The sequence below is a fragment of the Lactuca sativa genome, chromosome 4 (assembly GCF_002870075.4).
Source record: "Lactuca sativa cultivar Salinas chromosome 4, Lsat_Salinas_v11, whole genome shotgun sequence".
Classification (NCBI taxonomy): Eukaryota; Viridiplantae; Streptophyta; class Magnoliopsida; order Asterales; family Asteraceae; genus Lactuca; species Lactuca sativa.
The window spans coordinates 115,270,760-115,342,848 of record NC_056626.2 but is presented as its reverse complement, the minus strand read 5'-3'; the positions used below and the strand labels follow the sequence as shown (position 1 = coordinate 115,342,848).

The window sequence follows — 72,089 nt, the reverse complement described above, 5'->3', positions numbered from 1 at the left end:
CCGAGACAAATCGTCTATATTACTAGAACAGAGGTTGTGTGCCACCCACATTTCCCAACGACAAGTCGTTAGTATTGGTGTCACTTTTCCCGACGATAATTTGTCGGTATTACTGGCATATTTCCCGAAGACAAGTCGTATGGATAGGTTCAAAATAAAATTTTTTTTTCTCTAAAATCAATCCCGACGAACCTTAGAAGACGACATGTCGTCGACATTGGTGAATCTGTATCGACGACTTCTGTCCAGACGACTTTTCAACTTTTACCGACAGAGTTATGTCGGCGACTTTTTACTGACGGCATATTGTCTCTATAACCTTTACCGACGACATATCATCGGTATAGTGTCTAGAAGTGTCGTCTGTATAGGCCTCGTTCTTTGTAGTGTGTGTTAGTGTGTATTCTTAGATAACATGATCATTTTTACACATACACTTCATACTTTGATTCCGAGTCTTCTTCTAAGGTTCACTTGTTGGATTAGTGTCTAAGCCCATAACCATATTTGATAAGTACTTGACCCGGTTGTGCATGGTCCTTTTGGGTTGCCTTCACCAAAGCAACTTGACTGGAGAAATAATAGAGAAAGAGGTTATTATGATTTATTAATATATTATAAGAAAAATATATTAAAGGAGAAATCATATTTGTTTAATTAATATTGGTCAATAATTAATTAAGAATTAATTTTGTGATCAAATGTAATTAATTAAACAAGAGGGGCTAATTTGTAATTATGTGAAAGATGCAAATTAAGGCAATGGATGCCCTACGGATATGGTGGACGAATTCAAGGTGATATGTCCTTAGAATTCGTCCAAGGATAAGGCTTCTAGGATTATCTTATGAGTTGCTTGGTGGGCAAGCAACCAGATGAGGGTAAGGACTAAAACCCTAATCTATACCCTATATAAAGACCCCATAGGCCTTAGGAAATCGGCCACTTGATCCCTAGAAGACTTAGAGATGATTTCCTGCCTCCCCCCCCCCCCCCCCTCTCTCTCTCTCTTTCCTCTCTAATTGCTTGTGTTTGTGAGCCATTAGAGGCACTACACTTGTGGTACTTGCTTTCAAGACTAAGCGATTGAAGAATTGTGTTGTTATTGCAATATAACAACAAGAGGTATGTAATCACTACTACTACAAAGATTTCGAAATACCTATGTGTATGCTAGGGTTCTTCTTGTATTCATAAAGTTGTGTATCTAATAGAGAAAACATAGATCCAAATCTAGGGTTGCATGCACACATAGGATTGTTTGTATAAAACCATCAGTGGTATCATAGCTTATGGTTAAATTGTTTTCAATTAGAATTATACAATTGTTTGAATTTGACACTTTAGGGTTTATGGCTAATAAACCCTAGAAGGCAAGATTTCGAAATTAGGGTTCTTGAAACCCTGTTTTCGAAAATTAATAGGCTTTTCAAAACCCTTTCCTTAATGCCCAAGATTTCGAAATCTAGGGTTTGCAAACCCTAGGATTTTCGAAATATGCCTCCTCCTTAAAATAAGATCCTAAATTTTAGGGATTTGGATAATCTCATATCTTGTAATTATCTTTTAATGGTTAAATATGGTAATTAAATATTTTGAATTATCACATCCCATGATTTTCGAAATCTAGAGGGATTTAAGGGAGTAGGATAAAATTAATTGTTTAATTTAAGATAATCCTTTATGATTTAGTAATTCAAATTAATTGTTTAATTTAGATAATTATTAAATCAATAGTTTTAATATTTAAAATCTTAATTTAAAGGTTATAAATTTCGAAAATTTTAAATTGAAATTAAAACCCTAGTATTTTAAAATGTTTAAAATACACCCTATATTATTATATTATTACAAGATTAATAAATATATATATATATATATATATATATATATATATATATATATATATAACTAAAATGCTAGTCTTACCGTTGGTAGGCCTAATTCACGAACCCAATCTATAAAGGGGGGGGGGGGGTATAAGGTTATGGCCTATAAAATGGTCATTTAATGGGTATCCACTCTTACCCACCGCTTCCTTGATTGGTGGAGGGTCGTTAGCCGAACGGGTAGAATAGGGCAATCCTCTCTTCATTATAAGTATAATGAATCTATATAAAGTAACTAAACGTTTTTACAAAATTCCCAATCCTAGTTACTTTAGGCAAAAGTGAATTGATGCAATCCCATGAAATTACACTTTGCACCCTTGCTAAGAAGTTAGTGGAGCGTGTGTGGTGAACCGGCACACTAATTGGTTCTAAGCAAAGGTGGCAAAGGGTGACTCATTGTTTGTCATAGTTCGATGGAGCGTGTGTGGTTAACCGGCACATCGAATAGGTGTCTGTAACAATGAGGGCACCATGTACATTTGCATGGTTACTCACACGTGCTTTGTGATCCTCGGCATCCCAGTCACAAACGAGGGGGGCATATCGAGATTTAAACATGCCATTGAAAGGTTCAATGAATCTCAAAAGGAATCTAGGAATTCTCAATACATTTAAAACCTAAGCCTTTTATGTTTTTCATGGTGAAGAATTAGTGAATCGTCATTCACTTACCTTCAAATTATTTGCATGTTGGATTACGACATCCCTTTTCTAATGTGTAAATAATGTTGATGGATCCTAGCCCTAATTTCTCATTTTGGGTGTTTAATTAGGGATTCAATTCTAATCAAACTTTGTTCCTTTCTATTTGCAGATGTCTAAAGCAAACACTAACAACGCTGCTACTGGTTCATTCGTGCTAATGAGCCTATGTCAAAAGGTGACATTTGATGGATCGAATTTCAACGAATGGATAAGATACATTCGCATGATTGCTCGCTACGAGGACAAAGAATATGTCCTCAACGAGAAGCTTGAAAAGATCAATCCAGAAATCGCTACTCCCAAAGAAATGGCCGTCTTCGAGACCCATGAGCGTGATGCAACGAAAGTTCATTTCATTATGCTAGCCATAATGAATCTTGAACTCCAAAATTCCTATGAGGACATGTATCCGTACGAAATGCACCAAGATTTGATGGAGAGGTACCACCAAAGCGCAAGGTAAGAGCACTATGAGATCATCACCAACATGATCACCGCTAAGATGGGAAGTGGATAATCCCTAACCTTGCATTTGCAAAAGATGCAGAGGTATGTTGATCGTCTTCTCAAGTTAAATCTTAACTTTGGGGAAGATTTGGCAATCGACATCATTCTTCACTCCTTGCCCTCGTGCTTCAACCAATTTAGGACGACCTAACACATGAACAAAGAAGAGGTCACCTTAAGCAAACTCCAAGGGCTCCTAAGGACTGCTGAGAGCAACCTCAAGGACAAGTATGTTGCATTAACTCCCACTCCACTCGTTGCTCCTGTTTTGGCCATTGGGCAAGGGAAGGGCAAGAAGAGGAAGGCTCCTTCAAAGAGTCACCACAAGGGAAAGCCCCAAGATGGTACCTCTTCTAGTGGAACCAAAGTTGGTTATGCTAAGCCCAACTCAAACCCAAAGGAGGCAGAGTGCCACCACTGCCACAAAATAGGGCATTGGAAGAGAAGTTGTCCGGAATATCTGCAAGCCATCAAGGATAGGAAGATCAATCCGTCCTTCGCAGGTATTTACACAATTAAATCTAATGATTCATCACATACTATTTCTTGGGTTCTTGATACAGGATGTGGTTTTCACATATGTTCTGATTTGTAGGGACTAAGAAGAGATAGGGATGTGGAGCGTAGAAGAATAAGTCTAATCATGGGGAACAAAAGATCATCGCCTGTCACCAAGATTGGAGTGTATTCTCTAGCGCTTAGTAATGGATTAGGTTTAGATTTAAATAATTGTTGCTATTCGCGAGATCTGGCAAGAAACATCATTTCATTTCATGGTTTGTTTAGACAAGGATTTAGATATTCGTTTGATAATGAGAAAGGTTCGATTTATGCTTATCTAAATGGTGTTTTATATTTTGAAGCATTGCCTTGTAATAGAATTTATGAAACTATTATGGTTGTAGATTACCTAGGAAATGATGTATTGTGTGTGGATTCTTCCAATAGTATGGATAAAGCATGCTTGTGGCATTGTCGTCTTGGACATGTCAACAAGAAACGCATATCCCAACTCCAAAAGGATGGAGTGTTGGAGTCGTTCGACCTTAGGGACGATGACGTGTGCGAGTCTTGTTTACTTGTAAAGATGACCAAGTCACCCTTCACTGGCACTTGTGAGAGGGGTGAGGGTTTATTGGATCTCATACACACCGATGTGTGTGGACCCTTTAGATCCACCACAAGGGACGCGAACCGCTTCTATATGACTTTCACCGATGATTATAGTAGATATGAGTATATTTACTTAATCAAGAACAAGTCAGAAACCTTTGAAAAGTTCAAAGAGTTTAAACAAGAAGTGGAGAATCAATTGGGCAGGAAAATCAAGATGTTGTGATCCGATCAAGGAGGAGAGTACCTAAGTCTTGAATTCCACGACTATCTCAAGGAATGCGGAATAGTTTCGCAATTGACGCCGCCTAGGACACCACAGTTGAATGGTGTCGCTAAGAGGCGTAATTGAACCCTATTGGACATGTTTCGTTCCATGATGAGTCGTGCTTCATACCTATCTCATTCTGGGGGTATGCCTTAGAGACTGTCGCCCATATCCTTAACTTAGTCCCTACAAAGAAGGTTGCCAAAACACCTCACGAGATGTGGACAGGGAAAGCTCCCTCGTTGGCATATCTCAAGGTTTGGTATTGCGAGGCTTTCGTAAGACGAGAGACTCACGAAAAGCTTGAACCTCGTAGTGAGCGATGTATTTTCATCGGCTACCCGCATAAATCCTTTGGATATCTCTTCTATAGACCAAGTGACAATGTTGTCTTCATTGCAAGGATAGGGGTTTTCCGAGAGCGAGAACTCATAAGCCAAGGGGACAGTGGGAGGCAAATTGATCTTGAAGAGATTCAAGAGTCGAGTGATGAAGGAACCTCTAACGCTGGCGCTCAACCCAAGGAGAAAACTTCGGTTGAACCGATTGACGAGTCCTTACCTCTTAGACGTCCCGAAAGAGTTAGAGTTCAACCCCAGTTGTATGGTTTTCATATTACTACCGAAGGGGACACGTATATTAGTGATAGTACACTAGTAAATCTAGATGAACCTAACAGCTATAAGGAAGCCATGGCAGGCCCAGAGTCTACGAAATGGAAAGAGGCGATGGACATCGAGATTCAGTCCATGTATGACAACCAAGTTTGGAATTTGGTTGACCATGTGCCCGGACGTAATACGGTTAGGTGCAAGTGGATCTTCAAGAAGAAGACCGACATGGATGGGAATGTGCACACGTATAAGGCGCGATTGGTTGTATAGGGCTTTACTCAAACTCCCGGAGTTTACTATGATGAGACCATCTCACCTGTTGCTAAAATAAAGTCTATTAGGGTGATGCTAGCCATTGCTGCATTTCATGATTATGAAATATGGCAAATGGATGTCAAAACCGCTTTCCTTAATGGGAAGTTGGCTGAGGATGTTTACATGGTTCAGCCAGAGGGTTTTGTCTACACGGAGAATCCCAATAGAGTGTGCAAGGTTGAGAAGTCCATTTATGGACTTAAGCAAGCATCTCGCAGATGGAATCTTTGCTTTGATGAGAAAGTCAAAGAGTTTGGATTTGTACGAAGCGAAGATGAATCATGTGTGTATGTCAAGGCCAGTGGGAGTATAGTTAGCTTCCTCATTTTGTATGTCGATGACATACTACTCATAGGAAACGACATCCCGACTCTGCAAGAAGTTAAGTCCTGGCTCAGGAAGTGCTTCGCTATGAAGGACCTCGGAGAGGCTTCCTATATTTCGGGAATAAGGATAGTGAGAGACCGAAGTAAGAGACTAATAGGACTTAGTCAGAATACTTACTTGGACAAGGTGCTAAAACGTTTTAGTATGGAAAACTCGAAGAAGGGAGAATTACCGATACAAAGTAATGCCAAGTTGAGTAAGACTCAAAGTCCGAGTACCGAAGTCGAGATAGCAGAGATGATTTGAGTACCTTACGCTTCCGCAGTTGGCTCAATCATGTATGTTATGACTTGTACTCGCCCTGATGTGGTCTTCGCTTTGAGCATGGTCAGTAGATATCAAGGGAGCCCTAGCAGAGCACATTGGACCGCAGTCAAGAATATCCTTAAGTACCTTCGGAGGACAAAGGAATGGTTTCTAGTCCTCGGAGGGAGTGATGACTTAAAGGTGCGAGGGTATAGTGACGCCAGTTTCCAGACTGACAGGGACAACTACCTTTTACAGTTAGGCTGGGTCTTTACCCTTAATGAAGGAGCAATGACTTGGAAAAGTTCCAAGCAAGAAACATTAGCTGATTCAACGTGCGAATCAGAGTACATTGCAGCGAGCGAAGCTTCAAAGGAGGCGATATGGTTGAAGAACTTCATTGGAGACCTTGGAGTTGTACCTGACATAAAGGAGCCTATGGAAATTTTCTGTGATAATGAAGGAGCGGTTGCCTTGACCAAGGAACCGAGGGATCATGGTAGATCTCGACATATCGACAGAAAATATCACTTTATTAGACATCAGGTAGAAGAAGGACTCCTCGTAGTTAAGAGGATATCGTCAGAGGATAACCCAGCAGATCCGCTTACGAAGGGACTGAGTAGGGTTAAGCACTTGCAGCACGCTAGGATCATTGGGCTGAAGGACGATGTTAGTTTGGATTAGATGACATTTGATGATTAAATAAAGGAGTATTATTTATTAGTACAGTCACTTCTTATGTTGATTGTTTAACTATTATTTTGTTTAGCATGTTTTGACTTCCTAAATAATTGATTTAATTAAGAATAATCGAATTATTCAAACGGTCCACAGTCGTTCATATATTGGAAGTAAGTATGAATGAAGACTGTCATGAATTGGTGTGTAGATTGTCTGAAATGTATTAGACATAACAAAGGTTTGTTACAACGTTCATGAGTGTTTATGAATGAGTTTTGAGCATTGGAATAAACCCGCGCTTGCTGGAATCACTTCATGGAATTTACCACGAATGGTCGCAAGACGATAATATCATATGGTCTTAAAACCAAGATATATGGTTTATTGTTTGCTAATTGATTATGCATTGATAATGCGAAACCGCATCAGTAAATTGATGTCATAAAACGCATTGTTGTGTATAATTTGATTAGTGAGTAGTAAATGCATATAAGTCGAAGTTTATCTGTTTCTTTTATCCTAAGAGGGTAAAAGCGATATCAGGGCCCCTCGATGATTTGATTTGACTTATGTGTTGGGCCCAGTTAGGACTGAATTGATGTGTTCAATTAAGTTCTATGTCAAATGAATCCGAGATCGAGAAACAAACTGCTGGACAATAAGTATAACTATGTTCCATGAGATTGTCCGCACGATATCTAAAACAGGGGACTGTATGATCCCTTATCTAAAGGACAGGTTACTGATAAGATCAGAGTTCGATGGCGTCTTTGAGAGCTACGATTGCTAATCGAGTTATACTTGCATTTGTGGTTACTAGACTTATCCAAGTGGGAGAATGTTGGATTAGTGTCTAAGCCCGTAACCATATTTGGTAAGTACTTGACCCGGTTGTGCATGGTCCTTTTGGGTTGCCTTCACCAAAGCAACTTGACTGGAGAAATAATATAGAAAGAGGTTATTATGATTTATTAATATATTATAAGAATAATATATTAAAGGAGAAATCATATTTGTTTAATTAATATTGGTCAATAATTAATTAAGAATTAATTTTGTGATCAAATGTAATTAATTAAACAAGAGGGGCTAAATTGTAATTATGTGATAGTTGCAAATTAAGGCAATGGATGCCCTACGGATAGGGTGGACGAATTCAAGGTGATAGGGTCTTAGAATTCGTCAAGGATAAGGCTTCTAGGATTATCTTATGGATTGCTTGGTGGGCAAGCAACTAGATGAGGATAAAGACTGAAACTCTAATCTATACCCTATATAAAGACCCCTTAGGCCTTAGGAAATCGGCCACTTGATCCCTAGAAGACTTAGAGCTAATTTCCTGCCTCTCCCCCTCTCTCTCTCTCTCTTTCCTCTCTAATTTTTTGTGGTGTTTGTGAGCCATTAGAGGTACTACACTTGTGGTACTTGCTTTCAAGACTAAGAGATTGAAGATTTGTGTTTGTTATTGCAATATAACAACAAGAAGTATGTAAACACTTCTACTACAAAGATTTCGAAATACCTAGGTGTATGCTAGGGTTCTTCTTGTATTCATAAAGTTGTGTATCTAATAGAGAAAACATAGATCTAAATATAGGGTTGCATGCACACATAGGATTGTTTGTATAAAAACCATCATCACTTTGTATTGTATTTCTTCCTGTGTTCATATCTAGATTAGGTGTGAGTAGAATAGGTGACATGTAACGACCCAATTTTTTTTTTTGCGTCCGAAAATTTCATTTTTAAAATATGACTTGAGAAAACATTAATAAATAAAAACATTGTCTAAATAACAAGAAACATTGTTTGTTCACACCATAACACATTGCAACCATGTTCTAAAAACCACACCATACATCCCATCAAAATATCAGAGTTCAGTCCCAGCAAATCTCATAAATGCGGAAACCGAAGAGTGTGTGTATGACGTGCCGCTACCGCGCCGGCTCCTTCCCCTTCGATGCAGAGGTACCTGAAAACAAAACTGTAAACGTAAGCACAAAGCTTAGTGAGTTCCCCCAACGTACCGCATACCCTACGAACACATAACATATATACTGCCAGGCTATTCTGGGGTGCCTGACTACCCGGTACGGCCATTCTGGGGTGCCGACCTACCCGTGTCAAGCCATTCTGGGGTGCTGACCTACCCATACGGCCATTCTGGGGTGCCGTCTTACCCGTGTCAAGCCATTCTGGGGTGCTGACTACCCATCGGTCCTGACAACCGATTCTCGGGGACTATTTCACCCCTACTACTATGATCACATATAACATAACAAGCCAGCATGCAAACATATCATCACATACTGTCAGACGTATCTGGGGTGTCTGACTACCCTTCGGCCCTAACGACTGAACTTACTACTATCACAGACAACATATCATGCTAGCATATAACATATCAGGTAATAGCAAACTTAGATGATATCACAAAGACAATCATCTACCATACATCCCCTACTGGTGGGTCGGCATTGTGGCCTTAGACCCACCGCTACTGGAAGGTAACTCACCTCAAAGTAGCTGCTGAACTGATCGAAAACTGACTGCCTACTGCTGCTCCGGAAATCCTCCGGCTGCAATTTCCACAATAAACCCAATCAAACATTGCTCACTGACCTTTGGGTAAAATGACCATTTTACCCACGACCATGCCCTAAGTCAAAGTCAGAGTCAACTTTCAGTTGACCCGACTCGCCGAGTTGGCTTTCCAACTCGCCGAGTCCCTGACCAAACGACTGCCCTGAATCCCGATCCTACCCGTCGAGTTAGGCGACGACTCGACGGGTTCACCTTCTTAACCAATATTCAAGTCCTTCATCCTACTCGCCGAGTTGTATGAACAACTCGTCGAGTCCATCTTCATCCGAAGAACACTTTATGCTAAGACTCGCCGAGTTGTATGAACAACTCGCCGGGTCTGTTCTTGAACTATGAAGATTTCCTTGGACTCGCCGAGTCAGGGCATTGACTCGCCGAGTCCTAACATGGGTGAGTTCAGCTCCCAACTCACCGAGTCACCCCCTGTGACTCAAGGCTCAACTCGACACATGAAGAAGGGACCAATTCTGTGACTCGTGACCAGACTCGCCGAGTCACCTATGCGACTCGCCGAGTCGTCGCCATGCACTCCTTAAATATACCGATTTGCTCGGTTCCAGACCATGCCATTCATAGATCTGGACTTCTAGGACACGAATCACACGTAAAGTTTCCAACTTTACGTGTGGATATCCACCAATAAGGATTATAAAGCTCAAAATGTCTCAAAATGGTAGATCTAGGGCTAACAAGCCTTATGGGACCAAAAAGCTAACAGATCTGAGCTCCTGGAGCTCAATCTTACATAGATCCAAAGGCCAAATGCCTTATTACAACATATAATGAACATGCAACTTGGGAAATTGACCAAGAAGGACCCAAATGAAGTTTTAAGCATAGAATCAAGGGGAAAACGGGTTATACCTCAAAGGAAATGTTGGAATGACACAAGGATGGCTGATCTCCTCCTCCTCTTCTTGATCTACTCCTCTTACACTTCAAAACCTCCAAGAATACACCAAGAGCACCTCAAACTCTTAAGAAAACAAGGGGAAAACGATGTAGGGGGAGTTCTGGGGTGAATGGGGACGAGTTGGGGCGGAATGAGGGTTTAAATAGGGTGCAAACCCTTGAAACTTAGGGTTTCATCCCGCAGCGGTGACTCGCCGAGTCCAGGATATGGACTCGTCGAGTCGCCTACTTAAAACGCGTCCTGAGTCCCGTCCCTACTCGGCGAGTCGGACCCTATGACTCGCCGAGTCTAAGGCTAAATTAGGTCAATGCTCAAATAAAATTCACATACCGGAAACCAGGTGCTACAAATCTCCCCCACTTATTTTAGACTTCGTCCTCGAAGTCTGCTGCCTGATCCTGAAACAGCTCGGGGTAGTGCTCTATCATCTCGTCTACCGGCTCCCAAGTCCACTCTGAACCCTTGCGGTGCTGCCATTGCACCTTCACTAGCTCCACCCTCTTGTTCCTTAAATCCTTCGACTTCCTGTCGAGGATTGCGACTGGGCGCTCGATGTAGTTCAGGCTGTCATCAACCTGAATATCCTCCAAAGGTACTACTGCAGAATCGTCCACTAGGCACTTCCGCAACTGCGAAACATGGAAAGTGCTGTGAATCTGGCTAAGCTCGGCTGGCAGATCCAGCCTATATGCTACCTTGCCCACCCGGGCTAAGACCCTGAACGGCCCGATGAATCGCGGGCCCAACTTGCCCCGCTTCCTGAATCGGATGACGCCTTTCCACGGCGACACCTTCAGGAGGACCATATCTCCGACCTGGAACTCTAAATCGGATCGACGCTTGTCGGCATAACTTTTCTGTCGACTCTGAGCAGTCTGAAGCCTGCTCCGGACCTGCTGTATCCTCTCAGTCGTCTTGAGCACCACTTCGGTGCTCCCCATAACTCTCTGGCCAACCTCACCCCAGCATATCGGGGTCCTACACCTCCGTCCGTACAACATCTCGAAGGGAGGGCGGTCGATACTCGCGTGATAGCTGTTGTTGTAGGAGAACTCAGCCAAAGGAAGATAGGTATCCCAGCTACCACCGAAATCCAGAACACACGCCCGCAACATGTCCTCCAAAGTCTGGATGGTCCGCTCACTCTGTCCATCTGTCTGCGGGTGAAAGGCGGTGCTGAAATGCAGACGAGTGCCCAACTCGTCATGGAATCTCTTCCAAAACCTGGAAGTAAAACGCACATCCCTGTCCGAGATCACCGATACCGGCACCCCATGCCGTGCCACAATCTCCCTGATATAGATGTCGGCCAATTTCTCGGCCGATATGCTCTCCGGAATCGGAATGAAGTGAGCACTCTTGGTCAATCTATCCACGATGACCCAAATCGAATCCACTCCACGTGCGGTCCTGGGAAGCTTTGTGATAAAATCCATCGTGATATCTTCCCACTTCCACAGTGGAATGTCCAATGGCTGCATCTTGCCATGCGGCCTCTGATGTTCGGCCTTGACCTTCCTGCAGGTCAAGCACCGCTCGACGTACCATGCCACATCCCGCTTCATGCAGGGCCACCAATAGTCTAGACGAAGATCCCTATACATCTTCGTCGCCCCGGGATGAATGGAGAATCGGGACTTGTGCGCCTCCTCCATCAAAATCTGGCGCACGCCCCCGAGATACGGCACCCACACTCTACGGTGTAATGTCAATAACCCTCGGCTATCATAATCGAAGGAGGAAACCTGACCTACTACGCGCTCGCTCTTCCGATGCTCCTCCTTGATAGCCTCCTGTTGAGCTTCCCGAATCTGCTCCAACAGGGGAGTCACCACAGTCATCCTCAAACAGGCGTCCCTGATCGGCGCCGCTTTGCGGCTAAGCGCATCGGCCACCACATTGGCCTTTCCCGGGTGGTAAAGGATCTCGCAATCATAATCCTTCACCACATCCAACCACCGACGCTGCCTCATGTTCAGATTCGGCTGGTCCATGAGGTACCTCAAGCTCTTGTGGTCCGTGTAGATGGTACACCGAACCCCATAGAGGTAATGTCGCCAAATCTTGAGGGCAAATACCACCGCCCCCAACTCCAAATCGTGCGTCGGGTAGTTCGCCTCGTGAGGCTTGAGCTGCCTCGAAGCGTAAGCAATGACATGCCCCCTCTGCATCAACACCGCGCCCAACCCAGAAATGGACGCATCGCAATAAACCACGAAATCCTCTACGCCCTCTGGCAGGGCTAAGATCGGCGCCTCACACAATCTCTGTCTCAGCGTCTCAAATGCAGCCTGCTGCTCGGGTCCCCACCGAAAGACCACGGCTTTCTTCGTCAGCCGCGTCAGGGGCACGGCTATCTTGGAGAAATCCTGGATAAATCTCCGATAGTAGCCTGCCAATCCTAGGAAGCTCCGAATCTCAGATGGGGACTTCGGAACCTCCCACCTCATCACGGCCTCGACCTTGGCCGGATCGACCAGAATCCCGTTTTGGTTGACGAGGTGCCCCAGAAATTGCACCTCGCGCAACCAAAACTCACACTTGGAGAACTTGGCATACAAGCTCTCCCTCCTCAGGGTCTCTAACACCTCTCTCAAATGCTCCTCATGTTCCTCCCGGGTCTTGGAATAAACCAAGATATCATCGATAAAGACTATCACAGACCGATCCAGCATCGGTCTGCATACACGGTTCATGAGGTCCATGAACGCGGCAGGAGCATTGGTGAGCCCAAACGGCATCACCACAAACTCGTAATGGCCATAGCGCGTCCGAAACGCGGTCTTCTGCATATCCTCCTCCCTGACCCTCATCTGATGATAACCCGAACGCAAATCAATCTTGGAAAACCAAGATGCGCCCTGAAGCTGGTCAAAGAGGTCATCAATCCTCGGAAGCGGGTAACGGTTCTTCACCGTTACCTTGTTCAGCTCCCGATAATCTATACACATCCGATGCGACCCATCCTTCTTCTTCACAAACAGAATCGGGGCTCCCCAGGGCGAACTGCTCGGCCGAATAAATCCCTTGTCCAGCAGCTCCTGCAGCTGCGTAGACAACTCCTGCATCTCGGGAGGAGCCAACCGATACGGTGCTTTGGCTATCGGAGCCGCACCGGGAACGAGGTCAATCCTGAACTCCACCTGTCGCTCCGGAGGTATCCCAGGTAGTTCTTCCGGAAAAACATCAGCAAAATCTCGAACCACCGGGACCTCGCTCACGGTCGCCTTACCCGCCTCCCGGGTGTCCATCACGTACGCGACATAACCCGCGCATCCCTGCTGAAGGTAGCGCCTAGCCCTCGCTGCTGAACATACAGTGGGTCCACACTGCGGCCGCTCTCCATGAATCACCAACTCTCCCCCACTTGGGGTCTTGACTCGCACTAGCTGCTGTGCGCAATCTATCACTGCCCCATTAGGGCTCAACCAGTCCATACCAATAATCATCTTGTTCCCACGCAATGGAATGGGAACCAAGTCTACCAGGTAACACTCCTCAAACAGTCGCAGGACACAATCTCGAAACACCCTCGATGCTCGCACCGATCGATCATCGGCAATCTCTACCTCTAACGGGCAATCTAATTCGCCTGAAGTCTCATGAAATCCCTTGCTAAGAGCAAGAGAAACGAACGATCGGGATGCACCCGAGTCGAACAATACCTGAACCGGGATGCCGTTCACATGGAACGATCCTAATACACATGCATACACAGAGAGCACATATCAATATCATAACAACGAAAAATAAAAGATAGAAGGAAGAAATCATACCCGTCACCACATCGGGCGCGGCGCGTGCCTCCTCGGCAGTCAACTGAAATGCCCGACTCCTCACCACTGGAGCCTCTGCCTTGCCCTGACGGCCATCCGTGATCCGTAGGGTCGCTGGAGCTGGCGCCTTCACTGGCGCTGAAGCTATCAACATGGGGCAATTGGCCTTCTTGTGGCCCCTCTGGTTGCAGTGGAAACACAGCAACTCCGATGTCTGAATAACGGTCGCAGGAGCAGTGCAATCTCTGCTGATATGCCCAAACTTGCCGCACTTGTAGCAGCCTGACGATCCCATCCTGCACGCCCCCTCGTGCGGCCTGCCGCACCTCCTGCAGCGGCTCGGACCCGACTGGCCTTTCGGCCTCCCATCTGATCCCTTGGGCTTCTTCCCCGAAGCCCCTGATGCCTGACCATCCTCAAGTTTCCGTTTCCGGATGTGCTCCAAATCTATCTCTCTCTCCCTAGCCCTGGCAATCATGGAGTCCAGGGTAGGGCAAGCCGAAAAGCTAACATGCTCCCGAATGTCAGCTCGTAGCATGTCGTGGTAACGAGTCCTCCTCATATCCTCGTCACCTGCATACTGGGGCACCAATAAAGCCCTCTCCCGAAACTTGGCGGTGATCTCCGCCACGGTCTCTGTCGTCTGCCTCATGTCTAAGAACTCCCTGGCCAGCTGCTGAAGCTCGACCGCTGGCGCAAACTCTGCCCTGAACCTAGTCACGAAGTCCGACCAGGTCATTGCCTCGACAGCCGAGGCTCCCATCGAGTCACCCACTGACTCCCACCAATCTCGGGCCCGGTCCCGTAAACACCCTGCTGCGTACCTCGCCTTCGACCCCTCGGGGCAGAAGCTGATCAACTGGGCGGACTCGATATCCGCAATCCACCGCCTGGCGACAATGGGGTCCTTCACCCCATGGAAGTCCGGCGCACCACTGCTCCTGAAGTCCTTGAAGGACAGTGTGCGAGATCCTGACTGGCTAGAGGCCAAGTCGCTCCTGAATGCCCGTAGGCGATCCTCCATCATCTCCATGATCCCTTCCTTGATCGACCCAAAGATGATGGGGGTCGACTCAAGGATGCCCCTAGTGATCTCCGACGTGATGAACTCACGTAGCCTCTCCTCAATCGGCTCGGTGCCAGATCCCGAACCTGACCCCTCTCCTGACCCGCCATCTGTCGGTCTCGATCGAAGTACCACCATTCTGCAAAACATCAATAATAATCATTAGTGGTACTGCTACTTCCTGAGGGATCACAACTACTTACAAGTTCCCTGGTCTTATCTTGGCCTTCCTTGGTTCGGGTACGGATCCTCTGCTTTCAGTAGTACGGGCCCATACTACCTTCCACATCTATCCATACCTTCTCCAAGGAATGCCTCGACTCCACCAGATCCCTTTCACTACTGCTGATCACTGCTATACTCATCCTAGGCTTGCCCTAGGGAAATCTCTAATTCCACTCTAACCAGTCCTCAGCTGCTGCAGGCCTCCTTGAAATGCCAATTAGCCATTACCCGAATACCATCACATGTGACTAGGCTCAGATAATCCTTCGTGTACCCGACTCGTCCCTACAACGGTTGGACTCAAACAAGAGCTGCGCAGTAGGATCAAATCCGGCACTCTAAGATTATTCAACCCTGATCACATGTGACGTGACGCATTCGCCTAATGGCTAACACCCATTATTCAGAGTCCCACGTAGCACGAAGCAAGCAGCATTCAGATAAGGGTAACAATCTCAATTAACTCTATCTACTTTCAGGAATTGAGCTAGCATTTAGTGCTAAGCTCATACTACTAGGCATAACCTAATCAGGCTATCCTACTTACTGTCTACTCAATATCTAGCATCATACAACTGAAACACATAAAGCAGGCACATAAGGCATCACTCCTAGATCCTTAGTCCTATTCTAGCATGCATTATTCATAAAGCTGATAAACATAACATAAACTTGTATGGGTACTATGGGGAATACTTACTTGAGCTCGGCCGGTCGCGCACGTCACACACTTTACTCTTTCTCGAACCTCTTTTCTCAATTTTAGAAAACATTTTCTTTTAGAAAATCTTTTAATCCCTCGATTTGAGTTCAAACACTCCCGAGGGTGTGTCCGAATCCCTCAAACCAGGGCTCTGATACCAACTTGTAACGACCCAATTTTTTTTTTTTTGCGTCCGAAAATTTCATTTTTAAAATATGACTTGAGAAAACATTAATAAATAAAAACATTGTCTAAATAACAAGAAACATTGTTTGTTCACACCATAACACATTGCAACCATGTTCTAAAAACCACACCATACATCCCATCAAAATATCAGAGTTCAGTCCCAGCAAATCTCATAAATGCGGAAACCGAAGAGTGTGTGTATGACGTGCCGCTACCGCGCCGGCTCCTTCCCCTTCGATGCAGAGGTACCTGAAAACAAAACTGTAAACGTAAGCACAAAGCTTAGTGAGTTCCCCCAACGTACCGCATACCCTACGAACACATAACATATATACTGCCAGGCTATTCTGGGGTGCCTGACTACCCGGTACGGCCATTCTGGGGTGCCGACCTACCCGTGTCAAGCCATTCTGGGGTGCTGACCTACCCATACGGCCATTCTGGGGTGCCGTCTTACCCGTGTCAAGCCATTCTGGGGTGCTGACTACCCATCGGTCCTGACAACCGATTCTCGGGGACTATTTCACCCCTACTACTATGATCACATATAACATAACAAGCCAGCATGCAAACATATCATCACATACTGTCAGACGTATCTGGGGTGTCTGACTACCCTTCGGCCCTAACGACTGAACTTACTACTATCACAGACAACATATCATGCTAGCATATAACATATCAGGTAATAGCAAACTTAGATGATATCACAAAGACAATCATCTACCATACATCCCCTACTGGTGGGTCGGCATTGTGGCCTTAGACCCACCGCTACTGGAAGGTAACTCACCTCAAAGTAGCTGCTGAACTGATCGAAAACTGACTGCCTACTGCTGCTCCGGAAATCCTCCGGCTGCAATTTCCACAATAAACCCAATCAAACATTGCTCACTGACCTTTGGGTAAAATGACCATTTTACCCACGACCATGCCCTAAGTCAAAGTCAGAGTCAACTTTCAGTTGACCCGACTCGCCGAGTTGGCTTTCCAACTCGCCGAGTCCCTGACCAAACGACTGCCCTGAATCCCGATCCTACCCGTCGAGTTAGGCGACGACTCGACGGGTTCACCTTCTTAACCAATATTCAAGTCCTTCATCCTACTCGCCGAGTTGTATGAACAACTCGTCGAGTCCATCTTCATCCGAAGAACACTTTATGCTAAGACTCGCCGAGTTGTATGAACAACTCGCCGGGTCTGTTCTTGAACTATGAAGATTTCCTTGGACTCGCCGAGTCAGGGCATTGACTCGCCGAGTCCTAACATGGGTGAGTTCAGCTCCCAACTCACCGAGTCACCCCCTGTGACTCAAGGCTCAACTCGACACATGAAGAAGGGACCAATTCTGTGACTCGTGACCAGACTCGCCGAGTCACCTATGCGACTCGCCGAGTCGTCGCCATGCACTCCTTAAATATACCGATTTGCTCGGTTCCAGACCATGCCATTCATAGATCTGGACTTCTAGGACACGAATCACACGTAAAGTTTCCAACTTTACGTGTGGATATCCACCAATAAGGATTATAAAGCTCAAAATGTCTCAAAATGGTAGATCTAGGGCTAACAAGCCTTATGGGACCAAAAAGCTAACAGATCTGAGCTCCTGGAGCTCAATCTTACATAGATCCAAAGGCCAAATGCCTTATTACAACATATAATGAACATGCAACTTGGGAAATTGACCAAGAAGGACCCAAATGAAGTTTTAAGCATAGAATCAAGGGGAAAACGGGTTATACCTCAAAGGAAATGTTGGAATGACACAAGGATGGCTGATCTCCTCCTCCTCTTCTTGATCTACTCCTCTTACACTTCAAAACCTCCAAGAATACACCAAGAGCACCTCAAACTCTTAAGAAAACAAGGGGAAAACGATGTAGGGGGAGTTCTGGGGTGAATGGGGACGAGTTGGGGCGGAATGAGGGTTTAAATAGGGTGCAAACCCTTGAAACTTAGGGTTTCATCCCGCAGCGGTGACTCGCCGAGTCCAGGATATGGACTCGTCGAGTCGCCTACTTAAAACGCGTCCTGAGTCCCGTCCCTACTCGGCGAGTCGGACCCTATGACTCGCCGAGTCTAAGGCTAAATTAGGTCAATGCTCAAATAAAATTCACATACCGGAAACCAGGTGCTACATGACAGTTGTAAGGAGGATTATTATACTGAATGTGAGAGATTGTAGTGAGGTTTTTGGTATAATTTTGTTTCAACTAACTGGCTCTTAAAATTCAATAAAAGAGTTGTTGATGTTGTATAGAATCATGTTCATTGTTGTGTTATTTTTCTTTAAATAGTAGCAAAGCGAGGTTTGGATCTTTTTTTCATTTCTTCAAGCTCTGGATCTTCATTCTCCTGATCCGTTTTTTTGTGACTATATATAGGGTTTCCTAGTTGTGTTTAGATTGGGTTTATATGTCTTGATCTTTCTAGAACTGTTTTAGATCTAGGGTGTATTTTTACGCTTTATTATCTAGTTCGCTGAGTGTTGGTGGTGTCATGTCTAGTAGCATATACATCATTTCATTTTACATATAAACAACAGGATAAAAGTCAACGTTAGGGTTAAAGTTTCATTAAGCCTAACGGCTAACACTATCCTGCTTGGTCAATGCTAAAAGTTGTGAAAACATTTCGCTATTGATAGAGATGATTCGTGAAATTTGGATGTCATTGTGTTTTCAGTGTTAGAATTATAAGGATCCAACAAAACCACATAATTGTTTTTGCAAAGCGTGCTTGGAATCACTATTTGTCCTTTTTTTAACATTTTTTTGGTTATTTGTTTGGGTTTTCCTGGCTAATTGCATTGTCTACTTTGTAAGGTGTGTTCTTGTTAGATCTAGGTTTGTTTTACCTGGCTGTGAACACCAGTTTTGTATATCTTTTTCTGTTTGTTTCATGTGTGATTTTTTCCTTGCTTGTTTAAAATGATTGGAGCAGTACTAATAAAAATGAACTCTTGAATTTGATGATCCTTTTTACTTGCATCCTTCTAACAACACGATAATAACTATCATTAATTTTAAACTTCTTTGAATCGAAAACTTTAGAATCTAGAAAAGTTCTATAACCAAAGCTCTAAAAGCTTATAATAAGATAGGGTTTGTTGATGGTATTGTTATTAAGGATAAGGATGACTCTGTTAAGTCTCTTAAATGGGACATGGTAAATGGTATTATATGTTCTTGAATTCTTAATTCTATTTTTGAATCAATCTATGATTAGCATGCTTGTTTTGAATTTGCACTTGATATCTAGATTGAGTTATGTGACACTAATCACAAAATTGATGGTTTTGTTGTGATTAATTTGCATCAACGAATTAATTCGCTAACCCAAAGTTGTTTATCTATTTCTAATTACTTTAATAACCTTAATGCCCTCCAGAAAGAATTTGATGGGTTAACAAATTTTTCTAAATGTGTTTGTGATCTTGCTACACAATTTAATAATCATTCCAAGTTAATGAAACTTATGTAGTTTTTGATTGGGCTTAATGATTATTTTAGTGAATTCAAAAGTCATATCTTACTTATGTATCACTTACCTAATGTCAAAAATGCATTTTCTATTATCTTTAGATAAGAGTCTAATAAACAACATGGTTCCATTTTTTGTTATCTCTAATAAGAGTTTGTCCTCACCCTTTGCTAGGAAAATAATTGATTCAAAGAAATTTAAAGGTAGAAATTAAATCTTTAGTATAAAAACTATGGTCTTAAAGGTCATACAATAGAAAATTGTTATAAGCTCATAGGTTATCCTGAGGATTATAAACCTAGAACTGAAATTAATAAGAAATCTTCTACTTTTTTGGACTACTTCTCATGTGTCTGAAATATATAATGCTCCAATTGTCTCTTCTGATAGGTCGGATCGACATTTTCTAACAAGTGATCAGTACTCTAAAATCATTTCTGTTCTTAATGACAAAAGATTTTTAGAAATTGTTTCTGGTAATGCTAATATGGCAGGTATGATGTGTAATAATTTTTTTTTATTAAAAATAAGAAATTGCTTGTTGACTCAGGGACAAGGCAACATATAGCTGCTGTTGAGTGACAACTTGATGATATTGTTGATGTTTCCAAGTTAAACCTTAAAGTACTTCATCCTAATAGATCTACTTCTAAGATTGGAATTGGAAACATGAACTTATCTAATTTTATTACTCTATCTCATGTCTTTGTGGTTCCTGACTTTCATGTTAATCTTTTGTCTGTTTACATGTTATGCAAATATAATAAATGTAGGGTTGTATTTAATGAAAATAGTTGTGTTGTTCATGGTTCAATGTCCAAGGAGACTGTGGTGACTGGTAAAGAATCTGGGGGATTGTATTATCTTGATAACAAATCTTTAGGTAGGTCCAATTTTGTGTTAAATAATTCTAAATTATCTGTTTGTAAACTTACTTGGCATAATAGACTTCGTCATCTTGTTAATCAATCTTTAAATGTTTTACAACAAGTTCTTAATTTTGGTAATGAGTCTATTTTAACTTGTGAAGTTCATCATAAAGCCAAACAAACTAGGGAACCATTTCTTTTAAGTGAACATTGGGATACTTGTCTTGGTGAATTGATTCATTTAGATGTGTGTGTGTGTGTGTGTGTGTGTGTGTGTGTGTGTGGGTGGGGGGGGGGGGGCTAAAGAGTTGTTGCTTCTGGATGTTTTAGATTTTTTGTTACTATTATGGATGATTTTACAAGAGCAACTTGGGTTTATTTTTATTTTTTTTTGAAAGAGAACAACTTGAGTTTACTTAATGAAATCTAAAGATGAAGTTTTTTCTTGCTTTCATACTTTCTTGTGTTTTTTGAAAAATTAGTTTAATATTAAGTTTTAACTATTAGATCATATAATGCATCTGAGTTTGTTAACCATAGAATGAAGACTTTTTTTCTTTTCTGAAAACAAAGGTAGTGTACATCAAATTTCATGTATTCACACTCCACAACAGAATGATGGTGTAAAGAGAAACATAGACATCTCTTGAATGTTTATAGGTCCTTATTGTTTCAATTTGGTTTACCAAGAAGATTTTAAGGAGCAGTTGTTTTAACTACTATTTTTTTTAATTAACATAATTCCTTCTTCAGTTTTAAATGGAAAAACTCCTTTTGAAACGATATACTCTCCTATGTTTGATAAAATTAAGGTATTTGGTTGCTTGTGTTTTGCAACAAATCTGAATAATAAATGAAAAACCTTTTGAAAGATCTGAGAAGTGCTTTCTAATTGGTTATTCTAATGTGAAAAAATGTTAAAAGTTATATAGTCTTAATAATAGCACTTTTTTCTAATTGGTTATTCTAATGTGAAGAAATGTTACTAGTTATATAGTTTTAATAATGACACTTTTTTCTTTTCCAAAGATGTGAAATTTTATGAATTTGTTTCCCATTCAAAATGGCTTCTAGTTTTGGTGGAGTTTCTAAATTTCACGAGTCCTCCTCATCTGATAAATGTGACCCATGGGATCCCTTTTCCAATGATGAATTACTATTATATAAAAGCCTTAATGATAAACAATCTATTAGAGTCTCAAATAATATCAATCAAGATGATGGTGTTAGTGTTAATCATCCTTTGGATGCAACTAAAAGTAGTCATGATGGAAGTCATAATTTAGGTGTAACTAGTCCTTGTCTGGAAGGTATTCATGGTAGTGTCATACGTACTCCGCAACCTGAATTGTTGTTTTTGAGACTCATGGTATTTTTGAGGAAAATAGTCAGTTCTTGTCTGAACCTTCTGATAATCTTTATATAGGTGTTAAGAGATCAAGTCGAGATTCTAAATTTCCTCAAAAATTTAGTGATCTTTTTTATTGAAGGGAAGTATAAATATAAGATTGAAAATTAGTAAATTACTCTTTTTTGAATAATGAAAATAATTGTTTTATTTCTAATCTTAATAAAACTATTGATTAGCCTCAGTCATATTATGAGGCTTCTTTGGATCCTAATTGGGTAAAGGAAATGAATGAAGAAATTGAGGTTTTATATAGAAATCAAACTTGGATTATTTCGGAATTACCACCTAGTAGGAAACCTATTGGGGGCAAGTGTGTTTATAAAATTAAATACAATTCAAATGGAGAGGTTGATAGATTTAAAGCTGGATTAGTAGCTAAAGGTTACAATCAAAGGGATGGTATTGACTATGAGGAGACTTTTTCTCCTATTGCCAAAATAGTAACAATTAGGATTGTAATTACTCTTGGTGTTAATTCTGATTGGATGTTTTTTCAATTTGATATTAACAACTCTTTTTTGTATAATGATCTTGATGAAGATGTATACATGAGTTTATCTCTTGGATATCATACTAAGGGTGATAATCATGTTTTCAAACTGTTAAAATCATTGCATGGGCTTAAGCAAGCTCCAAGAAAGTGGAATGAGAAACTTTGTTCCTCTCTTTTTGAATTTGGATTTTTTTAAAGTATTAATAATTTTTCTTATGTGTTAAATTTGTAAATGATTATGTTGCTATCTTGTTATGTTGATGATATTATTTTGATTGGTAATAATTTGGTAGAGATTGATAAGGTAAAAAGTTTTCTAAAATCTAAGCTTTTAATAAAATATCTTGGAAAGTTGAAGTTTTTAATTTAGGAGAGGGGGGGATTGAAGTAGTTTATATTGATTAAAGAAAATACGATTTGGAGCTATTGCATAAGTTTGGCATGTTAGGATGCAATCTTGTTAAGACACCTTTATATTTCATTGTTATAATTAAAGGTGATAATGTTGATAAATTTTATTCTTTTTTACAAAATATAACTTTGTTTCAAAAGTTAACTGGGAAGATTATTTATTTGACTATTACAAGACCTCATATTTATTTTTATTGTTCAAGTGTTAAGTCAATTCATGTATAGTCTACGAAAATCACATTTGAATATTATTTTGAGGTTACTTCGTTATTTGAAGTTTAATCCTGAAAAAGGGTTTTCTATGTTAAAGTCAAGTTGTTTTGTTGATGCTGACTGGTTATACTGTTTTCTGGGTAGATACATTGATCTCATGGAAAAGTAAGAAACATGAAATTGTTTCTCGTTCTTCCACTGAATTAGAGTATCATGCTCTCGGAACAATTTCATGCGAGATTATTTGGATTTTAATGGTTCGGTTTGATCTTGGAATAAATGATTTAATTCATGTTCCAATATTTTATGACAACGAGTCAACTAATAAATTGGTTTTAAATCCTGTTTTTCCATGAGAAAACCAAACATTTTAATGTTGATACTCATCTTAAAAGAGAAAGAGTTTCAAAAGGGATCGTTCAAGTTTTTAAAGTTCATTCATATCATAATATTGCAAATATTTTTACTAAGGCTTCGTGGTCTGTGCAACATGAACCTTTATGTAAACGTATGGGGTCTTCTTGATTCATTTCAAGAAAAATGTTAAATTTTCCAATGATCAGGTTTTTTGTTTTTTTTTTTTTTTTTGGGTGGGGGGGGGGGGGGGGGGGTTGAGATAATGACCTGAATCAATAAGCTCAAACTTATCATGTGATGAATTAAACTTTTAATATGTATCCTTTCTTTGTAATTATTTCTTATATTGAGGGATCATATTGTTGTTATTGGAACTTTGTTTCTTATTGAATTGTTGCAGGAGGATTGATTATGTTACTTTAGAGATTTAGCTGGACGGGGGCTCACTATTGAGGAAAGCTGTATACTGACACATGGGTCTTACTCGTTTGTTCCTTAGGTGGTTTTTATCAAACCGGGTTAGAAGCGGATTTCGTACCCGTTGTATTTATTGTATGTTTTGTGTGTATTCTTAGATAACACGATCATTGTTACACACACACACTTCATATTTCTCTCCAAGTCTTCGTCTAGGGTTTGCTTTGTATTAGGATTTGTTCATAGTTCTTATTTATTCATGTGTTCATATGTAGATTAGGTGTGAGTAGAATAGGCGAGAATGGTAGTGAGTATTATTGTACTAAGTGCGAAAGAGATTGTAGTGAAGTTTTTGGTGTAATTTTTGTTTAAACCAACTCGTTCTTAAAACTCAATAAAAGAGTTGTTGATATTGTATAGAATGGTATTCATTGTTGTGTTATATTTCTTAAGGTGTCGTATTTTTCAAATGTATAAAATATAATGCATTTATTAGACCAAAAGGGGTAAATATCACACTTGGAGTCTTTGCCAACCAGCCACAAGACAAAAAAAAAATGAGATCGAGAAAAATAAAAGTCACAATATTCACAAAGTAACTATGATTTAATCACGCAAGGATGAGATTTTTCATATATCTAAAATAACATGTGGAAATACAAGCAATTAAAGCTTACATGTATACTATTAATTCACTAATGTAATTGATTATTAGTCACTTTAACCAATACAGAATCTACAAATTCTGAATTATTAGAGGCTTTGTTTAATAATAAAAAAAGAGATGGAATTTCCGACAATAAAAACGAAAATTACGGTGTCAAAGTTGTCATATTTCAAAATAATGTTAAAAGAGTCTTTCTTTGCCATTCCTTCACCAAAATCGGCATCTATAAGTAGAATCCACTTCGTTCGACTTCTGGTACTCATATATAACAAATTTCCAAATCAATCTTTTCAACACCCTCAACCTCAAAAATGGCCGAGAAAGAAGGAGAAAAACAAGTCGATGAAGGAAAAATCCCTCTTCTCACACCCTACAAAATGTGTAACTTTGAGCTTTCTCACAGGTGGTTATATATAATACATCTTTCCTCTTCTCCCATTTGTCTTTCTTTTCGGGTTGCGTCTACTTTTAATAGTTCACGAACTGCTAATCATTTATAATGAATTGCTCATGAACTGTTTGATATAATGTCAAAGAGTGCATCTATTTGATTTATGTTATTTCGGAAATTCTTTGCTAGTTTCACCAAATTTAATAGTTAATTGTAGTCTATAGACCTGTTTCATGCTTTCTAGCTAGTGCCATTTAACACACTAGTTCCCTATACTACATACTCAAATCATCTCTTAAAGAAAATTTAAAAAAAAAAAAATCATTCTATTGGGTTTCTGGAAAAAAGGTAAACTAAAGACTAGGAATTTTACCTAGAAAATATCATTTTCTACCTATTTTAACTTAAAAAACCCAAAAAAGCTGTATGTCCATTTTTTTGCTTGTTTCTTTAACACATGTCATTGTCTATTGATTTTCCTTTTCTCCTTTGTAACAAATTCAAAATTTGAAAATAGAAAATCATATCCTAATAGCATTTTCGAAATATATCATAATGTATTATGCTTATTTTATTTAACAAAATAATTCATAATTACTTACAATCGACAATACATTGATTTCTTTTTTGACATTTTTTATGTTAAATATAAAACCTATATCAGAAGATAGTAATAAATTTATTTAAAAATAATAAATGTTTAAATATAATAATAAATTTAAAACCTACATCGAAATGCCAAATTCACGAACCTACAAATTTATTTCGTTGAAATGAAATGCGAATAAAGTTTGTTTATCGATTAGTCATTAATTGTAAAAAATAACTATAAATCAAGAATCAAATTTATTTTTATTTTCATGCACAAAGCAAGAGTAACGGCTATTGAGCTCAATGCGATTTTAACATTTATATATGTTATCATATATTTAAATACTTATAATGTTTTATAAAATATTTTGTAAGAATTATCAATTCAAAGTTAGAGGACATAGTTATTTTTATAACATATATTTATCAACATTTTAATTATATATGCGTAACCCACGGACATTCGCCTAATAAGAAATAAACTGCAAAAGAATATTTTTCTTTGGGGTTTTGTTGATTACTATCAGAATTAGTTCTACTTTAAATTGTCACATTGTGAAAAAAAAAAATTGCATTTTTTGTTCAATTGAATTCATTAAGTTGAAAATTACCTGATTCATGGGTCTTTTCTTATGTTATACAGAGTCGTTTTGGCACCTCTAACAAGGCTGAGATCCTATGGGAATGTCCCTCAGCCACATGCAATCTTATATTATTCACAAAGAACAACAAAAGGAGGCCTTCTTATTTCAGAAGCCACTGACGTTTCCGACACTGCCCAAGGGTATGATATAATTGGATTGATGTTTCAAAGTAGAACAAATGTCTTGATAGGAAATAGTTTTGTTGATAAACGTGTTTGTTGTTGTTTAAGGTATCCAGAAACACCAGGTATATGGACAAAGGAACAAGTGGAGGCATGGAAGCCAATTGTGGATGCTGTTCATGCAAAAGGCGGAATCTTCTTCTGTCAAATTTGGCATGTTGGAAGGGTTTCAAATACCGGTATACTATTTGTCCTTTAATATAATTGCAATGGTTATTATTGTCGTCTTTTAATTCCATTTTAAATTCTTGATCTATTGAACAGGTTTTCAGCCAAATGGACAAGCCCCAATATCTTCCACAGACAAACAACTATTTCCTCAACTGCGAAGCAATGGCATTGAAGCTGCACAATGTACACCTCCAAGGAAGCTAACTACAGAGGAGATTCCGCTTGTTGTTAATGATTTCAGACTTGCTGCAAGAAATGCAATTGAAGCTGGTAAGATGATTGATTACCTTTATTTATATATTAAAAATAAGTACAAAGCAAATTTGATTGTGGTAATTTGATAGATGTTTCATAGTATAATATCGAAAAAAAAAAAGACAATGCTATAATTGTGAAGATTTTTGAAAGTACAATAGCTTAATAAGAAATTTTTGAAGGTACAATGTTGTGACTTGTGACCCAAAAAAAATTAAAGTAGGATGTTGTAATAGAAAAATAAGGGTTACGTGCACACGGACTAGCAATGTACTATTATTGATTTGTTTATTATAATATCAATCTGTCATTTCTTCCTACTATAGTATTTTACTTAAAAAAGTTGCTTACTTATATGGTTATACCAATCGTATCCAAATCCGAAACAATTTTCACTGCTATAATTTGATAGATTTTTCAAGGGCCTTAATAAAGTACAATTGATTAAGGGAGTACGTTGTAGCTTTCATTGAGATTAAATTATTATAAATAAGGGTTAAATGCTTATTTATGCAATCACTTTCACTTTGTTCCAATTTACACAACAAAGTAGGTTTTAGAGACAAAATGTGCACTGTGCAACCACGTTTCATTCTGGAAACAAAATATGCAACATCTTACCCATAACCTGTTTAATCTATTAAACTACAATGTTGCATAACTTGGTGAAAAAAGTATTGAAACATAGTAAAAATGGTGAAACATTGTTAAAAAATGGTTAAACCCTATCAAAATCCGAACTCATAACTTCCTTTTTTATATAACACATAGGTTTTGATGGAATTGAAATCCACGGCGCTCATGGTTACCTGATCGAGCAATTCATGAAAGACCAAGTAAACGACCGGACTGACCAATACGGCGGATCTTTACAAAACCGCTGCCGATTCGCTCTAGAAATCGTCGAGGCGATCGTCAACGAGATCGGACCGGACCGAGTCGGGATCCGACTCACCCCGTTCACGGATTACATGGATGCCGGCGATTCAAATCCAGAAGCTTTAGGGATTTACATGGCGGAATCTCTGAATAAATATCGGATTCTTTATTGTCATATGGTGGAACCAAGGTGGAAAGTGGAAGGCGAAAACGTAGAAACTCCGCATAGTCTTGCCCCGATGAGGAAAGCGTTCAATGGGACGTTTATTTCGGCCGGCGGGTATGAGATGGAAGACGGGAATACGGCGGTGGCGGAGAATCGGACGGATCTTGTTGCTTATGGGCGGTTGTTTTTGGCGAATCCGGATTTGCCGAAACGGTTTGAGCTTAAGGCTCCACTTAATAAGTACAATCGGGAGACATTTTATACGTCTGATCCTGTTATTGGCTATACTGATTATCCGTTTCTCGATTCTCGAGACTAAGGTTTAAGTCTGTTAGATTTGATGGATGAGATTTCAGATTTGCACGGAAACCGCATGATTTGTTATGAATTTGCTAGTTTATCACATTTATAAACTATTATCATCCTGCCCAACCAATTTAGGTGTTTTGGTTTAAAAGAGCCTTGTTTTTTTCTTTCTAAGAGTATACGGTGTGGGTCGTGTTGTTTCTTGTTATGGCTGACTTGGCAGCCCATAACGCCGTTATAACATCAAAAACACCACCCCTCCTTGTTACATCTTGTTGTGGTGCTTCTTGTTGTCTCCATGACAAGAAGAAACGTGATCACCTATTGGCTGCCAAATTATCTTTATCTCTCTCCTCTTAACATGGTGTTATAACATCATGAACACCACCCCCCCCCCCCCCCATCTTGTTGCTTCTTGTTATAACACCATTTCAAGTTGCTCATACCGTATGCTCTAAGAGTACTAATTCATATGTTTAGTGTTTAAAATGTCCCTTTGAGAAAAGTGAATGTGTCATCTCGTGAACCCCTTCCTAGTCAAATAGGTTTAATATTAATAATACGCCATCTCATCAATTAAAAAGAAGACATGTCCCTCCATCAGTTAAGATCTCTCTCTCTCTCTCTCTCTCTCTCTCTCTCTCTCCATGCTGTCGGAAAACCCTAATCCTCCGTTTCCATCCACCGGTGACTGCATCTATCACTCCTTTTACCCTCTTTTCTAACATCGCTACCAATCCACCAGAATTTGCCACCAGAATTGTCCGCCATTTTTAAGAAAAATGATTCCATATCATGTTGAGGATGTTGGTTCATGCCCTACAAAACACACACAATCATACACACTTAGACTCACGTAATGTAGATTTTGATTTTTACAACATGAACACTCTTCATTGATCTCACAATTTACATTAAATAGGAAACAAACAAACTTGATCCTAAAGAAAAGGTACCTAACCTACTGCTACGTGAACTTCCTAAAATCCAGGAAGAACAAGCCCATGACTTGTGACCTAGTAAACTCTAATAAAACTTGTAAAATAAAAGAATAAATGAGTGAGTTACAATATGCTAACGGCATCCACAATGCATTAAATTTGTTAGAGTTTAATGGATTGACATATTATCATTTTACTTACTATACAACTCTATATTAGTTTTCTATAATGCATAGAACTTGATAGAGTTCAATGGAATATATATTTAATAGTTAAAAGGTTTCCTTTTTCCCATTAAAGAGTTCAATGACCAATGAACTTCATATCCATTGAATGCCAACATGGCATCCATAATTGTAGAGTTTAATCCATTGAATGTCAATTAGGCGTGTCACCTCATTCAACTATTCCACTAAACTATGCATTGTGGATGCTCTAAACAATTATAAACTTGTGAACTGATCCACAATTCGACCCATGACCGGGTGATCCGCGAACAAACCAATTAACCTAACATAGAATTTTAAGCTATCGAACCAGTTAAATTCGTTATACATGTGTAAATTTCTTCGAGGGTGCATGGAAGATTGGCTCAATCAACTCGGTTCCTCATCTTGATTTTAAACCTGATGATAAAGTTAATGACGATGTGGTGATTCGAGAAATCGAAATTGAAATTGGCGATAGAATTATGCAGACCAGTGGAGTCAGCTGAGAACCCACATTGACGAAGATGAATACACCGCCACCGTCCCTACTAGCAAAGGGTGAGCCACCATTGCTGCCGCCTCCTCCAAATGAATTACTAAAACTTAAAACCTCTCATGTCGGAGAGATCTCCACCACCTCCCACTCCCCTAAGTAAATTAGAAACAAAATGTTAAAGTTTGGTTCATTTTGGGTCGGTAGGACAGATCTGAATCCGTATTCAAATGAATATACCGGTATTCACGCTCTGATGGTCTTCGTCGGGCAGTACTCCGGTCACATTTTTTTTCTTTTTTCCTTGTAATGAAAAATCCTATGGTGGCTCTGAATTTGCGTCTCTGCTAAATCTGAAAAAACTCTTCAAACCTAATCGGTGCATCGGGTGGTATTGCCTAACCGGTGGAGAAGTAGGTGGCTCCTTCTAGTCAAATCTCTCAAATCTATAGTCGTTAGGTGCTTCAACAGTTAATCTATGGCTAACAACATTGGTTGGGTCCTTGGTGGCCATGGCTAAAAGTTTCAGGAAAAAGAAAAATATGACCATGGCTAGGAGAGAGAGAGAGAGAGAGAGAGAGAGAGGTTTGTTACAGTGATACTCCAATGAGATTGTTGGCGAGAAAGTCTTTGAGACTTAGCTGGAAATACTTCTCGCGTATTTGGCATTTGAAACCGATTATACAAGGTGAGTTACTCAAATTAACAGATTCATGCCCCTAAAATGCAAAAAAAAAAATAATAATAATATAAGGGACCATTTAAAAGAAAACCGATAAGTTGGTTGGACTACCGTGACAATAACCCAACTATAAGTTTTACGGAGAGAGGAAACATAAGCAGTGGCGGCCCTGAGGGTGGTACGAGTGTGCAATCACATCAGGCCTCTAATCGTAAGGGGCCTCCGATTGAGAATTTTCGTTAATATTATATTACTAAAAAAAGTTAGAAGAAAATAATAATAATAATTAATAAGTTAATTAAAATAGAATTGCATGTTACAAATCTCATTTATATTATAAAAAATAAAAATTCTATTTGATAAAATAATTGACTCTTTTTGTCTTTAGCGGTAAAAAATTTCTTTAATAATATTTTACAAAAAAGATACGGGGCTTTAATTTAATTTTTGCACAGGACCTCCAATATCTCATGACAACATAAAGATAGTACAATGTTACTAATACAAGTGTATTTTGTCCTTACATTATGAAAAAATTAAGGGCTAAATGCAGTGGCGGAGGTGGATGGTGTAATGGCCATTGTTGCATCCTCAATTTCTTGTTCTTTTATTATTTACTAGTTGTAAGACCCGTATAATATACGGGTTGATTAAAACAAAATGTTAAGTACGAACGATTAAATAGAAATTTTATTTGGATTTGAAATTAAAATAAGTGAAAATTATGAGAAAAAAAACATGCAAAGAATAAATTAATTAAAATTATGAGTTTAGTATGTACTAAACGGGTTAATTATAACAAAATATTAAACATAAAGGTTTAAACTGTAAATTTATTTGGAATTGAATTTGAAATTTAAAATTTAAAATTTAAAATTTAAAAATTGATAGTCATTATGTAGGTTTAATTTATGGAAAGTAAATTAATGATATATTGAAATGAAAATTAAAGTAATGACAAGTGGAAAATAAATATATTTCAAATTATGACAAAATGACATGTGGCTAATCTTATGAGAAGACATGTGGCAAAATCATTTTCATTTATTAGAGTAGATTAGGTTACTACAACTTTGAAAATATAAAGAATGTGCAGTATATACTTTGACCATTTTACCACCATGCATCTAGTCAAAGAAATAAAACTGTACTTTCGTTTTTTTGATACATTTAACATCCTGCTTCAATTTAATTAAGATAAAATATGCGGTCTTGGTTTTTAATCAAACCTGTGATTTGTTTTCCATTGTTGCAAATCCATAAAAAAAAAAACAAAAAATTTAGCATTATCTGATTAGAAAAAAGAAAATGAAACACATTACCTTTTGAGAAAGATCATAGCAATAAAACATGATTCTCTTTTGGATGAGGCTAGAGTTTTCTTGATTAATCCTCTATTCTACACTACAAACTACAAAACACCACTCTGCCACTTACTTGTTCAACCCTTACCATGTAAATATTATATGCATAATACAGTGATAGATAATATCAATAATAAAACATGGATATAGATTTTCAAGTCTAACATCTTAATAAGAAAAATATTAAATACAGTTATAAATTCACTATAAGAAATGGGGCATTAGCAGCGACGCCTTTAGCGGCGACGCATGGCATTAGCGGCGACATGTAATTGATGTGTTACATGTCGCCGCTAATGGACACCTAATAGCGATTTGTGTCAAATGAGCCTCATCCGTTTGATTTGTTTTCAATCCAAGGGTTGTAACGGAAAGAAAAAAGGTGTTGACTTTTCCCTCTAGGGTGTCGCCGCTAATAGTTATTTGTCGTCGCTAATACCTATGCATCGCCGCTAAAGGTCATTACATATAACCCATCGTGTCTTCTCTTACCTATGAAACCTCCCAGCCGGCGACCAAGCGACTCCGACCATCCAACTCCCCCAGCCGCCAGTTCCTGTCACAAGACCGCCATCATCGCCGACCAAACCTCCATTACCGGTGACCTAGACCTCGATTACCGGCGACCTAGCTGCAATTCCGAAATTTTGACGATTGAAGGTCGAATTTCTCCCCATTTTCTATTATTCTTTTGTTTTGATGGTAATTTGGGTGATGAATATGTAGTATAATTTTCAGATTTTGTTTAGTTGAGTGATTATATTTGTATTTTGAGGTATGGAAGTGTTTATGCATTTTTAGGGATTATATATGTTTTTTCAGATTTATGCAACATTTTGTAAATGTTTTTTAGATTTATGTTTATCCTCAATGTGGTGTATTGGCTTGAAAATGAAATTAGGCATGAAATTTAAATTGGATGTATACATTTGTTTGATTTTGTATTTAGATGTATATATTTGTATGAAATTTAAATTGGATGTCTAAAATGGCAGGTGCTATTTGTAATGCCCTTCTTTCTAGGCTAAACATTAGTATGATGATGTAATAGTTAGGGTCAACAATTGTAACCTATTTTGAAATAATAAAAAGGAATTACTTGAATATTATGTGAATTATGTGATTTTATGTGCATTATATTTATTTATAAGATAAGATATAATAAATTAAGAATGAAAATAAACATCAAAAATAAAATAATAGATAAATCTAATATCTGTGAAGAAAGCTATAGTGATCGTGAAAATGATTCCGGAGATATAAAGAACGTCGAAACCCGAGTTATAACGAAGAAGTTATGACATGTCGAAGTTTTACGATTATAACCGGCACGACACTGCGTAACGTAAAAAGTGAATTTTTGATAAATTACTTTTTAGCCTTGGGGATCTAAATGAAAGTTGTAGTACATGTTAAACTGTCACACCCCCGAACCGTCAGAAAACAACAGCGGAAACGTCCAGGGGCAGGTGACATCATGCGTAGTATCACAACAGTTGTATCATAGCAAGCAAAGTAAACACGAGTTTACGGCCGTAAACTCGTCCTAGCCATGAACTCCATGTTTTCGAGTGAGGTTTCATGTTTTCGCATGATTTCCGGTTTATTCTGATTTGTATAAAGTACATATTATTTATTTAAAAACATAAAGTCTTTCCCAAACCAAGAAATTTGACGGAGTTTAATAAAACCCAAATTTTTATAAACGGAAATCGGGTAAAGATAACAGAAAAGTTTCGGGTTGTCACATAAACCGAGAACGTGCATAAAAAGAACGTCTAAATCTGACTTCGTACAAGGAAGTTATGATTTTTCTAAGATTTAACATAGTAATACACAGCCCGAAATTCAAATTACTGATCGATCGATTTTTAGCCGAGACAAACTAAACAAGAATTGAAGATTTCATTAATAGGAATTCAATGGTAAAATGAGAGTCGAAAACGGAGTATGTATGTAGAAGTTATGAATTTTGCACGGTCATTTAATAGTGTAATCTTCTCATACTATTCAATTTAAAATCAGTCAAGAGTTAGCCAGTGGAGTCAAAAGGAGAGTTGTAGATCATTTCAATACCTACGTTTGGATATAAAGAACGTCGAAAACGGAGCTCGTATACGAAAGTTACGGAATTTAGAATTCGGAAGGGTGCTGTTGTGAAATGGGTGACGTGGCACAATATGGGCAACTACTTATCCTCCATGTTTTGCCACCAGAATGGTGACACGTGGAACCTACTTGATGATTTTTTGGCTCAAACTCGACGAGTTTGGCCAAAATTCAGCCTATAAATAGCATGCGAGGGTGCCTTCATTTCTCACACCAAAACCCTATTATTTCTCTCTCTACACTCTCTCCGAGAAGAAGAGCTTGCGGCTCGGAAGTTTTGCCCCACAGAGCCCAGTTCCTAGCCAAACCCCCGGTAAGTGAGATATGCTTACCCTACTTTAAGTATAACTTATATTTAAATTTAGTATTGTTATTATGGACTTAAAATAAATATTTGGGCTAGTATTATGACTTATAAAAGTGTCATTATAATACATTTTTAACTACTCGTGGTACGAGGAATTTGGTTTGAAGGGTCGCATAGGGTTGTTGGATTTCAGAACAGCTATAACGCCAAAATGGTCCTGCCCTCCGGTTTTTCATGTCTGGATCCTGTCTATACTAGTAGTTGAGAAGTATTGTTTAACGCTTATATAAAAATAATAATACTAAGACTAATAACTAGTCATGGTAAATATTAGACTAAAATTTGGTGGTAATGATACTAGGTTTCGTCAAAGGAAAGTAAATTAATAGAAGCGAAGCACTGTCTGAGTTCGGAATCACCACCTTAACAGGTGAGTGCATAGTTACTTTCATCTTACACATTGATATGAATTATTTTATATAAATTACATGTTATGTGTGCATATTATCCGTTTTCCTTATCTGTGTTGGATGAACGTTTTATACATGTTTTAAATGATTTAAACTGTGTACGTATTTTATATCTACAAATATGTTGGGTAAAACATGGGTAGATGAAATAGTTGATGTGTGATGAAATAAAATGATGAGAGGCCACGATGTTGACGTTGATCTAGTCATCTAACGAAGTATAGATGACGACCACAGACTATTCTGGACAGTATAGTGGAACGCTAGTAGGCTCGCAACCTGTAGGTGCTTGTGAACGATGTGTTCATCGGTGTACTCCATCCCTCTCATGGTTGCCTTACGGACATTTATTGTTGAGGAACCCCTTAGCAGTAGTGTCCATCTCGATGAAAATCCTTAGGCTAGGTCCCTTATAATATATGCTTTAGGGATGTAAAGTGAGGATAATGAGAACGGGTAATCGAGTTGAATGATTTGATGAAAATAATTAAACTTATTTATTATGGGTTGAAAACCATATGTTCTCACTAGGCTCCCAAGCCTAACCCTCTCAGTTTCTTGTACTACAGGTAGTGGCACAATAGCATAGTTGTGATGACTTAATGAGGGATAATGGAATATAGGCCAGTAGATATGAATAAATGTTGTAAGGCCTATGTTGTTCTGTTTATGCTTTTGATCTGTATTGAAAATGACATCCCGAGGTTTTTAATATAATGAAATACATTTCTTCGTAAATGCTTTGATAAATTATTTATCATATTTTGGGAACAAATTCCGCAACACTTTCTTTAAAATGTTACTTTGTTTTTATTATAAAGCATAAACAAAAATAGGTCTTTTCTGGCCGTTAAAATGGGGATGTCACACTATTTAGTATGGTTGTAGGATTTCTAGACTTAAACTTAGAATGCTAAGCGATTATTGTGAGATGAGTGTTTGTTATATTTTAGACACAAGCACTATTTTATTTTAGGAAAGATGTCTAAAATGCTTTTATGTGGTAAATTATTTATGTTATAGCTATAAAGATGCCTTATATGCTATTATTTATTTGGATCTATGGTCTATTGCCGACCGGATCTGGAAACCTTATGTGTTCAAGATTCTAGACGTTCGACTACGATAGTAGAACTAGCATGTAATGTTTTGGAGTGATAAGGAAGATTTAGACGTCTAGCATAAATAAAGGTCTAAATTCGCCTAATTTGATGTATAGATCGAAATGGCAAGAACCTAAAGTGGAGTCAGAATTGCGAATGGAAACAAGAATCAACAACCTTAACCCTAAGTTATTGAGCAGGTACCTGTAGTAGCAGCTGCACCTGATCCAATCACTATGGACGGAGTGCAAGCAATGATCTAAATGATGTTGGATCGTCAAATGGAAGAAACAAGGTGTTTACTTCAATAGAATCAGGATGAACCTATGATGCCCGTTGAACATCATGAACAGAATGATGGACAATCGGAAGAAGGGAACTACAGTAGGACCGTTGGTCAAGCTGAACCGCCAGTGGTTAGAAGGAATAACCAAGATGGAGGAAATGACGTATGGGAATGCAAATACGAGGATTTCATGGCATCCAAACCACCGTGTCTTTCTGGAAGCCCTACACTGGTGGAAGTTATGGATGGGATCTCCGAGATGGAGACAGTGTTTGAGAGTTGCGAGTATAGCATCAGACAGAAGACCGCTCTTTGTGGTTCCCCTGTTAAAGTCTGGAGTACTGAGCAAGTGGAAGCTACTAGCTAATACGATGCCCAAGGGAGAAGCTAGCAAGATGTCTTGGGAAGTAACTACAGTAATGATGTCAATTTCATATATAAAAGAATCCTAGGCTATCAGACATCATATAATCAGGCAATTCTATCATGCAATTCCTGAAGATCCTTAGCCTATTACTAGCATGTTGTTCTAACATAACATATCATGACATAATCTTAAATAACTGTGTTGTAATTTGGGGTCAACTTACTGGCTCCAGCTGAACGTACACATCGCATCCTCCTTGTTTATTTTTTGAAAACTATTTGAAAATCATTTTAAAAATCTTTCTCCTTCGTTTGAGATTAGATTCACACGATTTTTCCTCCAATTCACTCAAACCAAGGCTCTGATAACAACTTCTAACATCCATAAAAATTTTAATAAAATTTAAGCTTTTCAAAACAACCCATTTATTAAAAAAGTGTTTACAAAACCGTTATTTCCAAAACCTTTATTTAAAACCGGAATCATTTACACTTAGTTTTCAAAACAACAACGTTATCATAGTTTCCCAGAAACCATAAGTGTGACGACCCGTTATTTTCATTATTGTAAAAGTCGAACTAAAGTCAAACATCTTATTTAGATCTATCTTATTTAAAGCAGATTTAAATTATAGATTGGTTTAAAACCTTTAATTAGAAGTGTTGCATGAATTAGAAGTGATTTGCATGGAACCAAGAACCTTCGCATGAACTGCAAACCCTCGCATAACTTGAGACTTCGGACCGTAAACAGTTCACAGCTGCAAACGGTTTGCAGCTGCAAACGAGGTTCATGGTGGAGAACCCACTCCTCGAATCGTAAACTCCATTCTTATCCATTCGGTGTGGAGACCAATGAAGGTGTCCCTGTTGGATTAGTGTCTAAGTCCATAACTATTTTGGTATGTACTTGACCCGATGGTGCATGGTCCTTTTGGATTGGCTTCACCAAAGCAACTTGATAGGATGAATTATGGAGAGAGAGAGAGAGAAAGAGAGAGAGGATTAATTATGAATTATTAATATATTATGAGAATAATATATTAAAGGAGAAATCATATTGTTTAATTAATATTAGTTAATAATTAATTAAGAACTAATTTTGTGGCTAAAAGACATTAATTAAATAAAGGGGACTGGAACTGTCAATTGTGTGATAGTTGAATATTGGGCTAATAGACTCCATAGAGGATGGAGTGGACAAATTCTATGGGGAAACCCATTAGAAATCGTCCAAGGCCTCTAAGGAGGGAGTCCATGGGATTCTTAGGGCCTAAGCAGTCCAATTAGGGTTTACTTGTTAGATAACCCTAATAGCCTCACTATTTAAAGGACCCTTGAGACTCAAAGACGTGGTGAACTGATTCTTTAGGGTTTCAACACGTTTTTGGTGCCTCCTCTCTTCTCATTCTTCATCCTCTTGCTCTTGGTGTTTGTGAGCCATTAGAGGAGTGACACTTGTGACTCTATGCTTTCTAAAGCCATTACAAGGAGGATTTGAGATTGTTATTGCTACATAACAATCAAGGTAAGATCTAAACCCCATTCTTATGTTAATATTGATTATTACATGCTAGATCTAGGGTTTAAAGTCTTGGATGAATTGCATGTATAATAGAGAAACCTAGATCCAAGCATTAGGGTTTGCATGAGCACATAGGATGTTCTTATGACCAAAACCCATCAGTGGTATCAGAGCCAGGTTGGTTTCTATTGTATTGATGCCTTGTTTATTTGTTCAAGCTTTAAAATCGATTTTCATGCTTTCTGTCTGATGAACTCGACGAGTTCCATGAGGAACTCGACGAGTTCCAAAGTGGACTCGACGAGTTTAGCTGTCAGACAGATGGATTTTCGAGATTTCTGCCTATTTTGACTTAGGATAATTGCCATAATTGTTTCAAATTAATAAAATACGATTTTTATTGATTCCTTATGATTATCCTTCTCAAAATAAAAGATTTTTGTCATCTAATTAGATAATTGTTACCTTATTTGATAAATGTTAAATTATTTAAATTATTTGGTCATTATCTTGCATGAAATTGGATTAGGTCAAATTTAGATAATCATTAAATTAATTGTTTAATTTAAATTATTTGCTATTTGATCCTTTGTGTTTTGAAAAGTTTCAAAACTTGCCCTCAAGTTTTGGAATTTAAATTTTTGATTAAAAGGTTTGATTTTGAAATATTTAAATTCTAAACCCTAATGATTTGAAATGTTTCAAAACTTGCCCTCAAGTTTTGGAATTTAAATTTTAATTAAAAAGTTTAATTTTAAAATGTTAAATTCTAAAACCCTAAGTTTTGAAAAAGTTCAAATTGCACCCTTATGGTTTTATTAAATTAATTAAGTGTATAATTAAAAGAGAGTTAATAAATCCATAGTGATATGGTTTACATTTAATTAAATTAAAAGTATAATTTATTAAACTAGACCACCTAGTGTTTTAAAAGTGTAAAATACACCTTTATACTATATATAACATTAAAAGTCTAATATTATATATGTATAACTTAAACTGCTAGTCTTACCGTTAGTAGGCCTCATTCACGAAGCCGATCTATAAAGGGGGTATAAGGTTATGGCCTATAAAATGGTCGTTTAATGGGTGTCCACTCTCACCCACCGCTTCCTTGATTGGTCTCACCCACCGCTTCCTTGATTGGTGGAGGGTCGTTAGCCGAACGGGTAGGATAGGGCAAACCCTTTCCATTAAAATTATAATGAAGTATAAAGTAACTAAATATTTTATACAAAATTCCCAATCTTAGTTACTTTAGGCAAAAGTGAATTTGATGCAATTCCTTGAAATTACACTTTGTACCCTTGCGAAGACGTTAGTGGAGCGTGTGTGGTTAACCGGCACACTAAATGGTTCTAAGAAAAGGTAGCAAAGGGTGACTCAATGTTTGTCATAGTTCAGTAGAGCGTGTGTGGTTAACCAGCACATCGAATAGGTGACTGTAACATTGGGGGCACCATGTAAGTTTGCATGGTTATCCACACCCTGTTTAGTGATCCTCGTCATCCCAGTCACAAATCGAGGGGCATATCGAGATTTAAACATGCCATTGAAAAGTTCAATGAATCTCAAAGGATCTAGGAGTTTTTCAATACATTTAAAACCTAATCTCTTTTTCGTTTTTCATGGTGGAAAATTAGTGAATCGTCATTCACTTACCTTCAAATGTTTTGCAATTCGGGTTACGGCATCCCTCTCCCAAGTTGTGGAATATTGTGTTGGGTCCTAGCCTTAATATCTCATTTGGGTGATTTATTAAGGACTCAATCGATCAACTAGCTTGAATTTTTCTCCCGTTTTGTAGATGTCAAAGTATGACAACTACGGTCTTCCCAAATCTCGTGGAACAAGCTTTCCACATGAAGATGATATTCCACGATTCGATCGAGGAACACGAGATCATGCTTCACTTCCTCCACCTCCTCCTATTGTTCTCCCTAACCCACAATTCAAAGGCTTGAAAAGTTCAAACTCACTCAATACCTTTTGGCAAGTAAACATGAAGAAGGAAAGTCAGTGTGTGCACACGTCCTAGAGATGAAGTCACACATTAATAGGTTAAGAATGTTGGGGTCCGTTGTCTGTGAGGAGCTGGCTGTTGACTGGGTTCTTCAGTCGCTTCCTGACTCATATAGTAAGTTCGTAAGAGAGTACTATATGATTAACCACGACATGTCCCTCATCGATCTCACCTATATGCTTATTGCTGCTGAATCAGCAATGATTTGGCGCACTAGAAAAGCAAAGTTGATTGGTGGATCTACCTTCCATACCTTTATGGATATAGGCAATGGAAACGAAAGGCATGCCATGGTCGAAAATTTTGATCATAAGAGAAAGGAAAAGTCTGAAGTAGTTCCGTGTGTTGTTCCAAAAGAGTCAATTTGCTTTTATTGCCAAGAGAAAGGGCATTGGAGACGAAGCTGCATAGTATACCTGAGAGATCTAAGAGATGGGAGAGTCAAGATGTATGACTCTACTTCAGGTAAACTCCACTATCTAACTCCATTAAGTTCCTATTCATTGATTCTTAATACATAATGTGATAAGATTGCGGGATCAGTGAAAAGATAGGAAGCTTAATGGAAGAGCAAGATGAGTTTGATCACGAAGAAATGGATCACAATCGCATGGATTTGAAGATCAGATTTTGAGCTTAAGAAAGTTATGATAGAGTTGTTAGGAATATTTGATTACATAGTTTTTTAGTTGATTTTGCATTGTAAGGACATATTTTTCCGTTGCTTTTATGAATAAAATAAAATTTTGATTTATCTTATTTATGTATATCCTTGCAATGAAATCGTTGTGAAAAATTAATGTTTATGTATTTCTATAAATGGATGTGATCCTTAGTTATGTTATTTATGGTAGTGTCGTAATTTTCTAAGTAAGGAAAGATTCTTATCGCCCATGTTTCAATTGGACAAAAGCTTGGAATCATATGATTTGAATCATGTGATGTATGGAAATCTTGGTACTTAGGAGATTAAGACTAATTCCTTGATCACACAAGTATGTGAGTCAATTGAAGGACTAAAGGAATAGAACACAATGTTGTGTACTAGTCAAGTACACCACAAATAACAATAAGACTATTCGTCATAATTTACTAAAAGTCTAGTAAATGTGGCTATACTTACAAGATTAAGTGTAATTTTGAATCATTGAAAAGTTTCAATGAATAGCAGAACGAATAAGAAGAATCAATGAAGGCAGAAAGATAAAAGTTTCTCCAATCTAAGAAGAAGGGAGAGTACTTTTGTATCAGATTTTATGATCGTCTTAATGATTAAGAACCATATCACAATTGATCCTCTAAGGACATCTTAGTACACTAGTATGGCTAAGAAGAGGAATCAGAAATTGTTGAAATGTTTAAATCAAAAGGATGAGTCATACTTCGTTCCAAAATCAAGTCTTAGAATCGTATTCCAAGATTGTGAATTGAGTAACACACACTCATCAAATGTGAAGTAGAAATTGTTTTTCCTACTCTTACACATTTGAATTTGGTATGTTGTGATGTCTTGAAGAAGCCAAAGACCAACTAAGACCAAATGTGTGTAATGTTTTGTGTTGATATAGACACACACTAACTCTTGGATATTTGTTTATCAAGAAATGTTCTTGATAAGAGAATCTAATATGTCAAGAGGTCAGTGGGAGTCTGAAGATCTTGAAAGGATTCAAGAATTAATCAAGAGTAAACACTAGCGCACGACTTGAGGTTTGTAACCTATCGTGTTGAGAAAATTCTATTTCTGTGCCAATGCTGTTGAGTGATTATGCATATGAGTTCTACGAGTTCTCAATAGACTACATAAGGCAAACACCTTGTTCAATGAAAGTACATTGACTGGCATAGGTGAGCTGGTAGATAACTTGGAAGCAATGGTGGGACCCTTGATGGCAAGAAATTAAGAATGAACAAGTTCTGTCCATAAGAGTTTGAATTTGCCACAAAAATTATCTTTCAGTTATGGTAATGGCAAATTCACATGGATAGGAACACATACACCATAAAATCTAAGTGTCATAAGGTTTCTCTCCTTCATGAAAATGATTGTGAGGAAAAACTTTCACTAAGAGAGATTTTAAGGAGATAGCAACTATGTAAATTGCATTCTCAAATTCGATTATGATTACGACATCCCTTTTCATAGTTCGAATTGTGAGATATGGCAATTAGTCTAAACATTTAGGACTTAGTAAGATAAGTTCTTAATTAGTTTAGACACACATATGAGCTGTCTAAGGAAAGGTGTGTGATTTTGAGAAGCTTAGATAAAGGCTTATCGAAGCATATCGTATTAGAAACAATGAACTTTGGAAGTTAATAAGTATTGATTCGTAGAAGTTTAGCTGCTTTCTAAATACGTGTCAAAGCTAGTGGGAGCATAAGGGTTATGCTGGAATGAATATAATCATCATGTTAGTGGGAGCATGATTATTAATTAAGTATTGCAAGTTGGCAATATTAATTATAGAAAAAAAAAGTTTCACTTTGCAAGGTTGCAGGGGTTGAAGAGATGTTTTTGCTATAATTAAGGGAGAGAATGTTATACTTCGTTTTCAATCTAAAAGCTTAGATCGAGAAATTTAATTGTATTTAGTCAAGTGTATATTTATTATTTGCATTCTCAAAATACGATTATGATTACGGCATCCCTCTTCATAGTTCGAATTTTTTAGAACACGGCAAATAGAAATATTATGACGATATTATAGTAAGAAACTGGTAAAGTATCATGTTTTTATTATGAATTGCATCCCATACGCTTCGGGTATAGGATCAATTGCATATTCTATAATATTCAACCATTCTAAAATTTTCCAAATGTCTGGGGCATTTAGAGGGAAAAAGGAAATAGAACCGGTTTTGACTAAAATAATTAAACAACTGCCAAGGAAAATCTAAGGTTCGCCAAGGATTGGTCGCTCGTGGACAGTTGAAAGTATAGTCATGGATGAACCATATTGACATTATTATGAATAGACAAGATTCTATTTATAATGAGTTGTCATATGGAAAATATGGAAATATTTCCATATTGGGTGTTGGATATCGAGAATCAATGTCTAGATTAGAAACTTTTATGCAAGAAGGATGTTCAAAGGAATGTACTTTGAATATGAGACTTCATGACTATGGAATTGTCTTGTAACAATCTCTAATAGAGCATTTTGTAATTTCGTTGGCCGAGTCATGGTGACTTTTATGTCGTGACATTACGAAATGACCGTTGCATAAAATGTTAGAATCTAACATATTCTAGTAGTGGCGAGAATTTTGTATTCTTACACTAATGGATTTGGAATTATGAAATGGGTATGATTGAAAATGTTATTCAATTATACTATTTCAAAAAGTAAGGACCATAGGTAAAGATAATGTGCATGCTAGCTAAGAGCATGTAGGGCTGGCAATTCTTGACACGACCCATGACACGACACGAAATAAATGGGTTTGGGTTGAGTTTTTCAACCCGCCAACCCGTTTGTTAAACGGGTCATACATGGGTTTCTCAAAAAATAAACAGGTTGACCCGCCAACCCGTTTATATACTCAATAAAAAAATTATTTTATTTTTAAATCTATTTATATATCAAGTATTAATATTTAATAAGTATTATATAATATATACCATTGATTCATAGACCATTTGACTATTTTGACATTTTGACTCGTGGTGGATGGTCTAAGGTCATAAGTCGTAACCTCTAAGGCTAAGTCTATAACATGTTTCTATAAATGCTTTTAATTTTCATTTGGATGTTTAAGACTTAAATGTCTAAAATTTGGACCCACAAACCAAAATATGACCCACGAACCCGCCAACCTGTGAACCCGTATAAATAAATGGGTTGACGGGTCATATATGAGTTTATGTTCCAAACCCGCCAACCCATGACCTGTATATTTAAGCGGATTGTGTTTGGGTTGGCATATTTTGACCTGCCAACCCGCGACATGTCAACCCGAACACGACACGATTGCCAGGCCTAAGAGCATGGGACAATTGTTGCTATAATTCAAGTAAGAAGTTGATTACCTGAAACAACAAATAACGAGTAATCAAGATGGTGATTAAATAAAATGTTTTATTTATACCCAGAGTTTGGGAGCATATGGGATTAATATTATTCTTGTGTTTCACTTTGCATGTTTTGACTTCCTGAATAATTAAATTATTTCAGAATAATCAAATTATTTGAATGGTTCGCAGTCGTTCATATGTTGGAAGTAGGTATGAATGAAGATTGTTGTGAATTGGTGTATGGATTGTCTAAAGTGTATTAGACATAAGAAAATGTTTGCTGCAACGTTCATGAGTGCTTATGAATATGATTTGAGCATTGGATTAAACCCACGCTTACTTGGATCGCTTCATGGATTTTATCACGAGTGATTGGTGAGACGATAATATCTTATATTCTTGAAACCAAGAAGTGTGAGTTGTATCTTGCGAGTCGGTTACACATTGATTATATGTAAACACGTCAGTAACTTGGTGTTATAAAACATATTGTTGTGTGTTATTCGATGAGTGAGTGCAAGAAAGCATTGAATCAAAGTTTATCCGTTCCTTTTATCCAAAGTGGGATGAAAGCGATATATGTGGGCCCCTCGATGATTTAGTGATGACACCTAAGTGATTGGCCAAGCCGGGACTAATTTGATGTGTTCAATTGTAGTCTATTGTCAGTCGTCATAAATCAGAAATCAAGAAACAACACGTAGACAGAGAGAATGATTTAAATCCATGTCTCAGTCTATATGATATCTAGAATGGATGAATATATGATCGCTTATCTAAAGGACGCGCTTCTGATAGGATCAGAGTTGATAGCGGCTTTTGAAAGCTACGATTGCGGATCAGGATCTGAAGTCATACGCATAATAGTTATTAGACTTATCCAAGTGGGAGACTATTGGATTAGTGTCTAAGTCCATAACTATTTTGGTATGTAATTGACCCGATGGTGCATGGTCCTTCTGGGTTGCCTTCACCAAAGCAACTTGATTGAATGAATTATGGAGAGAGAGGATTAATTATGATTTATTAATATATTATGAGAATAATATATTAAAGGAGAAATCATATTGTTTAATTAATATTAGTCAATAATTAATTAAGAATTAATTTTGTGGCTAAAAGACATTAATTAAATAAAGGGGACTGGAACTGTCAATTGTGTGATAGTTGAATATTGGGCTAATGGACTCCATAGAGGATGGAGTGGACGAATTCTATGGGGAAACCCATTAGAAATCATCCAAGGCCTCTAAGGAGGGAGTCCATGGGATTCTTAGGGCCTAAGCAGTCCAATTAGGGTTTACTTGTTAGATAACCCTAATAGCCTCACTATTTAAAGGACCCTTGAGACTCAAAGACGTGGTGAACTGATTCTTTAGGGTTTCAACACGTTTTTGGTGCCTCCTCTCTTCTCATTCTTCATCATCTTGCTCTTGGTGTTTGTGAGCCATTAGAGGAGTGACACTTGTGACTCTATGCTTTCTAAATCCATTACAAGGAGGATTTGAGATTGTTATTGCTACATAACAATCAAGGTAAGATCTAAACCCCATTCTTATGTTAATATTGACTATCACATGCTAGATCTAGGGTTTAAAGTCTTGGATGAATTGCATGTACAATAGAGAAACCTAGATCCAAGCATTAGGGTTTACATGAGCACATAGGATGTTCTTATGGCCAAAACCCATCAATCCCATCATTTTTGACCCTATATAGGGGTTGAACCGTAAACTCCCCCTCACTTCTTCAATTCCAGCTGAAAACTCACCCTTCACACTTAAGAACACCAACCGAAAACCCTCATTCTCTCTCAACTATCGTCCTTCTTCCTTTGAATCTTCTTAGGATCTTGCTTAGATCTTCAAGTGTTCTTCACTCATCAAGATCATTGGGCACTAAACCCTTGAATGTCCTTCATTTCTTTAAGAACACCTAACCGTGAAACCAAGAACACCAGGATCTTCTTGGGCCGTAAACTCCAAGGCTGGCCGTGAACTCCTAGCAGCCTTCCATTTTGCTTCTAACACTCTTATTTGTAAGTTAAACTTACAAATTAGTCCAATTCCTTATCATTCTTGATAAGTTAAGAACTAACTTGAAGATCGATTAGATCTATAAAACAGGTAAAGTAATAAAGAAGTAAACAGCAAGAACACAATAATGGATCAAACGATGTCGAATGATTAATAAATAATCCTCAGAAGAGCTCGATAAAGAACTTCAACTGTAGAGGATTAGGGTTTACAAGAACGATAAAAAATATAAACTGTGAACTATCGTAATCACTATCGTCTTCTTGATCATTTTCTTAACATGCATGCAAGCACATTATTATATAGTAAACCCTACAAGCTCACGGTTGGACAGGCCCAAACCGGAGTGCAAAACATAGACTATAAAACGAGCCCAATGACGCAATACAAACAAAACTATGCTACCCAACAATCTCCCCCTTTGCGTCAATTGGAGCGAGATCATTACTTCTTGCTTGGGCCAGCAGCAGCAGGAACCTTCTTCTTTACAGTCTGAAACAGACGCGAAATAAGGACAAGTATCGTCTGTCTGAATCGGATGTACCACTGAATCATATCGTCGAAGTATTTGATATCATCCGCTGTATTCTCTTTACACCGATGGATGATCCCCAGCACATGCTCAAGACAAGCAGTGGTATAAAGATGTTTATCCGCTAAGGCAAAGAGACATTTCTGTCCTTCAGCCCTAGTGAACATGACCGAATTTCTCCTTGGGTCAATCTTTCCCATCTTCATCTGGTTCAGATCACTGGCCGAGCGAACAGGAGAGATCTTCGGTTTCTTCTTGAAGACATTGGCAATCTCCTGATCCATCAGGGCGACCTCCATGATATAGCACACCAACATCCTTTTGAGATGGTCTATGATCGGACCATATTCAGCTTCATTCGTCAAAAGGATGTTGTGCAGAACGATCCAGTCATGGGGGTTGAGGTTCGGTAGATCTGCTAAAGAGATGAGATGTTCGGTTTTTGCAGACCCTCGGATCACCCTGAACCGAACGTTGATGAATCTCCCTTCAGTGTAAGGCTTTAGCACCCGAACGTTGACGATCTTCTGAGCGCTCCAGGTTTGGTACTGGGGTTGAGCGGCCTTCAGATAGAACTCGATTAATTCCCGATCAACCTCCGGATGAGGATGAGGGACTTCAGCAACGTTGGCGAAGGCGTGGAAGATAAACGCCTTTCGGGTTAAGGGCATGTCGAACTGCGAGTCGAAAGAGTTGTAGCAGTCGAAGGAGATCACCGGTTCGAGCCATAGGATGCTCGGAGTATCGATAGCCTCCTTTATCATTCTCTCTCGAGTCCAAGCAGGGAAAAGAGTCTTCCTGCTCTCGAGGAGATCGTGGGCTTCTTTTTGTTTGCGTTCAGCTTCTCGCGCCACACGAACACTCTCATCATCAACATTGCGACTATTTTTGTGTTTCAGCAAGTCAGCAATGGTTTCTTGATCATCATCCTCTTCATCCTCAACTATCTTCTTTCCTTTATCCTTCACACCCGAACCAGAAGTTTGACCTGTAGGAGGAGGTTCGGTTGTGTGAGCAACTTTTGAGGAAGGAGGTGGTTTCGATCCAGACTTCACTTCTCCCCCTTGTTTCGGAGTGGAAACGAAACTAGGTAGCCCTTCAATTTTACTGAGCAGGTCCAGGGCAGGAGCAAGTTTTTCTACAAGAGTTCGCCTCACAGAGTGGTTCAGGATCGGATCATGTGCTTCCAGGATGTTGGATATCGCTGAGTGTACATCCGAAACACACGTCTTGATGACCTCCCGTTCGGATCGAAGAGCGTCAAGTTGTTGCTGAGAGTTGGAAAGCTGAGCACTCTTGACCTTGAGGGCGGTGGTTTTGCTCGCAAGAACATACATGATGGAGAGGAAGAGTCGACTGGAGCCGTCTGAACCTGAGCTCCGTTCTGAGAGACCCTTGAAGAGGACAGTGAACATTCCGTTCCACTGTGGCGGCAAACATGACTTTTTGAACTTAGCAACGGAGGTGAGCGCCTCCGTGTACCCCATGTTATAGAACATAATGTAGAGGTGGCCCAACGGAATTGTCTCCGCATTAACCCTTGAAGGGTCAGCAGCAAACCGTAGCAATGAGCCAAATCGTTGCCTGGAAATCGAGGCTTTGTGATCAGAAACCTCGAAGAAAATTCTATCGACTGCTTTGTCATAATGTGCAGTCGCATAGATCTGCGATAAAATCTCCATGGGCATTGTTTCCACCCTAGAAAGTGCGGGTGCAATGGGCGAGTATTTCAGGCACTCAATGATTGGGTACATGTAGGAATCGTACGCCTGAGGGGTTAAATCGATCACCAAACACTGTTGAGGGCGAATGGGAAGGATGTGGGAAGTAGCGTGAACAGACGATAATTCTGCCATTGTTGAAGTTGGGAAGAAGATGATGAACAGTGAGGTTGCAGGGAATTTTTGCTCTCTTGGGAATTTGGATGCGGTAAAGAGGTAAAAGGGAGATGAGGTCGCCTTTTATAGTGGGTGAAAGGAGAGAGAAAAATCTGTTCAAATCTTCTATCGAAATACGAAAGGTTTTCCTCAGAATTTGACTGATGCATGACAGTTAAGGTATGTGATGATCACGCATGAGAGAGAGTGTCAGATTCCTTGGAACACGCCGCCCAACAAGCGTCGTTTCTGAAGAAACCGTTTCAAATTCACACGCGCCTTTCTGTGCTAGAGAGGAACCGCTTCAATTTCGCACACGCGTCCACGACGTCAGTTAAAGAGTGGACGTTTCAAATTCGCATGCGTCCCTTTTTACCGCCGGTTGAAATTCAATCCATTAGACTCCCGCCTGAGTCAGCATCCCTTCATCTTATCCTTGTAACGTCATCTTTTGAATGATACGCCCACGTGGATTAATTTTGACCACGTCTTTATTATTAATCACCGATCCAATGAAAAAGCCTGTAATTATTAGTACTAGAATTTTGGAAAATCAAAGATTTTCGTGCTAAGGGTGTAAAAAGAAAAGAAATAAAGCAAATCTTTTTAGGAGTAAATGTGATGTCAATTAAGACACGAAACAAATGATCCCGGGCACGAATCTCTTTCTTCAAAGTCAAGAGATTCCTTAAAGTGTTAGTGTGGTTTCCCGTTGAATAACGATCAAACACTTATTAAGAAGTGTTGAAAGGCTTCTTTTAATTAGGCTCCTTAGGATGGCTTTAGCTTTGATTCAACAGTTCTAATCTTGAAATAAGATAGAAAATGAACAAAGTACTTGTGAGACCGGTGTGGTCTGTTGAACAAGTAGGCATGAAATAAGTTTAAAGTAGCTGGTAAAGATAAAATCTCAAAAAAAATAAAACTGGATCCCAAGGGAAGAAATGTTATGGTGTTTAACATTTTCATAGGAATCACACAAAAGAAAAACTTGAGATTTCATGAGGATACGTCCGTCAATTCATTAGTGAAAACTTGATCAAATTAATTGTTCACCGTCAATTCAGATATGGTGTTGAATTTTGGGTTTCACTCAGCTCGTAGTGGCACGAAACTAAGATCATAAACACAGTTTTTGAGTAACCATAAACCTCAGTGGTAATTTCTGAGAGTCTCAAGGGTTACATTGATGAAACGAATTTAATGGAGAAATGTAATAGAGATGGTGTAAGAAAGAAAAGTACCTCTGCTATGAAAAGTAGGACCAAGCAGAAAACTCTTATCTCATGTGAGAAGAGAGTTAGGTAGCTCTTGATTAGAATAAATGTGATAGCCTAATTGGGAAGACAAGGTTTGTGTATACCAAGTCATTAAGGCTATTATTCAGAATCTGATGAGGCTTTGGTCACATACAGCAGCATGCTTCTAGGAACACTTAACTATTCTAACACATTCCCCATAAGCGAACAAACACACAAATAAAATGAAAGACCAAAAAGTAAATAAAGAACAAAATATTTTTGGAGTTTTTGATATATATAAAAAATTAAAAATAAGAAAGTAAAAAAATAAGACTCAGAAAGAAATTAAAAAGAGTTAAAAAAAACATTGGAAAATTTTGGAACCAAATCCGAGCGTTCGGTTGGTTTCGGTTGAGAAAAATTCTAAAAAACCGAACCCGAGCGTTCAGTTGGTTTCGGTTTTGAAAAATTTTAGAAACCGAACCCGAGCGTTCGGTTGGTTTCGGTTTTGGAAAATTTTGGAAAACCGAACCCGAGCGTTCGGTTGGTTTCGGTTTTGGAAAATTTTGGAAAACCGAACCCGAGCGTTCGGTTGGTTTCGGTTTTGAAAAATTTTAGAAACCGAACCCGAGCGTTCGGTTGGTTTCGGTTTTGGAAAATTTTGGAAAACCGAACCCGAACCTTCGGGAGGTTTAGGTTTTGAAAAAATTTGAAAAACCGAACCCGAACCTTCGGTAGGTTTCGGTTTTGAAAATTTTTTTAGAAACCAAGGAATTTAGGCTTTCAAATAAGAAATACTTTAGACGAATAGATAAACAACTTTGCACATGAAATTTACAACCAAGAAAACTACCTTTGAAATGATGAGCGAGTGCAGATGATCCAACTGAACCTGAACGTTCGGTTTAGTTCGCTTCTTACGTTTGAGATCGAGAGGTAGTTTGTGGTACTGATTCTGATTCCATCATACCTAGCCCTTGTAGAATTTTGTTGAATGAGGTTTCAGGAAGAGTTTTGGTAAAGACATCAGCCAGTTGATCAGTGGTTCTAACAAGTGTACTTCAATGTTTCCATCTGCCACATGATCTTTGATGAAGTGATACCTCAGTGCTATGTGCTTGGTCTTGGAGTGTTGCACTGGGTTATGACAGATCCTAATTGCACTTTCAGAGTCGCAATATAGTGGGATCTTTTTCATATTGAGTCCATAGTCTCGAAGTTGACTCTGGATCCAAATCACTTGAGAGGTGCAGGATGCAGCTGCTATGTATTCAGCTTCAGCCGTAGACAAAGACATGCACGTTTGTTTCTTTGACTGCCAGCTAACCAACTTCCCGTCAAGGAATTGGCAGCCACCAGTGGTGCTTTTTCTGTTGAGTCCACAACCTCCAAGGTCTGCATCTGAGTAGGTTTGAATGAAGAAGCCTGAGTTGGATGGATACCATAGACCTAAGGAGGTAGTTCGCTTGAGATATCGTAGAATGTTCTTCACTGCAAGCATGTGAGGTTCGCGTGGGTTTGCCTGAAATCTAACACAGTAACACACAGAAAACATTATGTCAGGCCTGCTAGCAGTAAGATACATTAGTGAGCCTATCATCTGTCGATAAAGCGTAATATCAACAGCCGGTTTGTCCAGGGATGGGGTGAGCTTGGTGCCAAACGCCATTGGAATTTTGATCTTTGAATCTCCCATCATGCCAAATTTTGCAAGGAGAGTCTTCGTGTAAGCTTCCTGATTAATAAAGATGCCTTCAGGTCCCTATCTAATATTTAAACCAAGGAAAAAGTTAATAGGACCCATTGAGCTCATTTCATATTTAGTCTCCATCAGCTTTCTAAATTCAGCTGTTAGGCTAGGATTCGTTGAGCCAAAGATGATATCATCAACATAAATTTGAACGATCATAAGGTGGTTACCTTCCTTCTTGCGAAAGAAGGTTGGGTCAACCGAACCTTGCTTGAATTTGGACATCTTTAAAAATTTAGTCAGCGTTTCATACCAGGCTCTCGGAGCTTGTTTCAGTCCATACACGGCTTTATCCAGAATGTAGCAATGATTTGGATACTTTTCATTTACGAAGCCAGGAGGTTGCTCCACATACACAGTTTCTTCAAGTTCACCATTGAGGAATGCACACTTGACGTCCATTTGGTAAACCTTAAAGTTTTTGTGGGCAGCATAGGCTAGAAATATTCTTACGGATTCCAGCCTAGCTACAGGAGCGAAAGTCTCTTCATAATCAATCCCTTCCTCCTGACAGTATCCTTTCATGACCAGACGAGCTTTGTTTCGAATAACGTTTCCTTCCTTGTCCATTTTGTTCCTAAAGACCCATTTAAGACCAACAACTGAGGCATTTGGAGGAGTTGGAATAAGATGCCAGACTTTGTTCCTCTCGAATTCGTTCAGTTCATCATGCATGGCTTGAACCCAATCGGAGTGATCAAGAGCAGTATTAACTGTCTTTGGTTCAACTTTTGATACAAATGAGTTAAACATGCAGAATTCAACTTTTGAAAACAAGGAAGTCTATTTTGCCTTGAGTTGCGATCGAGTCAGAACCTTTTCAGATACGTCACCAACAACTTGAGAGATAGGATGATCTCTAGTCCATTTGGTGAGAGGAGGATAGTTTGGATCAAAGGTTGGATCCAATTCAGCATTTATCATTTCTTCTGGTTCGGACTGGCTTTCATAGTCGTATGACATATCAGCTTGCTCCCCCTCGATAGATGAGCTTTCAGGAATGCTTTGCGAATCTTGATCTTCAGAGGTTTCTTGTGGTGTCGAGCTTTCGGGCGTTGATGCACCTTCGGATGGTGAAGCACTTTCGGTTGGTGAAGTGCTTTCGGGAGCAGTTGGAGACCTTGGCTCCCCGTCAACGTGTGAGGTCGGCTGAGTTGACGATGGTTGATCCTCCCCCTCGACTGAAGCATTGTGTGGTGGAGGTTCGTCAGAACTTGATTCTCCTTCATGCATTCTCCTGGCAGCTTCTTCGACAATTTGCTTCATGTGATCAACTTTGTTGTCTTCTGCGCTTGCTTCTGAGAGAGTGGCTTTCTCTGGTTCATCAAAGAGCTCCATGAACTTCTCGAATAGATTAGGGATCGAGACTGTGACTTGGCCAGTTTGATGAAAGATTTCCCCAGCGGTGTCTTCATTGGCCTTCAGCTTTTTGATATAGCTATCATCAAAAGTCACGTAGTAAGTCTCTTCGATTTTCCTTGAACGCTTGTTTAATACTCTGTACGCTTTAGATATGAGAGAATAGCCCAGAAATATCCCTTCGTCGACTTTGACATCGAACTTGTTGCGGTGTTCTTTGGAATTGAAGATAAAACACCGTGAACCGAACACATGGAAAAACTTCACATTGGGCTTCCTGTTGTTGAGAATCTCATAAGGAGTGAGCGTGAATCGTTTGTTGAGATATGACCTATTCTGTGTAAAACAAGCAGCAGAAATAGCATCAGCCCAAAAATAAAGAGGTAAGGAAGCAAAACTTAGCATGGTTCGGGCTGCTTCACACAAAGATCGGTTTCGTCTTTCGACAATCCCGTTTTGTTGATGTGTGTAGGGAGCTGAGAAGTTGTGACTAATTCCCTTTTCTGCCAGGAATTCTTCGAATTCTCTATTTTTGAATTCCAGGCCATTGTCGCTCCTGATGTTGCGAACGACCTTCTTCAGCTGTACTTTAATCTGCTTGATGAACACTTTTAGCTTGTGAGTCGCTTCAGATTTAAGCTTCAGAAAGAACACCCATGTAAAACGCGAAAAGTCATCAACAATAACAAGAATATACTTGCTACCACCGATGCTTTCGATAGATGATGGACCACACAAATCAATATGAAGTAATTCTAGTGGTTCAACAACTTTAGTGTTTATTATAGATGGATGACTTTGACGACTCTGCTTCCCCATTTCGCATGCAGCACACAAGTGATCTCTATCGAACTTGAGCAGTAGAAGACCTCGAACATGACCTCTAGTGACAAGTTTGTTGATGTCCTTAAAGTTAAGATGAGAGAGCCTTCGGTGCCACAACCAGCTTTCGTCAGATTGTGCTTTTGATAACAGGCAGATAGATGGGTTTCCTTTGATGGGCTTGAGGTTTAGGGGAAACATTTCACCTTTACGCTCCAATTTGAGAATAACTCTTTTCGTCTTCTTCTCAATTATTTCAGAACCCTTATCGTCGAATGAGACTTTGAGACCGGTACCTCCAACAAGCTGAGATACACTGATGAGGTTGTGTTGTAGCCCTTCCACGTATGCCACCTTCCTTATCGTGAAATCACCATTTGTAATCATTCCATAGCCTTTTATGGTGCCGAAGGAGTTGTTCCCAAACTTGACGTTTCCACCATTTGAAAGAGACCTGTATTCCCGTAGCTCTTCCTTCCTTCCTGTCATGTGACGCGAGCAGCCACTATCAATGTACCATTCTTCGTCAAACTGCTCATCACTGATAACCTGCAAAAATTAAGCAGATTTAGGTACCCAAAGTTTCTTGGGTCCATGTGAGCCTTTCACAAGAACAGGAATAGTAAGGGAGATGTCAACAAGATATGTTCGTTTTATTAGTGTTGTTTTATCTTTCTTTTTGATGGTAAAAACTTTAATTTTATTAGGATTCATTGCTTTCGGTTTTGACTCTTGTTCAACTGAAGAGACCTTCTGTTTTCCTTTTTGCTCAGCTGATGATCGAGATTTTTGAGAAGGAGCAGAATGGAATTTAGAACGAGGTGGAGAATAGTTAGAAGAATTAGAATGAGAGAGCTTAGATTGAGATGACTTCTTGGTTGAAGACTCTAGGTGATCCTTTTGCTTTTGATCAATGGTGGGACCGACCTTAGAGTTTTGATCTCTTTTGATTTCGGAACCGAACCTTTGCTTTCGGTTGAAATAGTTCTCTGAACCGAACTTCTGCTTTCGGTTGAAATCATTCTCAGAACCGAACCTTTGCTTTTGGTTGAAATCATTCTCAGAACCGAACCTTTGCTTTCGGTTGACGTTTTTCTCCGAACCGAACCTCTGCTTTCGGTTGTTGTTGCTCTCTTGCGATTCAACAGGATTTTTTAAGTTTTTGTCTTGATGTGAGAAATGGGCATTCTGAGATTGCCAGAACTGTTTTCTTTCAGAGAGATTCTTCTTGTATCTCTGATTCCTTTGACGTTTCTGATTTCTCATCTGCTACGGTTGATGATGGATATTGGATTTCGGTTTCGGTTTTTCTATGGCTGGTTCACTCTGAACTGATGAGGTTTCACTTGGGGATGTGACTTCTTTTGCTGGAATTCCTTTTTCTTGAGGAGTGTTTTTCGTACCGTGAGTGCTTGGCACATCAAAGTTATCAGGTTTATTCAAGGGTTCTGGTACGTATCTCCCTTTGCTTTTCCATGAGGTCCTTTCAGACAAACCTACTGTTTCATTAGCATTATCGATTGGAGCTGACCAGAAGAACTCATCGCAGCCATCAGCATTGTCTTCGTTTACAATAGCTGTGAGTTCAGCAGTCTGATGTTCGGTTACGCCTGTGACCTTGTATACCTGATTTGGAGTGGTTCTAACCTTTTGATATACTACGGCCTTCTCTGCAAGAATCGGGGACTTTTGTTGGGACAAACGAGCGAACTCCACTGAATTTTCTGAAATTAGATTCTTGTGGTTTTCAGGTTCGCTTTTTAAAAATTCTGAACAGTCAACCGTGTCCTCTACAGAAATTTCACTCATATTATCGTCCTCATTAAGCTCAGATGCATTTTCAACATCAATTTTATTTTCTGAGCTCAAGTTGGCGTTTAAAGAGTCAAATTTTTGTATGGTTTCGGTTCTCAGTTTTAGTCTATCATTTTCATCCAAAAGGTTTTTAAGCATGTCCTTATGGTCCTTGGATTTAAGGAAAGATTCTATTTTGTCCAGTCCATACATATAGGTCAGATTAACGTCTTCAGATGATATCACACTCTCACAATTATACGCTTCAGCATCAATTTCATCCTCCTTAAACTCAAGGAAGGGTAAAATCATGCGATGAATCTTTTGTCCAATTTCACAATCCAAATGAAGCTGAGTAATATTAGAGTAAAGATGTTTAGCAATCATACAAAAAACATTTCGCTGTTTCAAAAGCTTTAAATTGTCTCTTTGTAAATAAATGTTTTCATCTTTTATTTTGATTAATTCTGACTCCTTCAGTTCGATCCACATCCGCCGTTCCTCACTCTTCGAAGACACCCTGCTTAATTGGTCAGTTAGGTTAGAATTGGTGACTCGAGTTTGAGTTAAACTACTATCTAGATGAGAGATTCTTGAATTAACATTTTTTAGTTCTTTTTCATACGAGCTTTGTGGGACTTTAAATGAGACAAAGATGGATTGTACCTTCTTGATCAGTTCGTCAAGTTCGTTGAATTGTATGCTAAGCGGCTTAGCTGTAAAGCACATGTCATGTTGCTCCTTCGGTTCATTACTCCCACCATCAGTGTTATATCCCCTCATCTGAGATATGTCAGACACCATCAAGCATCTTCCTCCACTGCTTTCTTCTTTAGCCACATAAGCCTTTCCATGAGAAGGCTTCCTCACTTCATCATCTTCAGAGTTGGTTGACCAAACCTCCACGCCACCGAACTCGTCATCAGCTACCGAACCCTGCACAATTAGAGCATTCATAGAGGGATTAGCGGTAGATTTCTTCTTCCTAATTTCATCCAGCTTTTTCTGCAACAAAGCTTCTTCATCCTTTTCCTCATCCTTTTCAGCCATCTTTTTGAGGACACAATCCTTTGCAAAGTGGTTCTTTCCTCCACAATAGTAGCAACTTACTCCAGAATCACCCTCAGCCTTCGGTTCCCTCTTTGATTCTTCAGCCTTCGGTTCATCTTTAACCTTTTCAGAGCTGTAACTTCCCTGCCAATTTCGGTTTTTGTTGGTGGGAAATCTCCTTTTGATGAACCTCTTGGGGTTAGATACCATCATAGCATAATCTTCAGACGTGAGGTCATAATCCTCCAAGTTGAGGTCTTCGTCCTCCATCACAACTTTACTTTTGGACAAAAGGGCTAACGAACCTAGGCTTGAAACCACATTCTTCTCCTGCAACACGATCTTCTCCTGAGATTTCAAGATGCCCACCAGTTTCGCCAAGGAGTAGGATTTAAATTGCCCGTGCGCTTTAACTGTGGACACAACTGCTCTCCACTCGGATCTAAGCCCGTTCAAAAATGTAACCTTCTGCTCAATAAGCTTCCTTTCGATGTCATGTTTGATCATCTTGCTAAGAAGATGATTGAATCGATTGAACGTTTGGGTCACAGTTTCTTCGGCTCCTTGCTTGAATTCACCAAACTCTGACAAGAGTAAGGTTTGAATGGAGTGTTCTAGATCTTCGTCTGTAGAGTACAGTTCACGTAACCTGTCCCATATTTCTTTTGCCGTCGTGCATGAACTTACCAGCCTGAAAGTATCGGACTGAAGGGCGAATCTGATCAATCTTAACGCCTTGATATTGCACTGAAATTTGTCTTTTTCATCTTGCGCAATATCTTTAACATCTTTCAGAAGATCATTATACTCTTTTTGAGTTTTAATAATCCTTGATGTTGCAGAATGAGAAAACGGTCCAGAAATAATTGCTTCCCAGATGAGGTATCCATTATCCTCAGATCCTATAACATAATCTTCAAAGTGATGTGCCCAGACTTCATAATCATGGGTGTACAGGATGGGAATCTTCGTTGTTGATCCAATGTTGTTCGAAATATTGATGGGATTCGATTGCGACTCGTCCATAATGATCGAATAACCTGTTCAAAGATCAGACTTGTAATAAATCAAATTAGGGCAAAACAATAAATATCGAGATACGTCAATAATGAGATGACGGCTCAATAAATATCAGTAATTGCGGAATAACCCTAATCGAAACCTTTTTCACAGAAAAGAAGTGTATCGATTACACAGCCTCCTGCTCTGATACCAATTGATAAGTTAAGAACTAACTTGAAGATCGATTAGATCTATAAAACAGGTAAAGTAATAAAGAAGTAAACAGCAAGAACACAATAATGGATCAAACGATGTCGAATGATTAATAAATAATCCTCAGAAGAGCTCGATAAAGAACTTCAACTGTAGAGGATTAGGGTTTACAAGAACGATAAAAAAATATAAACTGTGAACTATCGTAATCGCTATCGTCTTCTTGATCATTTTCTTAACATGCATGCAAGCACATTATTATATAGTAAACCCTACAAGCTCACGGTTGGACAGGCCCAAACCGGAGTGCAAAACATGGACTATAAAACGAGCCCAATGACGCAATACAAACAAAACTACGCTACCCAACAATTCTTATGTTTATATACACTAATTGTATACATATATATTACATAAAATGCTAATTAGGACTCGGTTTTGCTACAGGACTTCACTCGTGGAAATAACATCCTATATCGAACCTTCAAACGAATCACTCACATAACGTGAGTTCATACCCCTACAATTTACCCTTTTTTAAATGCTTTTAGGGGGTACAAGTAGAACAAATTTTATTTGTGTTAGCATTTACATGTGTGACATCCCCATTTTCACGGCCAGAAAAGACCAATTTTGGTCATGCTTTATAAAAATCAAAGTATCTCTTTTAATAAGAACTTTGTGGAATTTATTCCCATAAAAACATGATAATTTCATTATCAAATCATTTCCCAAGAAATGTATTTTTATTCCTTTTAAAACATTTGGGATGTCATCGTCAATACATAAACATAAGCATAAACAGAACTTACATTCATTTACACTAGTGATCTATATCTCCTTAATCTCTCAGTGTAATGTAACTTCACATCGTCACCTGTGAAACAAGTAAACTGAGTGGGTCAGGTTGGGAAACCTGGTGAGTACATAGGGTTTTCAACCCACGATAACATAATTATTATGTTTAATCATCAAACAGTTAAACCAATTACCCATCCCCATTATCTTCTTTATTCCTAAGTATCTTCCCTAAGGATTTATCCTAAGGGTCGTCTCCTACATCATATTTACCTTTCATCTCCTTACATCGCATTTCCTTATATGTTTGTTTCAAAGGACTCTCCCTAAGGATCATCGCCTACATCGCATAGACAGTATTGATTCAGGGATTCTCCCTCAATACGTGCCCAACAAGGGTTAGGGTATCATAGAATGAATACGTAGTTACAACATCTCCTGAACTCGTAATTCATAGTAAAGGGGTTAGAGTATCATCGCATGAATACATATTTACAACATCGCCTGAACTCGTAGTTCATCACCTACAGGTTATGAGCCTGCTGGTGTTTCCACGGGGTTATCTATATAGTTCATGGTCGCCATCTATACTCTGGTAGATGACTACATCTCCAAATTGTCGGACAAGGTTATAGTATCTTTCATCCTACATCACCGATTCATCATCACCTATCTATCCTCACCTAATTATCATCACCTATCTCTCATTATTTTATTTCATCACACATCAACTATTTCATCTACCCATGTTTTATCCCAACATATTTGTAGATATAAAATAAATATATAGTTTAAATCATTTAAAACATGTATAAAATTATTCATCCAACATAGACAGCAAGTATCCAGCTAATATGCACACATGACACGTAATTTATATAAAATACTTCATATCTATGTGTAAGATGAAAGTAACTATGCACTCACTTGAAAAGGTGGTGATTCCGAACTCATACAACGCTTCGTTTCTTAAAAAATAATTTCCTTCGACGAAACCTAGTATTATTACCACTAGAGTTTAGTCTATTATTCGCCGAGACTAATTAATAGTCTAGCTATTATTACTATTATATAAGCGTTAAACAATAATTATATAACCCATAATAATAGCCCAAGTACTTATTATAAGTTCCTAATAACGTTACTATAATTAAATAAACGTTATATTAAAAATAGCGTAGGCGTGGCTCACTTACAGCGGGTTTTATAGACAACCGAGATTTGCTTGGAGCATCGTTCCTGAGCCAAAAATCTCTTCTTCTCGGAGCCATCGAGCACTCTGGGGCTTCCGCCTCGTGCTAGGGAGGTTCCCTAGGCTTTTCGGGGGGTTTCGGGGCTAGAGAGAGGTTCTAGAAAGAGAGTAAAGAGAAGAAAGAATGGGAAAGGTGTAAAGAAAATGAGAGTGGGAGAGGTTCTATTTATAGGGTGAAATATGGCTGAACTTGGTGCCACATGTCACCATTTGGTGGCGAGACTTGGGGAGAAAGCAATGGCCAAGATTGTGCCACATCACCCATTTTCGCACATCACACTTCCGACTTCTAAAATCCGTAACATTCACATACGAGCTCCGTTTTTTACGTTCTTTATATCCACGCGTAGGTAAAAATAATATCTACAACTTTCATTTTGACTCCGTCGGCTAATTCTCGACCGATCTTAAATTTAACAGTACGAGAAGATTATACTGTTAAATGTCCGCGTAAAATTCATAACTTCTACATACAGACTTTGTTTTCGTCTGTCTTTTTACCGTTGAGTTCCTATTAATGAGATCTTCAATTCTCATTTAGGTCTCGTAGGCCAAAAACCGCTCGATCTAAAATTTGAGTTTCGGGTTGTGCACGGCTAAGCTAAATCTTAGAAAATTCATAACTTCCTCATACAAAGTCAGATTTGGGCGTTCTTTTTTTTTATATGTTCTTTGTTTAATGTATACTAAAACTTTTTTTATATTTCTAAGTATAAAATGTTCTCCATCGTAAATTCACTATTTACATCTCCCGGTGTCGTGTCGGTTTTGTCGTAAAACTTCGACGGACCATAACTTCTTCGTTATAACTTGGATTTTGACGTTCTTTATATGTACGGAACCCTTGAGACATATTCTAAAACTTGGTTAAGATTATTTATTCTAAATAATATTTCATAAAAAAACTCATTTTTGACGCTCATTGACTCTAAATTGACTAGCCTGGATCTGCGGGCGTTACAACATGTGAAAACAAACAAACAAAGGATATCTTTTGCTTTTGAATGTTGTTAAAATCATTTTCAAACTATTTTAGATTGTTGTTTAATATCAAAATCGTATTCATTTATACATTTATGTATAAGTATGCTTTAACGGACTTATGACTATTGCTAAATACCTTGACTTATGTTCCTTGTTTGGTTGTGGGCTTAGGGTAGGATCACTAGTCCGACTATCGGTTAAATCATAATTATATATGCTAAATATATACATGAATATTAAATCCCATTTTCATAGAGCATACTTAACTCAGTTGCATATGTTAGGCAATTGAGTCTTTTCTCCAAATCATTTACAGTTCAAACAAACATACTAGTAAACTATAATAGGTATAGTTTAGAGGATCAATACATACTATTTTCTGGAACAGAGAAATAATACATGAATCAATACATACATACTAATACTATTCATTACAAAGTATATTATTCATTTTCAAGAACAAAATGGAACTTACATACTATACGTGAACAAGATAACTAAAATGTGAGATACTATTTCATGACATAGCAATATTCTTGCTATGTCACGTTTTGTAACCAAAGTCTCTTGGAAGGAAAGCGTGAGTTTGTGTATAAATCTATACGGGACTGACCATCCCACACCTTGCTGCTACCTATAGTAGGATCTGTAGGTCTACGGGTACAAATGTCATATCATTTTCGACGCCTGAGGAATGTCGTGTTTTATACTAGTCAATCAAGCATGGTTATAACCTAATCAGATTTTAACCTTAATTAATCAGTTTGGTTACAAGGCAGTTAATGGATCAATAGTGTATTTTATACAATTCTATTGTAAACCTTTATTTTCCATTACGTTCATACAGTGATATTCTCACGTGAGAAATGCATACTATTTTTTCTAGTAAAGATGGTTTACAAATATGGAAAACATACATTTTATACTATTTCAAGTACAAACATACATTTTATACTATTTCAAGTACAAACATACATTTTACAATATTACAAGAGAAAAAAAACATATAAAACAGTCGGGTCTTGGGTAGATGACTACTTTTCATTTTTAGAAGAAAATATAGGATTTTCTGGGAAGTATACAAACATTTCCTAAACAAATACAAACATTTTCATGATACAACTAAAAACATTTGGCACTAATTACTTATGAACTCACCAACTTAAATGTTGATACTCTCTTTCAAAATAACTTGTATTCTCAGGGAACCAGTAGACAGGTTCATTGGCACAGGTTTTTGGAGAAGACAAAGCATGTTCAAGACTCGTCTCTTTTATTTTGATATATATACAACTTTTTTGGTCTCTTACAACTATATAAAGAACACACATGTATTAACTATTCTATTAATGCAATGGATGTTGTTGCTTGTGTTACTATTGTGCATTGTTATGATACTGTACATGACATCCTCCGCCCCCGAATGTTTCCGCCATCTCGGTTTGGGGGTGTGACAATAAGCTCCAAAACACGAGGATGTGTACGGTCACGCCTTCACCTTGCCACAATCCACTGAAGTACCTGAAACCATAAACCAAAACTGTAAGCACGAAGCTTAGTGAGTTCCCTCACAGTACCAACACACAAACAATAGCACAAATACAAAACAGCATACTATGGGTGCAATAAACCATCGGGTTGGAATACCACAGGCCCTTCAATCATCGGGTTGGAATGCCAACATAATATAGGTCCAATCAACCATCGGGTTGGAATACCCCAGGCCCTCGACCATCGGGTTGGAATGCCAACATACTATGGGTCCAATCAACCATTGAGTTGGAATACCCCAAGCCCTCAACCATCTGGTTGGAATGCCAACATACTATGGGTCCAATCAACCATTGGGTTGGACTACCCCATACCCTCAACATACAGCCAGTCAAACAGATCTAACAGATCACTAAGCATATCATCATCCTATCTACCAGGATATCGATCTAACATATCATAACAGCACAAGAACATGCATAACAGGATATCAATCCACTTGGTCGACATTGGTGCCTTTGACCCGCAAGTACAGTGAGGAAAACTCACCTCACACTTCTGAATCATACAGACGATCCCTGGCTACAAATACTAGGCCGACACTCCATCAACAACTACTCCCTCGAATGATCTCTGACTGTAGAACCGCTAGAGCCCGCGCTATCAAATACCACAAATGACAACCCATAAATAACTAGCTCTTGACTCACACCATGATTACAATTTAGGGTAAAAGACCTTTTTACCCTTCCTCAAAATCGGCCCAAGACTAAGGCCCAAACTAGAAGACCAAGAGCCCAATATCCAAAATAAGCCTCTAAGGCCCAATTACGGCCCAATTTTCAAAATTGGGCCCAATCCCTTTCATGGCCTTCACTCAAGAAAATATAGCAAGACAAAAGCCCGAACCATAAAATCCGTATGGCCCAAGGCATACCGAGTCCATAACCGAATCCCAAAACAATGAAGCCCACTACAGTAGCGTACACGAGGCGTACACCAGAGGTACGCTCAACATACACGAGACCTCGCATTGACCAAGATACGGGGAGGCTGACCAAGTATGCGGGGCATACGCTCGTAGAGCCCAAAACTAAGATAAATGCTTAATAGCTTAAGCACTTAAGCCCAAACTTCAAATCCATGGTCCAAATGTACTCCAGAATCATAAAGCCTCAAACTTTAAGACTTTGGACATCCAAAAATCCCTTATTACATGGTCTTAATCCATTAAGACCTTCCACAAAGAACATGGAGCCAAACAAGCTCAAGGGGCCTCATTTTTATAGCTTAGAACCCTTCCTAGGGTCTGAAATGACAACTCAAATCGTCCAAAACAAAGCATCCACAATATTGGGACTTTTGGGACAAGAAGAGTACCAAAAATCTAAAAAAACAAGATCCACACAATACAATCACAAAGGCAGAAGCTTTTTACCTTCTGGAGTTTCTAAATGACAAGATGATCCCAGAACTACAAGCTTGCATCACTCTCCAAACACCTTGATGCAACTTCTTCTTCTTCAACCACATAAGAAACACACTCTTAGCTCACACACACACCAAAAGAGAAGCTAGGGTTGCCAAGAAATGATCTCAAGACTTAGTGGCTGAAAGGATGGGGTAAAGGGTTTATAATGGGGTTGAAATACCCAACAAACCCTAAAAGTTTGGGTTGCACTCAGACATACATATGCCCTGCATACATATGCATATGCCCTACATACTAGGGCGCGCCCTAGTACGCCTAGCGTACTCCTCATGCTCCATAAGTTACTTATTTGCCACTTGGACTTCCTATGGCCCCTTCATTCAATTCCAATGACCAAAAGTGACATAAATAAAACCCAAGTGATGGATTTGAAATTACTTGAAAATTGGGGTGTTACAAAATATTAGCTTGGTAAATTCTTCATGGCTAGTACGATCCTTTCTTTTCCTTCCTACGCGTGTGGAGTTGATCATATTTATTTATAACATGAGGTGCATGGGAAGAACAATATAAATACAATGTGATAAATAATTTGAATGACCAAAAAATATTTATAGCAAGGCTAATATTTTACAGCTTGCCTTGTAGTGACAAATTATAATATTATGTCCAATGTTTTTAAAACCGATTCGAACCATGAACCGGGGACGAGAGCAGTTCAACAACAACCGGTTTTATGTTAAATTTTAGACCGGTTCGAAACGGACGGTTTCTTAAAATATTGGGTTGAACCAATGTGATAGATACATCAAAAAAACATTTGAACCGATTTATTGGATTTGGATAGTTTGAACCGGTTTATTGGACTTTGATAGTTGAATTTCACTTAACTCATTAAGGTACATATCAAATAAAAAACCGGTTATAATAAATGGCATTTGGCCACCATTTTCGGCCGTTGCACGACTTGTCCTGGGTTTTTTCATGCTAGAAACTTCAATATAAGATTTAATCACTTAAAATGAAACTTTAACACCATATGTCTCACTTAATAATTGATACAAGGTAAAGGTACACACACACAAAAAAAAAACCTAGTAAAAATGACATTTGGCCATCGTTTTCGGTCGTCGTACGACTTGTCACTTTTTTATGTAAAATCGATGTTAATGTCGGAAGTTTGATTTGCAATGGTGACTCATTTTCAGTAAAATGTCATGGAAACACTCATGTAAATTACTTTATAACCTTTAGTGGTGAGAAATATAAAAAACAAGAACATCTAGTTTTCAAAAACCACCGCCATAGCCCAATTTTGTGCTAGTGTGAAAAAATAAATACTCAAAAACAAATAACGTGGCCTATAAATACTAGTTTTGTAGATCATATTCGTAATTGTGAAGTATAAGAGTCGGTTCAACCTCATGATTTTGTGATCGATCCCTTAAATATATTATTTACTTTACCTAATGTTGATAGATTTGAGACAGAAATTGACTATGGTTTTCATGAACCTAATTCCCAATGTAGTGAAGATGGTCTTATCGAGTCATTAAGTGATGTTGGTGATGATTATGACGACACAATGATATTGCAATGAACTGAAATATACAATTCAACCATCATCTATGCGGTGTCTCTTTGTTAAACGTGACAGTTATACACAAAACCATACTTTATCCGAATTCAACTACAATGAAGGTGTCTACAAAATTGTCACCGCCATCCGTTATTTTCAAAATATGTATAGATGTGGTAAGTTATAGAAAAATTTACATGATTTACATGTTCACATGTTCTCGTAGTTTGTATTAAAGTGAATGACCCTCTTTTCATTGTATATATATATATATATATATATATATATATATATATATATATATATATATATATATATATATATATATATGTTCACATGTGAACATGTTCACATGTTCACATGTTCTCGTAGTTTGATCACACATTCACACAATATTTGTGATTTATATTTAATCCTAGCCCTTATATATATATATATATATATATATATATATATATATATATATATATATATATAAGGGTTAGGATTAAATATAAATCACAAATATTGTGTGAATGTGTGATCAAATTTTAACCATTAGATTAGAAGAAATTAAGTGTTGTGATCATAAGATGTATGTTAGTAACATGTGATAGCATGCATTATATAATTATATTTAATTAAATATAAGGGAAAATATGATACTTTATTAAGAGAGAGAAATCAAAATTACTTATATTTTAGGAAACTATCTAATAAAACTCAAATCAAAATTTGGATTCTATTAAATACATTATTAAATCAGTTTTTTTTAAGAATACGAATTCACCACGTATAAATTTGTTTTTCATTTCATTCTTAAGTTCATTCTTACATACTTTGCTTTGATTCTTAAAGAATACGACATAATTTAAGAGTTCTTTTTATGATTAACATTCTTAAAGAATACAAATTCATATATGTTAATGATATTTAGAATGTAGTGTTTTATTTTAAGAATCGATAATTACTTAATTATAAATTCAACCAACCAATTATTACAAACATTCTTAAAGAATACTAGATATATGTGTAAATGAGAATGAAATTATTGAAAGAATCAAGTTTTTCTTCTTTATTCTTGACACAATGTTTAACATTTTAAATAAAAATTTATAATACAATGAATATATGTATTTTTGTAAAAATAACATTCTTTTCACATGGCTTCTCGACCTTCTACGTTCCAGTCTTTTGCATTTTATTCTTTAAGAATCAGCTTTCAATTCTGTGTTCCATCCTTCAAGTATCAGTTTCATTTGTGTGTTCCATTCTTTATGAATAAGTAACAATTATGTCTTTCATTCTTCAAAAACCAGATTCAGTTATGCATTCCATTAATCTATATGCCAATAAAGAACCAATTTCAATTCGGTGTCCCATTCTTATATGTTCCATAAAAGAAATAAATAAATAGATAGCATAAAAATTTGAAAAATCAAGAAGAAAAGAATATGATGGGATACACTTCAAGGATATTCACTGTGAATAAATAAAATATGCTTGAATGTTGTAACGTCAAGACATAAATTTAGACTTTTTTTGTATTTTTCTCAGCAACATATTATATACAATCACAATGATGCTTCAAATTGTGCTAATGTTATTCCAATTAACCGAAAGTGCACTTACTGTATTGAATTCTTTCAAGTTTTTGATTTTGAAATGAGGAATAATATCAAATTAATCAACTCATCATTTACATCTTTTAACAATCACCACCAATTGTTTAATCCAATTATGATAAAGTGATAATGTAATATGATATGGTCGTTTGAACTTTTGTTGGATTTTTTAGCTACTGTGATGGAATGCTTCTAGATTATTATATTATATATAATTAATACACAGTAAAAAGAGAAATCACAACTCCGTCAATATGCAAATAACTAATTGTTGAAACGATTCCTATGCGACATTAAGAAAATGTTGAAATCCATAACTCAATTTGATCCACGATAAAATTAAAGACGACGACTTAAATAGTTTAAATTTTTTAAATGCAATAACAATGTATCAATATCTTACTTGCTCGATTATGTATTTCTCGATTTACATGCATACAAATTTTTTCTTCTTCCTTTCTTGGTCGATTTTGGATTCTGGAAAAAAAAAAACCATTGAAGAAGCCAATGAAATCATCCACAAAACTGAATAAACGTGATATATGATAACTTCCTTAAATATAGGATTTTAATTAGGGCCATTTAACTAATTGATTAAATATTAATTATAATTATATAATGCAGTTTTAGTAATTTAGCATTCTCAAATGATTGTCCACATTTAGCCATATATTCACACAATATTTATTGTTTATATATGAACCCCTCTCTCTCTCTCTCTCTCTCTCTCTCTCTCTCTCTCTCTCTCTCTCTATATATATATATATATATATATATATATATATATATATATATATATATATATATATATATATATATATATATATATATATATATATATATATATATATATATATATATATAGACTTTTCCCAGTTCCTCACTTTGATTATTGGTTGGAGGTTGTTTGGGAGATTACGACAGATTACTCAAAATGTTCGGTTGGTCGAGGTCAGAGACGTACAAATCGATTTCATAACGAGATAGACGTTCGTTATCACGATGAACCTCGTAGATGTGGATTATGTCATCAACCTAGTCATAATAGGAAAATTTATTCAAATTCTCAACCAAAATTCAATATGAAGTGAAATTTTTATTATCTTGTATTTTTATGTTTAATTTATTTTGTAATTTTGTGTTTAAGTTGTCTTGTGATTTTGTGTTTAATTAATTTTGTAATTTTATGACATTGTAATATATTCAATTTGGGTATAGGTTTCAATGTGTTGATTTGATTTTTCAAACGGTATAATTTGCTAAAAGTAAACAATAAATTTCAATTTTATATTTTTAATAACAGAATTTATATGTCATCTCTATAGTGAGGTGATTATAAATTAGGTGATTATAAACTAGAAGATTAAAATATAAAACATTTTAAAAGAAATGTATGTTTTTAGTATAAAAGATGTAAAATAAAAATAAGGAAAGGGTTAATATGTAAAATAAAAAATTCAATAGGACTGATCGTTTGCTTTTTTGTGAGGATCTCTTCAAAACAACCAATTTTGCAAATGAATTTGGAATCAACCCATTTTTAGAATGGTTTTTCAAAATCAACCTATATTTACATAAAAACTCTTGGGGTAGGAGCCTATCATTGTTAAATGAATAAAAAGATTAAAACTTGGATATGGGTGGGTTCAACCAACTTTGGTCGACCTTAGACAGGAACCTCACCTTGATGTACAACGGAGAACACCAACTTAGGCCATGGACCTTCTTGATCGCCCAAAGACCCCGTCCACGTAAGTAAGCTTTCCATGATGCTACCCTCACTTTTTATACAACAACCCAGACTCTGTTTTCTTTCTTCAGCCTCCAATGTGGGATCAATTTCACATGCATGTAGTGTTCCATTTTCCTATTCTCTGGGCAAAAGGCATAGCAGCTACGTTGCATTATCATTGAAGAACCTGGCTCTAAATCACCATGTTTCAATTAAGATCATATATATGAGTAGCCATGAGTAGTAGGGACCTATCCAATGTTGTGATTAGTCTAGTTAGCCAGAACATGAATAGATGCAACGTTAGAGTGGTGTCGAAAGCAAATACAGTAAACATTTCGGGTTTCAATTGTGCCTAGGCCTGGTTGATCAATATGGTCGGTCCACACCAAAATTTAAGATTAAGATAAAGTTGATTCTTTCTAAATTACCATGTTTTTCTAGGATCAGATAGATAGCCAAAAGACCAAAAAAGGTATGCTTTTCATGTTCTTCGGACTTGGTTTCTATACTCACTGCCATCTTGTTGTATGTAATGTAATCTTCTCTCGCACAATGTGGGAGCGAACCTTCACTTCCGTGATGCTAGGTAGGTATTGACGACATCTAATAATAGTTATTATCATTATTGTTGTATATTAATCAATCAAGTTCAGCGATTGTTTATGTAATTTAAGCCTTGAACGGATTACATTCAAACGACACAGTTAAAAAAGCTTCGATAACTAAGAATTTATAGAGTTTTCCAATAAAGGAAAACCCTTCCAGAAATTCTCGATGGCCAAGGGAGACCCAAGGCCAAGGAGGGGGTTTGGAAATAGTTTTCAACCAGCAATTGACGCGCCTCGGTTATTACCTCATTAGCTGCGTCATTGCCCCAAGCGCAAAGATACTTAAAAAAGACGCACACCCCACCTTTTATTCTAACCCTCTCCTTCAACAGCCTCTACATTCCTACCGATGTGGGACTAACAATCTAACATAGCTCTTTAATTTATCCCTATGTATAACACATAAGTGCATCCTAATCAATTGTTGCTGCTCCTTTTTACTTGGTTTTAAGATAGGCTGTTGTTCTGAAAAATATTAATTAATATAACTCACAACTTTATTTAGGGTCCACAACCTTCTTTTTTATTTTTTTTAATTGACAAATTCGATATTTGCTAACATATTCAAGACACAACTTTTTTTAAATTATGTATCATGTAAAGAACAAAGATAACTTGATTAAAGATAGATATTCCTTCTTGAAAATAATAGAATTGTTTGATTAAAGATGTATGGTACGGTTATGAGTGGCGCTGACAGTGATCATGGTCGGGCTAAAGTAGGGGTGGCAAATCGAGTCATTGTGTCTTGTTTTTGTCTGCCACGACAATGTTTTAAGTAACACGAACACGATGTCGTGTTTTTTTTAACTAACACGAAAACAAACCAATTAAAAGACGACAAACACGACACGACACGACAAAGATAAATTAAAATAAAAATTAGTTTATTTAATTAATATTTAATCATATATAACACGAAAAACACGGCATACAAATGTTAAATCGTGTCAATTTCGTGTCGAATTTTGAACACGAACATGACACGACACGATGTTGTGTTTTTTACACTTGAACGAACATGAATTCGAATTTCAATTTCTTCCCAATTTCGTTTCGTGTCGTGTATTTTTGTCGTGTCATGTCATCAATTGTCATCCCTAGGCCAAAGGTTGGACATCGAGCTTTTGAACCATGATATGTGGGGTTTGGAATTTGGACGGATCTCAGGAGTTTTCAGTTAGCTCGGTGAGATTCCATACTGATAACATTCTACTTCCACATCGGGTAGACAAAACTCAGTGGAATAAGTATATGCCAAAAAGAGATGAATATCTTGGTTTGGCTCTTTCACGAAACCTGTTCCAATCATAAGTAATATGGTGAATCATTGTATAGATTTAGAGTCAGTTATGTGTCCTTTTTATGGGACCATATAGAATAAGTTGAACATGTTTTCTTAGAATGTGATTATGCGGAGACTATACAGGGTAAGGTGGGTCGTGGGGTTCAGTTTCAATTCCTAAATAAGAATTTAACCACAAATCTTTTTGATAATTGGATGGATAGGCGACCTTTATCAGTTGTGAAGAAGTTAACTTTGGAACGGGTGGTAAATGGCAATGTCCACTATCGATTAATATGGATCTATCGTAACATTTGCATCTTTGCTCCGAGTAAGTTTCGTAAAATGTCATGATTGAAAAAACGATTAGTTATTCTTTTAGTTGGTTAGTTGATAAAAGCCAATTCGAGATTAATCTCCCAAAAATTAAGATGAAGAAGATAGACTAAAATCAAATAACAATTTCCTTAACTTTTATGCTTATCCGGCCATTAACCCATGAATGCTTACAATTTATAATAGAAAAGAAACAAGAGCATGCATGCTGAAGTAAACGTGCTCCTAATTTGTTGCTACTACTTTAGTGGAATTCATCTGAATATGGACTTGGTCAAATGAAACTTGTCAATGTTCGTTATGAGAGACTTCAGGCCTTGTAGCCTTCACTATTGATGGATCAGGCCATGGCGGTGGTCTTGAGTCCCACCTTATACACGTATCATTCGTTCATAGAAAAAAGAAAAATAAATAAACTCCATGTCATTTGGTTTTTTGGTTGCAAAATCCCCATTTATTAACCTTATTTTATGACCACCATTTTGACAATTTAACTAGTGCCTCTAATATTTCCTAATTATCCCTTCCCCTATGATATATTACATTCAAGTCCTACTTGGTTGACAAGAGCCAAATCTCAACTATTATTATTTGGCAACTTTAGTCCTTATAACATAATTTATTCAATTTAACTATATTAAACTTCTAATTGATTTTTACCATTATATTATCACTGATATCTACTTAGTTATATTTAAAGTATTTACTTTATGTATTTTCAATTTATTTTATTTATTTCTAAAAAAATAATTTAGTAGAAAATGGCCAAAACTTCTAGGCTCGATCTGGGGCTGTTAAACATAATGATCAAAAGAGCAAGGAACTTGTGGGTTTTTCAGATAGTGATCATGGCGGAGATGCAATGGACTATAAAAGCATTGGTGGCATGGTTTTCTAATATTGGAGAAAGTGTTATCAAGTGGCAGTCAATAAAATAAAAGAATGTGAAGCGGAGTTCATGGTGGCAACGAATTGTCAAGCTGTTTGGTTGGCTAATTTGTTAGACAAAATAACCGACTACAAAAGGAGGACTTGTAGAACTTTTCGTTGATAATAAATTAGCGATGTAGTTGATGAAAAATTTGGTGTTCCACGGGTAAAACAATCATATCAACACAAAGTTTCATTTCATTCGGGAATGCATGGAGAATGGACAAATCATTGTGGAGTTTGTTTCTTCAAAAGAACAAAAGGCATACATACTTACCAAGGTGTAGGCAAGACAGATATGCGAGGGAAACTTGGAATGATTAAGTTCAACCCAGATCCGATTAAAGGGGAAGAATGTGGA

At 37.9% G+C, this 72,089-nt stretch overlaps 1 protein-coding gene, 1 long non-coding RNA gene and 1 other non-coding gene across 3 annotated transcripts; 1 reads left to right on the top strand and 2 right to left on the bottom strand.

Annotated features, from left to right (window-relative positions):
• Window positions 1-24,518: 24,518 nt before the first annotated feature.
• On the bottom strand, window positions 24,519-27,718 carry LOC122197345 (uncharacterized). The gene is made up of 3 exons (XR_006190646.2): window positions 27,578-27,718; window positions 26,128-26,759; window positions 24,519-25,017 (listed from the first exon to the last, which is right to left on the bottom strand). It is a non-coding gene; the product is annotated as an uncharacterized LOC122197345 (long non-coding RNA).
• Window positions 24,810-28,132, top strand: LOC111899692 (putative 12-oxophytodienoate reductase 11). Its single transcript, XM_023895550.3, has 5 exons — window positions 24,810-24,937; window positions 26,160-26,300; window positions 26,391-26,521; window positions 26,607-26,783; window positions 27,540-28,132. The coding sequence occupies exons 1-5, from the start codon at window positions 24,846-24,848 to the stop codon at window positions 28,130-28,132; spliced, it is 1,134 nt and encodes a 377-aa protein (XP_023751318.2). The 5' UTR covers window positions 24,810-24,845.
• A 41,173-nt stretch (window positions 28,133-69,305) lies between these two features.
• On the bottom strand, window positions 69,306-69,457 carry LOC111899748 (U4 spliceosomal RNA). The gene has a single exon (XR_002853026.1). It is a non-coding gene; the product is annotated as a U4 spliceosomal RNA (small nuclear RNA).
• Between the last annotated feature and the right edge of the window lie 2,632 nt (window positions 69,458-72,089).

Coding starts and splice junctions, on each gene's coding strand:
- LOC111899692 (XM_023895550.3), top strand. CDS start 24,846: ATGGCCGAGAAAGAAGGAGAAAAACAAGTCGATGAAGGAAAAATCCCT. Junction 24,938..26,159: donor AACTTTGAGCTTTCTCACAG/GTGGTTATATAT, acceptor TATGTTATACAG/AGTCGTTTTGGCACCTCTAA. Junction 26,522..26,606: donor TGGAAGGGTTTCAAATACCG/GTATACTATTTG, acceptor TCTATTGAACAG/GTTTTCAGCCAAATGGACAA.